The sequence below is a fragment of the Ambystoma mexicanum genome, chromosome 13, assembly GCF_040938575.1.
Source record: "Ambystoma mexicanum isolate Mex_15411 chromosome 13, UKY_AmexF1_1, whole genome shotgun sequence".
Taxonomy (NCBI): domain Eukaryota; kingdom Metazoa; phylum Chordata; class Amphibia; order Caudata; family Ambystomatidae; genus Ambystoma; species Ambystoma mexicanum.
Genome location: NC_090938.1, coordinates 496,720,778 through 496,792,866, shown reverse-complemented (window position 1 = coordinate 496,792,866; position 72,089 = coordinate 496,720,778).

Below are 72,089 nucleotides of genomic sequence, written 5' to 3'. Positions count from 1 at the left end.
ATAGAGCCTGGGAGCCTGCCCTGCCTGCATCCATCTACTCACCATGATTTAGTAGCTGCAAATCAGGTGAGCGTTTAATCCTTGCTGAGACCATCCAGGACTCCATTTTGCTAATTTGTGCCCTGGCTGAGCCCCCATCCACTCTGGACACTGCACCCCCTCCCTAGCACCCATTTCCTCTTTTGCGCTTCCCTCACGCCTACCAGCCCTCCCACCATCCTTGATTGGGCAGTCCCCAGCTGCATGCTTGGTATAGCGAGGTGCAACACACCGTGTTAGTTTAGTAGCTGCAAATCAGGTGAGTGTTAATCCTTGCTGAGACCATCCAGGACTCCATTTTCTTAATTTGTGCCCTACCTGAGCCCCGAGCCCCTCTGGACACTGCACCCCCCTCTCCAGCAGCCATTTCCTCCTTTACGCTTCCCTCCCGCCTCCCAGCCAGCCCACCATCCCTGATTGGGCAGTCCCCAGCTGCACGCTAAGTCATTCTAATCATGATTGGAGTGTTAGACGCTCATAAGTGACTTTCCCGGGGCAGCCCTGTGCCCGTGCAGCCCCTGTGGCTAAGGGCCCCAAGGCAAAAGCCGGCTCCAACAGAGGCAGCTCCAGAAAGTGTCTGCATTTGTCAGCAGGGGAAGCCAGTAGCCAGCCATCGGCCAGGGTGGGGAGTGGAGCAATCACTCCACTGTGGAAGTACTGCCACATAACAAACCTATTTGCATTGAGATAGTACTGTGATTATTAGCTTGTGCCATCTATGATAGTACTGTGATTATCAGCATGTGCCCTCTAGGATAGTACTGTGATTATCAGCCTGTGCGATGTGGGATAGTACTGTGGTTATTAGCTTGTGTCATCTAGGATAGTACTGTGATTATTAGCTTGTGCCCTCTAGGATAGTACTGTGATTATTAGCTTGTGCCCACTAGAATAGTACTGTGATTATTAGCTTGTGCCTTCCAGGATAGTACTGTGGTTATTAGCTTGTGCCCTCTAGGATAGTACTGTGATTATTAATGTGTGCCTTCTAAGATAGTACTGTGATTACTAGCTTGTGCCCTGTAAGATAGTACTGTGATCATTAGCTTGCATCGCGCCCTTAGAGTTTACCACTTACTGACTCAAATCACATCCAAAAAGCACTACAACAGAATAATACTGTGATTAATAGCTTGTGCCCTCTGGGATAGAATTGTGATTATTACCTTATGCCCTCTATGATAGTACGTTGATTATTAGTTGTGCCTTCTAGGATAGCACTGTGATTATTAGCGTGTGCCCTCTGGGATGATATTCTGTTTATTAGACAGTGCCACATTCTTAGAGATTAGCACAAGTTGACCTGAATCACATCTAGAAAGCACCACAAGAGAATAGTGCTGTGACTATCTATTATCTTCTGCCTTCTAGGATAGTCCTGTGATTATTGGACTGTGCCGCACCCTTAGAGCTTTACAATACTGGGTTTACCAACCTGCACCTCTCGAGGATAACACAGTGATTATCTCCCTGTCCCACACTGGGATAGTACTGTGACTATTAGCCTGGACCACACTGGGATAGCTCTGTGAATATTGGCCTGCACTGTACCATTAGAGAATTGGCAAGAAGGCCTTTAAACCACTTCTAGAGAGTGCCACATTGGGACAGTGCAGTAAGTATTAGCCCTACTGCACCAGTTCTGTGATCATTGGACCTGGTATTCTGAGATAGTGCTGTGAACAGCACCCTGCTTCACACCATAAAGATTTCTTTGTTGCTGTAAGTCTCTCACAGGGAGAGCCATATTAGGGACATCCACTGAAATACCCTAGCGATATAACCCTAGTAGACGTCCCCAACTGGACAGCCCAAACTCGAAACAGCGACAGAACTACCCTAGCGATATCACCTGACTAGACCACCCCAATAGACTGAGCCCAAGCTTATATCGGACAATCCCCCACACCCAGTCCAACACCACAAGACATACAGACCAAAAGCACAAAGACCAACTCTGCAACAACGAACCAAACAAAAACCATCCAGAAAAACGCTCAAAACTCAAAATGCTGTGAAAACGAATTGGACCAAAGGAAAGACAAAGAACAGAAAGAACAAACCAAATTGAACACCACCGGAGACTCACAACCGCAGAACACACTCCTACAGACAAGAACGATAACAGAACCAGTGCCGAAAGAAGAGAGAAATCCCTATTCCTAACTCCATACCTTGCATATAAGCACTCACCGGAATGAACCGATCCAACGTACAAATCAAGAACGACCAACAACCAAACACAACCACACAGAAGAAGAACTGACAAAGCTAGAGATAGCAAGAACATAATCGACGTCCTAACTCCTTACATCACCAAAACAAGAGGACCGTTTGTGCGACAACCACAAAATTTAGAAGAGTAGCCTGATGAAACCAAAGACTGAACCTTGAAGAGCTTTTCGACAACATGGACACAACTGTACCAACCCCTCAACTCGAAATCGACTTGGAAAGAAACCTTAACACCAGGCAGAAGACAAGGCAGACCTAGACGGGAATGGATTTCTGATGCAATCGAAAAACATCACCCCGGAAAAACCATTTACCCCATCAAGAAAAAGAACAATGGCAGAATGGTTCACCCCACTACTAAGCACTATGAAAAAGAACAATAAGAAGCTGGAATTGGAATGGAGGAAAGAATACAACCAAGACAAGAAAATACTGTCCGAGAAACAAATCTGTGCATACAAGAAGGAAATACAAAAGACAAAGAGAAGGCATTATGATGACAGAATCACCAATGCCACCAACACACAAAAAGAAATGTTCAACATCATAAATGAAATGAGAAACCCACCAGGTTGTGACATACCCAATAACCTCACAGAAACTATGCAACAACTTGGCAGACCATTTCAAAAACAAAATCGTCGACATCCGACAAATCATACAAAACAGACCAACCAACCCTAACAACCAACCGGACATCACGAGGAGCCACTAAACAAACTCCAAAACTTCCCGGAAATATCTAGAGACATTCATCAAGCTGGTAAAACACAGCAAAAAAGCAGGATCACCAATGGATCCCTGCCTCCCTGAAATCTACAAATCAATCCTTGCACAAGGAATGCCATCAGAGTACTATAGAAACCTCTTAAATCTCTCGCCGACAACAGGGACTGTACCACAATCCTTCAAATCAGCATACATTAAGTCACTTTTAAAAAACACAACTGGCTAAGTGGAAGACCTCTCCAACTAGAGACCGATCTCAAACATTCCATACCCAGCAAAACTCCTAGAAACATACGTATACAAACTAACCCAAGAACATGTAGAAAAACACCACCTGCTAGACCAAGCACAAGTCGGCTTCAGACCCACAAGAGGAACAGAATCGGCACGACTATCCATCTGGGATGACCTAAAAACAAACGCAGACTCCAACACAACCTCGGCTCCGATTCTGCTCGACCTCTCTGCAGCCTTTGACACAGTAAGCCATGAGACCCTAATTGAAAGACTGGAAGATATAAGTATAAAGGGCATGACACTACTCTGGATCAAATCATTCCTAGCCGACAGAACAGAAACCATCAAATTTACTTCATGAGTTAACGACTGTGGAGTACCACAAGGATCATCACTATCACCACTATACTTCAGCATATACCAGACTCCAGTAATCAGGATCTTCAAAAAATACAACATTACATGCTACAACTATGCAGACGACACTCAAATCATCTACAAAATCAAAGATTCTCATGCCGATCACTCAACCCTGATAGAATGTCTAAAAGAAATCTTTGACTGGATGAATGCCAACAACTTGAAAATCAACCCAGGAAAGACAGAAATCACGATTATATCCAAAAACCAAGAGAACAACACCTACATTCACTGTCTGACGGAAATGGGAACAACGCCCACACCATCTAAGGTAGTAAAAAACCTGGGAGTCCTAATGGACAATGTGCTAACCTTAGAACCACAAGTAAACGCAATAATTAAGAAATGCTTCTTCCTCCTTCACACAAGAAGAATCCTACCTTTCATCTCCTTCACCTACAAAACACTGACAATCGTCGCCCTCATTATGTCAAGAATTGACTACGCAAACAGCCTCTACCTCGGGATGCTGGAATACCTCCTGAAGAAACTACAAGGCATCTAAAATGCAGGAGCTAGACTCCTACTCAAACTATCCAGAAGCAACCACATTACTCCAGAACAAAAAATATTACATTGGCTCCCAATCAAACATCATATCATGTTCAAAACATTGTGCATAACACATAGGGCAATCAGTGGACAGGGAGCAGAATTCCTACAAAAGAAAATATCAATCTACTAGCCAACGAGACTCCTCAAATCAAGCAATGAAATTCGCCTGGAACTAAAACCATACGTCAAGATGAAACTAGTTGGCTCCTCCTTCTCCCACCTAGCTGCAAAAACCTGGAACAACTACCAAAAAAAATAAGAAACACCAAACACCTCCTATAAGTTAGAAAACGTCTAAAAACCTGGCTCTTCAACACCTCGGAACCAAATTGAAAAAACTAAAACAATCAAACAGGAAACACAAGGAACAGATTGACAGAATATATTATGGCACAGACAACACCCAGGACCAACTAAGGGGAACTCCTACAAGAACAAGAGAGACTACTCTAGGTGGAATACAACACAAGCGACAGTCACATGAGGACAGAAATGTAACATACATGCCCAACACCACCAACAACCTGCCCAATCAGAAAGGACTTAGGACACAGGCATAGCTTGCAAGTCAATCAATCCAAAACCTAGGTTACAGCAAAGACAAACTGGGATAAAAGGACTAGCCAAATACAAAGATGGAAACACAAAAGTAGCTATCTTAGCATAATCACAAAGAGATGAAACAGCCTTATCACGCGGAAACTTAACCACCGAAAGGAAACAACCTTCTTGAAATCACGAAGGAGACGCAATAGGAATATGCATCTCTCCTAACAAGGACACTAACCAACCCCAAAACTACTAAAACCTCTCCTACTCTTACAAACATCTCACACTCTAACCAAACACAACCACACTTCTTAATGCCGCAGCAACCCGCACACAATTCACCACACTGCAACAACAACCATACCACACAGACCCCCAAACAACAGCACACGACAGACTCAGAACCGAATAACACACCAATATGCTCGGTGAACGGTGTTAACCGAACTGAAGCTGCCAGCAGTACTTCACAGCTTCCAAACTTTGTCCTACTAACACGCCTAACATACTCGCCCTTTGTTACAGATCTGCCAGAATGCCAGGGGACCACTCTGGTGGAGATAGTGCGTGGTACAAATATCCTTTAACATTAACATGCAGCCGAAGGCTTAACTACTCTCTTTTGCTGTTTTTTTCATCTCCCAAAAATGAACAGCTATCTTTGGAGCTACACAATCTGAAACATTTTCCTCCACCTTGGAGAGTGTCTACATTAGAGGGATGTGAATTCCTGAATGATGGGTTTGGAAGCGGGTCTTAGCCTTTTTGTTTTTGTTGCTGGTTTAATCTGAAGGGCAGAGACTACCTTGAGGAGTATGAGGTTGTGGGGGCGGGTGCGAAAGGCAGAAGTAAATGGCCAAAGCTAGGCACACTATACGAGGAAGGGAAGAATTAGTATTGATATATGGGCTTGTGGATGTGGACTAGGCTAAGGCTCATTGTCTCCCGTGTTTCCTGTTTTAAAATGTTCAATTGAGAACCCCATGGCATCTGGACACCGCTTGGATTTTTGCAGGACAAAGTGACTTTGCCCTGCAAAAATATACCTTGTACTGCTCTATGAATCACGGTGTTTGTTGGCAGTGCAAAGTCACTTTGCACCAGTAAAAAGTCACTTTGCACCATTCAAGAAATTGAACCAGGCCTTTCAAATCAACATCGGATAATGAAAATGAATGACTGTTTGTAATATTGCTGCTTACTACTCTTACGTAAAATGGAATAAAACATTCTTACAATTGCAATTATTTGATGACGATGACGAGGGAGGACAGTGCTGTGTTTGAATTAATGGGTCAACATGGGAGGAAGGGCATTCTAGTGTTTCACACTGGGCGCCAGATTATCCTTCTTTTAACTGACGAAACGCTAGCAACGAACCACTTTCTACCGAGACTGATCGCTAGATGGCAGCAAATCCCCATAATTGCTTCTGTATCTCTTAACTTGGTTATCTTCTTCCTATGCCGATTTCACCACAAGCACTGGTTTGTGGATTGAGGTCTCTTGTGAGAGAGGTGTGGGTTCTTGATACCCTTTCATCTCCATTGTGTATGAAATGCGATTGTGCGTGTCTTTCAAAGACACCAATTCAATGGGTTACTATTATAACCCAAGGTGGGCGTCTTTTTGGCGGAATCAGACACCAAACCTTCAAGTAGTTTGCTCATAAAGCTGAGTCTTGAGATGCAGTCAAAATAACCTAACCCCCTCTGCCCTGGAATAACCCCATTGCATGTCAACATTTCTCCCTTCTTGACAAAAGCGATTTGAATAACTCCCAATGTTTCCAAGAGCAAATAGAAAACAAATGAATAACGCTTCTCTCTGTGGAACCTCTAGCCCTCACCTCACCCCCCCCCTCCCCTGACCCTTCTCTCTCTCTGCACTTGCACGTTCCGAATGCTCACAAGGCCTAGTAGGACTAGGACCGCCTCTGCCTTTTGCTGGTTATCTTGTTTGTTCCCGTGCGCCCTGCCCTGTGCCGCGTGGGCTCTTTGAAACACAATTATTTGCTGTGTAAGCGCCTTACAAATGAATGAATAAATAAATAAATAAATACTCAGGTGTTTTCGGGTACTCTCTGAAAGAAATGATCTCAGAAATCGGAGGAGGGAAGCAGCCGAGGTGGCACAATTGTTACCCCATCTGTGTATGCAAAGGCATGCCACGTACGCGCTGCTGCGGTAGTTCACCATTCCGCCTTGCCGTCACCTAAAGGTTGGACTTTACAATTAGTGTCTAAATATAATCTCCCCAACCAACTCAGGATCCACATAAACTGTCAGGCCTAATGCAATCCCGCATTACAATCCCCTGCAGCGATCAGCCTGCTTAAATGTTTGGTAAATTATACCCAACGCATCGCTTAGGAACGCGGTATTATTTGGCTCACGTTCACCGTCTCCGACGTCTCTCCCTTATCACTTCTGTCTTGTTTTCCCCAGGCATTTATCGATACACGACCAACTCTTGGCACTGAGACCTCTGTCAGTTGTCTTGGCAACCCTCGCTCTCTCCCATGCTACAGGCAGTGATCGAAGTGAGCGGGAGCGGACGGGAGCGGGGCTCCTATACTTTTTTTTTATTACAATTTACAGCTCCTATACTTTTATTTTAAAAAGAAACCGTTCCGGAATGGGTTCGTTTTAAAATAAAAGTGTAAGAACAAGTTGAAACTTGCCCTTTCAGTGCACTGCACTGAACGTTCCCTTAAACAGCAGGCGCATGTGTTTGAGGGTTTGCATTGTGCGTGGGAGGGGTTTGGCGAAGGGGTTTGTGGGGAGTGGGGGCAGGCCAGCAGGGAACATAGTTCCACTACTTCTTTTCGTACACTTCGACCACTGGCTACAGGCAGTGTTTTTATTATAGGGGCTGCTTGAGCACCTCTCAAGTCCATCACGCAAACACACCAACCATGTTCAGCACCACCAGGTAGTGTCTGGTATAGACATTGCCACCAGAGTTAAGACTTGCTTGTAAAATAGGCTTCACGTTCCAGAAAACCTTCTCTCATGCCTACCAATAACCAATCACAGTTAAGAAAAAAATGCATCCCAGCAAACTCAACCCTGACCCCTCCTCATCACCTCATGTGCCTGTCCTCCAGCAAAGTGTGGGTCTTCTGGCGAGTCCCCCTATTACTTCCTCTAAACTCAATCTTTCTGGTATGCAGTGATTTTATCGAAAGGAAAAAAAAACAGATGAAATAACACTGAAAAAATAATTAAAAATAAATATGTAGTGGGTGGATGTAAGGGATTATAAAGTGTGGGGGGTGGTCTGGGTGGGGTTGAAGGCATGGGGAAATGAGGGGTTTGGCGGAGTGGGCCCCTTTCGTTATTATTTCATTCACTATTTTTTTGATTCGTTGTAATCACATGTAACCAATCTTTCTTTTATATTCACATTTCAAGGTCTAACGACACCCCAGTGGGTCACAAAACGTCACTTCCCGGGCACAGTATGAATAATGAATAACGTAATATAACAACAAATAATTTAATTAGACGCAAAGAACTTAATGCATTGTTTATTCTTTTAAAGTACAAAAAATCCAAATGCGCCCACTCCCATTTCTGCTGGTCAATCGGTTTTGATTTTATATTGCGGGCTCTAGGTGGCACTGTCTGACACGTTGCCTATAAAGGACTCTGCATGACTGCAGCTGGTGTTTCACTTGATGCCAGCACAGATTTTGTAGTGGTCTTCCAGGGTCGGTCCTTGGGCCAGGCCCCTCCCGCTGAGCTTGAACTTGGTCCTCATTGTGGCCAACTTTGGACTGGTTTGCTTAGGGGTAATTAGAGTTTACAAACAAAAAACCGCGACAATTATATGAAGGCAATGTACTAGACAAAGAAGAAGGACTTCAATGACTGAACAATGAGAAATATATATGGCAGACCAGAATGGCAAAGCCCAGAGAGAATGACCTGTTGCGTCACTTTTCTTTTCAATTCTAGCTAGTTTTGTGGACCATTTCACTGCTTTTTAGCTGTGGTGTAGCCATTTCAGCAGCAACTTGAATTGTACAGGAAGTTATGGCATCTGTGTTCCTTACATAGTACCTGGATGCACTAACAATACATTTTGAGGGTGGCACATGTTGAACAGTGTTGGGGCGCTGATTTTTCCTAACCACTCTAGGCCATCCTTATTTGCACCAGCCCCCCCCCCCCGTTTCGAGTATACACTCCCTCTTTACTTACATCCCATCATTTTCCCAAGTTCTCCATCATCTGTTCTGTTTTCTTTTCTGAGCTTCTGATCTTCTTGCAGCAGTAAGTGATGCTTTCATTTACACTGCCTCTCCCCCACCAAAGGATTTCCCTGCAGCTGGAGCCTGGCCTGTAGTCGCCCTCTGTCAGGGGAGTGCTCTGACAAGGGTCTAACTTCCCAATCTATTCTAAAAAGTGGGACGTTCCTACTTTGCAGAAGCTTGCGGGGGACATAGTGTGATGACACGGGAATTACCCCACTAAACCAGGAAGTCTGGCCTTCCTGGGTTTTCCTGAATTCTTTATTTACTTTTGCTACGAAGGGCTGAATTCTCGAATTGTGATGCTGTAATGTGATCTTAGAATGAAGGAGCACATGCTCCCTGCTTCAGATTATTGAATGAGTAGCTTGGATGGTACAAGTCCGAGCGCCTAGGGAACACGACAACATTGGTTTGATCTCCAGTCATCTGCTTAGAAGCTGGTGCAGTGCTGGACCATCCCCTTCCTGATGAGTGCTGCAGCCAGACTTCTCTATGAGCTGTGCTCTTCTATCGCTACCGGCATTCCCTAGTCCAATCGCAGAGGGGGGGGGGGAGGGTTGCCAAAGCCTTGCGCTAGATGTTTGTACAGTTGGGCTGCGCAGATCACTGTGTCTAAATTCCCTGGCTGCACCGATCACTGTGTCTAAATTCCTTGCCTGCACCGATCACTTGTCTAAATTCCCTGGCTGCATCAATCACTATGTCTAAATTCCCTGGCTGCACTGATCACTGTGTCTAAATTCCCTGGCCGCACCGATCACTGTGTCTAAATTCCCTGGCTGCATCGATCTCTGTGTCTAATTTCCCTGGCCGCACCGATCACTGTGTCTAAATTCCCTGGCTGCACTGATCACTGTGTCTAAATTCCCCGGCCGCACTGATCACTGTGTCTAAATTCCTTGGCCGCACCGATCACTGTGTCTAAATTCCCCGGCTGCACCGATCACTGTGTCTAAATTCCCTGGTTGCACCAATCACTGTGTCTAAATTCCCCGGCTGCATCGATCTCTGTGTCTAATTTCCCTGGCCGCACCGATCACTGTGTCTAATTTCCCTGGCTGCACTGATCACTGTGTCTAAATTCCCCGGCCGCACTGATCTCTGTGTCTAAATTCCTTGGCCGCACCGATCACTGTGTCTAAATTCCCCGGCAGCACCGATCACTGTGTCTAAATTCCCTGGTTGCACCGATCACTGTGTCTAAATTCCCTGGTTGCACCGATCACTGTGTCTAAATTCCCCGGCTGCATCAATCTCTGTGTCTAATTTCCCTGGCCGCACCGATCACTGTGTCTAAATTCCCTGGCTGCACTGATCACTGTGTCTAAATTCCCCGGCCGCACTGATCACTGTGTATAAATTCCTTGGCCGCACCGATCACTGTGTCTAAATTCCCCAGCTGCACCGATCACTGTGTCTAAATTCCCTGGTTGCACCGATCACTGTGTCTAAATTCCTTGGTTGCACTGATCTCTGTGTCTCAATTCCCTGGGTGCACCGATCACTGTGTCTAAATTCCCTGGCTGCACCAATCACTATGTCTAAATTCCCTGGCCGCACCAATCACTTGTCTAAATTCCCTGGCTGCACCAATCACTATGTCTAAATTCCCTGGCTGCACTGATCACTGTGTCTAAATTCCCTGGCTGCACTGATCACTACGTCTAAATTCCTTGGCTGCACCGATCACTATGTCTAAATTCCCTCGCCGCACCGATCACTGTGTCTAAATTCCCTGGCTCCATCGATCTCTGTGTCTAATTTCCCTGGCCGCACCGATCACTGTGTCTAAATTCCTTGGCTGTACCGATCACCTTGTCTAAATTCCCCGGCCGCACTGATCACGGTGTCTAAATTCCCCGGCTGCACCGATCACTGCGTCTAAATTCCCTGGTTGCACCGATCACTGTGTCTAAATTCCTTGGTTGCACTGATCTCTGTGTCTTAATTCGTTGGTTGCACTGATCTCTGTGTCTCAATTCCCTGGTTGCACCAATCACTGTGTCTAAATTCCTTGGTTGCACTGATCTCTGTGTCTCAATTCCCTGGCTGCACTGATCACTGTGTCTAAATTCCCTGGCAGCACCAATCACTGTGTCTAAATTCCTTGGTTGCACTGATCTCTGTGTCTTAATTCCCTGGCTGCACCCATCACTGTGTTTAAATTCCCTGGCTGCACCGATCACTGTGTCTAAATTCCTTGGTTGCACTGATCTCTGTGTCTCAATTCCCTGGCAGCACCGATCACTGTGTCTAAACTCCTTGGTTGCACTGATCTCTGTGTCTTAATTCCCTGGCTGCACTGATCACTGTGTCTAAATTCCCTGGCAGCACCGATCACTGTGTCTAAATTCCTTGGTTGCACTGATCTCTGTGTCTAAATTCCCTGGCTGCACTGATCACTGTGTCTAAATTCCTTGGTTGCACTGATCTCTGTGTCTTAATTCCCTGGCTGCACTGATCACTCTGTCTAAATTCCTTGGTTGCACTGATCTCTGTGTCTAAATTCCCTGGCAGCACCGATCACTGTGTCTAAATTCCTTGGTTGCACTGATCTCTGTGTCTTAATTCCCTGGCTGCACTGATCACTGTGTCTAAATTCCTTGGTTGCACTGATCTCTGTGTCTTAATTCCCTGGCTGCACTGATCACTGTGTCTAAATTCCTTGGTTGCATTGATATCTGTGTCTTAATTCCCTGGCAGCACCGATCACTGTGTCTAAATTCCTTGGTTGCACTGATCTCTGTGTCTTAATTCCCTGGCTGCACTGATCACTGTGTCTAAATTCCTTGGTTGCATTGATATCTGTGTCTTAATTCCCTGGCAGCACCGATCACTGTGTCTAAATTCCTTGGTTGCACTGATCTCTGTGTCTTAATTCCCTGGCTGCACTGATCACTGTGTCTAAATTCCTTGGTTGCACTGATCTCTGTGTCTTAATTCCCTGGCAGCACCGATCACTGTGTCTAAATTCCTTGGTTGCACTGATCTCTGTGTCTTAATTCCCTGGCTGCACTGATCACTGTGTCTAAATTCCTTGGTTGCACTGATCTCTGTGTCTTAATTCCCTGGCCGCACCCATCACTGTGTCTAACATCCCTGCCTGCTGTTATCACAATTCAGATCTGTTTATACTTATTTTAAGCCTATGCTACACATTACGGATCCGCAAAAGGAAGTCTTGAGATCGGGATTGGGGTCACAGAGAAGGATGGGATGTTACCAGCTCAGACACCAACACCTAAACCCTCAGCGAGCTCTGGAAAACACTCCAGGGCTGGGCGAGACGAGTCTGGAGAGAGAAGACACCAGACGGGATACACCTGAAGACAGGGCTCTGAAACCTTTGTCTCACCAGATGTTTTGCACTACAACCCTCACCACCTCTAGTAAGCCCAGCCAATGTGTGGGGATCATGAAAGTTGCAGTCCAACACATCTGGAGAGGAACACGTGGCAGCCTCATGCCTTAAGATATGAATTAAGCTTAGAGAGCTGGCAGCAGCACCCCCAACAGCCAGAGAACAGGTCTTTGAAAAGAAATAGGTCCTAATGAGCATGCAGGATGCACAACAACACCATGCCAGAGGGCATGAAGTACCCGCAAGGCAATGCCAACTCTTTTTACTCAATGGGGGTGTATCTTGCTCCTTCGCATGCATTCACTAGATTGAAAGCAGAGCATGCTTTCTTTTGTGCCCCATGGCAGCGATAAAAAGAAACCGTTCTGGAATGGTTTAGTTTTAAAATAAAAGTGAAGGAAGACGTTGCAATTTGCACTTTCAGTGCACTGCACTAAGCATTCCCTTAAACAGCGGGTGCAAGTGTTCGGGGGTTTGTATTGTGGGTGGGAGGGGCGTGGTGATGGGGTTTGTGGGGAGTGGATGCAGGCCAGCAGGGAACATAGTACCACTACTTCTTTTTGTATATTTCGATCGACCGCTGGTTAACCTAGTAATTTTAACCAAAATGCCGCCCACTTCTCTCACCTGACATCGCTCGCCCTCCATCATTCATACGTATTTTAAAATTAATATGGGCCGCCCCGCAAATGATGTACTGTTAGTCCTGACTTTTAACTCCTGCCATTTTGATTTCCTTTTAATGCATGTGTACTGTTATTTTCCCTTTATAAATGTAGGACTGCATGTACCAGAATGCAAAGGGATGTGAGTTTTATAGCCAGGGCTAGATGAGAAAATGTACACCTGACGAAGAACAATTTGAGATATCTGTAATCTCTCCTACTATTTGAAAGATTTAAATACACCCTCCAAGGAGGCTGTGCCATAGCTCCTGCTTTTAGTCATTCTTTGATACGGGCATGTAACTCGCCGTTATGCATGATGCGATTACATCTGCGGTTAAACAGTACAAGTACGTGTTCAACCAGTCCAGCAGGCAATCATCTTGGCAATAGCCACTCTAGCCAGGTTGCTAATTTTATTTAGTCAGCTTTTTTGAATTAATGGAAATGATGGACAGTCAGCGATGGGCAGTCTGGGTTTTCCTAAGTAGGAAAACCAGACATATATTAGGACAAGATAAGTCAGAGGAGGAGATGAGAAGTGAGAGAGAGAGAGGGGAGAGAGAGAGAGACACAGGTCAAGAAAAAGAATGAGCATGACAATCACTATAGAGAAAAGAGCGCGGGAGAGGCCAGGAGCGATGATGCCAGAAATGTAAAAGAAAGGTGAAGATGGAAGAGATGGAGAGGGAAGGAGAAATACCACGTAGAAATGAAGGTGAGCAACAACTTAAGAAAACTGTTCTGGATCACCCTGAACAAGAGCAACCAGAGGATCCTATGCAAGGGTCAAACAGGGTTCAACCCAGGGCACGGGACAACAGATTATGGCACATCAGAACATTGGTGTAGAACATTGAGAAGTACGTGCTACAAAACAGAAAGGAGTGTGAAAATAAACAACATAGGCACAGAGCCCTTCAAACAAAGGCAGGCAGCAAGGTAAGGGTGTTCCTTGAGCCTAGTTCTATTCAACAGCTCGAGGAGTGACTTGAAAATCACTGCAGACAAGTCACTGGCACCTGGACTGAAACTAGAGGACACCCATATCTGCACCCTTCTGTAGCCTCATGGCCTAGTTGTCACAGACAGAATCTGGGTTATGACAGAGTCGTACTAAAAACCGACTGCAAATTATGGAGCCCGAACACAAATAAAGTCAATACCAAAGTGATGATCTTCCAGAGAAAAACCAGAACTAGATCCAACCAATACCCATACAAGGTAAAACAGGGAAATATTTGAACACGCAACCAAATACACCTCTCTAGGAAAAATATTCAAGACCTCCGGAGATGTACGAAGCCACAAAAAACCTCCAAGGAACTGCCACGCGAGCATTCTATGCCGTATAATACAAACTCCATGGCATACACCCACGGTGAAACTCGACTATGTTATTTGACGGTCCACTCAAGCCTATACTTCAAAGTTGCAGTTAAGTCCTGTCCCTAAATACCATTGCAGTGCTCCAAAGAACTACTCCGGGTCCACAGGAGTACTCCCAACAACGCTTGCCGAGCAGAACGAGGACGCCACCCACAAATGAGATGGAGAAACTGATCACAAACTTTGAGATCCAAAAGGCTGGTCCTTGGGTGGAAGATCCGGGGCACTGGCCATCCTCCTGCAGTATCCCAGGATGACTGCTGCAGCAACAAATGGTGCATTCATCATGGCTGTATCCGTGCGTTTGTTGATCGCGCATGCTTTTTGTGCATTCGTTAGCGTGCGCGTTGACGTTTATGCCTGCTATCGCGTGGTGTAGGTGTTTCTGGATTTGCACATGGTTTTTTGCACACCAACGTTCCCTGTTCAATTCCATGAATATGTTTGTTTTACGCGTGCATGGACAGTGCAATTGTTTGACAGTGTAAGTCCCTCGTAAGGGTCCACATTTTCGCTTGTTCTTCATCATTCCACGTGTTCCGCCCCCTTTTTAGGTGGCTGCGCAGGCCCGGCCAGCCATTCCCTTGGAGTCTCGTGCAAGGCGTTCGTCAGCTTGCAGTGACGTGGTGGACAGGGGTGGATTCCTTGCAAGTCCCGAGTAAGCCCCGCGCACTGTGTTCCATGAATCGACGAACGGGGACTTGTGCGCAATTTCGCACACAAGTCCTGTTTTTTCAGTGCAGGTTATTCCATGAATTGGGCCCTATGTGTGTGGGGTGGGGATCTGGGGCTAGGGCCGAGGTGTGTTTGGGAAGGGGATGTCTGAGGGTCATTATTTTCATTTCTACAGGTATCATAGATAAGTCATGCTTCTGCCTATTTGTATTGCTCATTCTTCCTGATCTGGACATAGTTTCTAATCCAGCCTGTATATTGTATATTGTGTGTATAAGGGCAATTTCATTTGACCTTGTTATGATGAAAAGGTCTAAAGCAATGTGGAGAAACTGCAGCTTGTGAACATGGTGGGCAAGACATGAATGTGAAGTGGTGAGGACACAACTGGCATGAGGGGATTGTATAGTCCGGACTCATGGGATTGGTAGTGGCGGCAGCAAATTACCTTTCACCTAGGGTGACAAAAATCCATGCACCGTCTCTATCTGGGCTTTAACACTTCATTTCCCAGGATGCAACGTTTTAAACAAGGAACACATTCTTAACTCAATCTGGACAAGTTGCAACGTTTCCTGCAATGTATAAACTCTCAATTCGGTCCAGCCTTGAGACTCATCTTCCAAGGGTGCAATTTTTCCAGCAGTGGGTAAGGTCAAAACTCAACCTGGGCTTCAGAGTGCACATTTCAAATAATGCTTCTTCTTTCAGCACACTCCATGTTTAGGACTCACTCTCCCACGATGCCGTGGTTTTAGCAACACATGCTGTTGCAATTTGCACTGGGTTGGAGGCTCTTCCCAGAGGGCCACGCTTCTGGTGCAGCACACGACGTTACTTTGACCTGGCTTTTAGCCTTCAGTCATTCGGTGTCTTTTGCGTCACCCGTCACATGAGCTCGTGATTTTATTTCGACTACAGAACTCAATGTCCTAATATGCAATGGTTGAGGAAACATATGCTTTTTCCGCTCAGGGTGGGCTTTTGAGTTCCCTTTCCTAGTATGCAGTTTCTCCACACACAGTTTCATTCAATACATGTTTTCTCTTTGCCACAGTGCTTCAGGGATCTTATCCTAGCATCCAATGCACAGCTTTACACCTTGGCATCCTCTACCTCTTTCTGTCTTGATGGTGGCCCTGTCTTTATTCTCTTTATTTGGGTTTCTGGCTATGAGCTCTCACAATCTCTCTCTGGTCCCTTGTCATTCCTCGCTTCCTCTCTATGGTTACTAGGCCTGTTGCAGATTGCTTAGTACCTCTCTATGGCTGTGTGGCTCTGCGTGCTCTACCGACTGCACCTGTCTCGCCTTTCTCCACTCAGCAGGTTTTGCCTCCTCGTTGTTGCTGACAGTACATGTGTCTGACACATTCTGTGGACTCCCTTTCTTCTGCACTTGCTGAAAAGTTGCTGGCAGCAGGGGTGGAGCGAACTTCAACATTTTGGGGGCCTGGATGATAATTCTGAAAGCTGGTGTCATTAATACATTGTTCTGTGGGCCTGTCACCCCCTTCCTCAGAGCTCAGAAGGCTGAATAGCTATTACCCCTTCCTTTGGGACAATTCAGATGCTATTTAGATTCACAAGGAAATGCTAATCATTGGAGGTGTGAGCCATCTAAAAGCTGAGCTCAGCAGTTGTGGTGAGTGCCCTTTAAGGGCGTACACACACGAAAGAGTGACATTGCACTCCGCCGCGTGTGCTATAAATAAAGGCGGCGTTCCCGTCCGTGACAGAGCGACCGGGGAGCCTGAACCATGCACACGTCTGCTGAATGTCTCTGTGTGCGGTCGGGGACTCACGGGGGGCCTGGTGAGACCGGAGGCCCACAACAGTGGCGACGAAGTGGGTCACCAACAACCCGGGCACAGGCGGTGAGGGGCAGTGCATCTTTTTACATATTCCTCAGTTTCCGAATGCTGTGGAGATGGAGGTGTTCACGCGGCTTGGCCGCCATTTTGACCACATGTATAAAAGGGTTGCGGCTCGAATAAAGAGTGCCTGTCTGCCCATATACATGCAATTTTTGGAATCCCTGATGGGAGAACAGCTGATACTGCTGATTTATTATATTTGAAGTATTTTACATACTTCCATTACGTCGAGTGTGAGGTGAGAAGCTAGGGGGAGGCCTTCCCTCTTTGTTCTCAGCCCCTAGGCCCACCCAACTCAATTTTTGGTGCCGCTAGTGTGGCAAGGAGGTTCCTTATGAGCAATTCCTTACTGATTTGGACATTGATATTAGGGGATTACTGTGGTGAAAGCCAGGTGCCCTGATCAAGAAACAATTTTGGACTTTTCTACAATTTATGGACACTTGACGAAGGTGCCTGGGAAGGCATTTCTAGCTAACTGTGAGGTGGTGGAGGGGGTCATCAGAAGTATCTCTGAAAAGGGGTACCTGAACAACATCATCACACTCATCATCTGTGTGCAGCTATACCAAAGGAGCAGGTCAGTGAGTTGCAGCCCCATTCTCTTTTGTGTGGGGTGCCTGTGCGCTCGCTGCCATGAATAATGATGATCAGGGTGTGGCTGTGCCTGTGCTACCTGCCCACCAAGCACCACCGGCACCGAGAAGGCACTGATGCTGATGCCCCAATTCGACATCTCAGGTGCCCCATCCAGCCTGGGCCCCAGATGGAAGATGTGGATAGACAGACTCAACATACACTTCAGAGACACTGGTGAAACCAACGATGACAGCAAGGTGGCGACGCTCTTGTACTCGGCAGACCCGGTAGTTCAGTTCACAAGGTCTTTCAGTCTCTGGAGCCCGCCAACGCCACCTATGATGTTGCAAAGAATGCACTGCAGGAGTACTTCATGCTACTGGCCAATGCTGATTACGAACAATTCGTCATGTTTAGCGCATGCCAGAAGGATGATGAGTCATTGGACAACTTATATGGCAGGCTGTGGACACAATGATTTGAAACCAGCTGATTCAAGGGTGTTCTTCCGGAAAACTGCACAGGCAGGTTCTGCGTGAACCCGGGCTCATGCTGCCTCGCATACTAGAACTTGGACTTTGCCAGGAGGTATCTGAGGTGAGGGCATTCAGAATGGAGGCAGCTGTGCACCCAGGGAAGGTGGAAGACGTGTGCGCAGTGGGTCGCGGCCAGAGCGGCAGAGGCGCCCGACGTCCAAGTGGTAATCAAAGAGATCGAAGCTCCAGTTCTATGAACTCCTGCATGAAATGTGGGTATGATCTCCCACACCCCGGTGAGTGCCCAGTGCAAGGGAAGTCGTGTGACTGGTGTGGGACGTTGGACCATTACACCCAGATGGGCAGAGCTCTGGTGCCAGTGGTGGTCCCAAGGGGGCCAGTAAGAGTGGGATTTTTCAGACAACAGCACCTGCCCAAAGTCTCCCAAATTGATCAAGCTGATGATGGTGCCCCTTAGGAGGACGGCGATGAGGAAGATAATGTCTTCTTCATTTCAAGCATCAGCGCTTTGCGGAACAACAACAGAAGACAGCCACGGTGTCTAGTCAAAGTAAACAAGTCTACGGGCCCGATGCTGGTGGGCACAGGGGCATCTGTCAACTTGATGGCGCGTACACTACGATGCCATGGTAGGGCCGCCAAAGCTACAGAAACCCGAAGGCCTGTATCTTCACATTTGACAGTGCACAACCCATCCTGCTGGCTGGGGCATTTGTGGCCAGGGTGGAGCACGGAGGGTCATCTATCAAGGCCTGCTGTTATGTCATGACAGTAAGCATCAACACCCTGTTGAGTTGTGCAGTGATAGAGGCACTGGGCCTTGTGAGTTTTGCCTATGCCGTCTATGTGAAGGATGTGCAAGAATTCCTGCTGAAGTACAGTGGACTTTTTGAAGATATCGGACGCATGGCCGGTGATTCGGTGAGGCTCCACATTGACTCCATCCAGCCAATCGTCCTAAAACACCACCGGGTTCCAATCCGTCTGTGGGACCTGGTGTATAAAGAACTGGACAGTCTGGTTGAGCTGGATATCATTGAGAAGGTGGAGGGCCCGACACCTTAGGTATCTCCCATCATCATTATCGCCAGGAAACCCAAACAGCCGGACTCTGTGTGCATATGCGTGGATATGAGGCTCCCAAACAAGGCAATCAAGCGGGAGCGGAACATCACCCCCAGTATAGACAATATCATTGCAGAGCTACAAGGAGCTTGATTCTTCTTGAAGCTTGACCTCAGGGCCAGATACCATCAGGTGGTGCTCCAACCACAGTCACGGTATATAACGACTTTTACCACAAAAGTGGTCCCTACCGATACAAGCACCTGAGTTTTGGTGTGTCGTCGGCGGCTGAAGTTTTTCAAAACATTATCCGTGGGCCCCTCGCTGACTTGGAGGGTGTTTTAAATAGTTAAGCTTTTGGCGTCATCAGAGGGGGCAGTTTGATATGGCCTTGGTCTTCTGCTATGTGCGCTGTCGCCAGGTTAATGATTGCTTAAACATAAATACTCTGCTCTCTCAGGTGAGAAATTTGACATGTTCTTGAGGTACCATCCCTTGCCCACAGGCACCCATGGACCTCGTGTCACAGCAGAGTGCTGCGTTCTGACTGCATCCTCCTGCATTTAGGAGGGCTTAAGCCCTTGCAAGGCAGGGCTGGCTCCACCCATGGCTGACAGGGACAGATGATTAAGACGCCAGGCAACGCACACATCTGGTACATTGCTAATAGGCACGTTTCTTCATCTCTTGTACAAACGCAGGAAAGGAGGAGCATGGTGGAGTGCTTATTTGGGCCTGTCAGACTCTCCACGCAGGCACGCATTCTGTGGCTTTTCCTACTGCTCATCCCTGTGTGACGCATAGCGCCGTGCATAGTTCGCATGGATCCTACATACCTCCTTTTCTTTACAGACGTTTCTAGCCCACCCAAAGCACTCATTTCCAAACCTCTGTACTTGGAGGTTGCTTGGATGTTTCTTTTCAGAGAATGGTATAATGCAACCTCCCTCTGAGGCCACACGCTCACATTTTTGAAATCTTGGGGTGATAGCGCTCGGGAGAATCCGCTTTCATTAGGTGAGAGGCATCAGATATATGGATGACGCAGATGCCAAGGCCAAGGAGTGAGACATGACACCATTTTCTTTTTACAAAGGCATTTGGCCGCATTTATTTACAATATGCAGCAGTGAATAAATGCATGACATCATAGAACACAGAATGTGACAGCATGTAACAGTGAATGAATGATTGACATCACAGAATTGGGAATATGCCATATTGTGGCCCCAATTGTAGCCCTAATTACTAACTTGGGCAAAGCAGAGTGATTGTGGCCCATCTCCCCCACATCCTGGGAATGGTTCTGGGGAAATAAGGTGATCCTGTAAACCGAGCAGACCCCCAGTCCCATTCCCCCCACTGCCATGCACCTGCCGGATAAGCACTGTTCAGTGAGCACATACATGACAACTTCACCGTTTTATTCAGAGCCCACTGTATTTGCAAAGGGGTCTCGGGCACACAAACAAAGAGGGGCATCACTACTTAACCCTGCCTGTTATAGGCCCTGGTCCCCCATACCCAAGACCACTAGTCCACTAGTCCCAGCACTTCTAGTGCCGAGCGGCGGCACCAGGGGAGGATCCAGCATTGCAAGAGTGGGAGGTGGGGGGCGAGACACAGGAAAAGTCCTGCTACTTCCCAGTCACTGGATGTCACTGTTGTGTGCCTGGGAGAACCCCCAGACCATGATCAGGAACCAGTTCATACAGGGCTGTTCAACTGGAAAGCTGAGAAGGCACGTGCTGTGGGAACTGGCACTCACGCTGCCCTGCATATTGGAGCTAGGCCGGTGTCATGAGGTGTCAGAGGTGCAGGAATTAAAAATGGATGCAGCAATTCGGCCAGGGAAGACAGAAGAGGTGTGTGCCATGGGCGAAGGTCAAGGAGGAAGAGGGCTCTGATGTCCAAGTGAGGGCCAGCGTGACTGAGGTGCCAGAACCCTCGAGTCCTGCCTCAAGTGAGGGTATGATCATCCGTACCCTGCGGAGTGCCCTGCTCAGGGGAAGGCCTGTGGACATTGTGGGACACTCAACCACTCTGCCCATTTGTGCAGGGCACTGGTGCTAGTTGTGGTGCAGAGGGGGCTGTTAAGGGCAGGTTTCTTCATGCCACAGCGACTGCCCAATATTTCCCAAGTAGACCAGGGGGATGATGGGGTGACTCACGAAGAAGATGACGAGGAGAACATTTTCTTTATCTCCAGCGTCAGTGTGCTACGTGCCCCCACTAGAAGGCAGCCACAGTGCCTCGTGAAGGTCAACGAGTCAACAGTACCGGTGCTGATGGACACAGGGGCGTCAGTTAATGTAATGGCCAGGGTGCACTATGATGCCATGGCAGCACCGCCCACACTACAGAAGCCCAGGGCGCGAATCTTCACTTTTGGCGGGGAGCAGCCCATTCCATTGGCCGGAGCGTTTATGGCGAAGGTTGAGCATGGAGGTTTGTCCATCAGGGCGCGATTCTATGTGACGAGTGTCAACAGCAACACTCTCCTGAGCTGTGTGGCAGCAGAAGGGTTGGCATTGTGAACTTTGTCTATTCAGTGTATGTGGAAGACGTACAGGGGCTTCTCGCTAAGTACAGTGAGCTTTTTGAAGGAATAGGCCGTATGGCTGGCGAACCTGTGAGGCTGCACATTTATGACTCCATGCAGCCAATTGCGCTCAAGCACTGCAGAGTCCCATTCCATCTGCGGGACCTGGTAGACAAAGAATTGGACAATTTAGTGGTGTTGGACATCATCGAGAAAGTGGATGGGCCGACCCCGTGGGTGTCGCCAATAGTAATCACAAGGAAGTGAAAGCAACTGGATTCGGTGAGGATCTGCATGGACATGAGGCTCCTGAATAAGGCCATCAAGTGAGAAAGGCACCTCACGCCCACAATCAATTACATCATTGCGGAACTGCAAGGGGCGCGATTCTGTTAGAAGCTTGACCTACGGGCGGGCTACCATCAAGTGGTGTTGCACCCAGACTCAAGATACATTACCACCCTTACCACGCACAGAGGCCTGTACATATACAAGCGCCTGAGCTTCGGGGTGTCATCGGCGACAGATGTGTTCCAGAACATCATTCGTGGAGCCCTGGCAGATCTAGATGGTGTCCTGAACATCAGCAGTGGCATCCTGGTGTTTGCAAAGACTGAGGCGGAACACATGGAGCAGCTGCTGAAGACTCTGGAGCGGTTGCAGGCATTGGGGATGACCTTGCATAAGGAAAAATGCAAATTCCTCAAGAGAAACATTGAGTTTTTCGGGGTCGTATTCAAGGAGGGAGGCGTGTCACCCAACCCCCAAAAGGTCAAAGACATTTGTAGAGGCGAGGCCACCAGAGAACCTATCTGCAGTCCAAAGCTTCCTGGGGATGGTCACCTACTGTGTCTGGTGCATCCGAAACCTAACTTCCAGGTCTGAGCCCCTGAGAAGTCTCACCAAGAAAGAGGCAATGGGGCAGTAGGGTCTGCTGGAATAGGCCGCGTTTGAAGATGTGAAGGGGGCGCGGACAGCTGAGGACACCATGGCATTCTTCAATCCATCCTTGACACCCGAGATCGTGGTCGACGACAGCCCATTTGGTCTGGGCGCAGTCCTCACTCAAATGGATGCTAATGGGGAGACCAGACTGATCACCTACGCGAGCAAGGCACTGTCAGAAATGGAGTAGCGCTACTCGCAGATCGAGAGGGATGCCCTGGCAGTCTTGTCGGGTGTCAGCACTTTCGACTGTACATGCTGGGATGGCCGGTGACGGTGGTGATGGACCACAAACCCCTGCTGCAGTTCATGGCGGGCTCGTCATCCAAACCTCCATCCCGGATTGAAAGGTGGATGCTGGCACTCCTGGAATATGGGGTCTCCTTGGTGTATTGCCCCGGCAACAACAACACCATAGACTACCTGTCTAGGCATCCCTGAGGTGGGCGGAAGGACGTGGAGACATCAGTGGGGAGGAGGCTGACGAGCATATGCGGCTAATTGTGGAGGCGGCAACCCCAAACTCAGCGCTGCTCCAAGAACTAGAAACGGCGGCGACCGAGGATGAGTGCTTCCTGATTCTGAAGGCGGCGCTTTGGCAAGGGTTGTGGAGGACAGTGGTGGACAAGCTGGCACAAAAGACCAAAGAGGTGCGTGTGGCACGGGAACAGCTGTGGAGAGTAAAAGAGGTGTTGACGTTTGCTGAGTCAGGACTGTTGCTCAGGGGAGACCGTACCGTGAAACCCATGTGCAAGATTTCCCAAGTCATTGAGCTAGCGCACCAGGGCCATCAGGGAGTTGCCAAGACGAAAGCAAGGCTACGGCAGAAAGTATAGTTCCCTGACCTCGAGAGATGGGTGGAGGAGTTTGTGGCGGCCTGCGTGTGGTACCAGGCGGCTGCCACAGCACAGAAAGCGCCCAACATTGAGACGATGCTCCAAAGAACAAGGCCCTGGGAGAAAGTACATACCGACTTTGGGCCCACCGGCCGGGAAACTCACTTCTTGATGGGGGTGGACAAGTGGTCATGGTACACAGTACCCTGGGGTCGAATTCATCGAATTGGTGTTTTTCGACAAGGTGGCCGTTGCACTAGAAAAGATCTTTGCCACCTTCCTCAGACCATGTGTTCTGACAATGGACTGCTGTTCTAAGGGGACAGCTTCGCCCAGTTGATGGAGGAGTATGGCATGCAGCACCGGAAGATCACGCCAGTCTGGCCCACGTGCAAATGGCAAAGTGGAGAGATTCATGAGAACTCTGAACAAGGTTTTCCGCATCGCTCATGGCCACTGCCTGCAACGGGCGCTGTACCAGTTCCTGAGGGTATATAGGGCCACCCCTCATGCGTCAAAAGGAGTGGCACCAGCGGAAGCAATGTTTGGCAGTGTCCAAGGGGCCTAATCCCTGAGGTGAGGGAGCGAGAACCAGCCGTGATTGATGATGTCCAGATGGAGAGTGAGCGGAGACTCCCGACGGAGGGGGAGGACATCAGGAGAGGACTCCGACCCAACAGCTTATTCCTGGGGATGAAGTCCTCGTGAAGAACCGGCATCCACAAGGCAAGCTCTCACTGACTTATGAGCCTGGTCCCATGGACGTGGTGGCCACACGTGGCTCGATGGTGACTGCATCTGATGGGACTGCCACCCGAAACGCCAGTTTTTTAAAGAAGGTGGTTGAGACCAGGCTGGAGGCAATCCAGAGGAGAGACTGTGTTGAGGAACCAGACGAGGAAGGTCCCCTAGGTCGAGGAGATGCAGGTGAGGAGGGCCCAATCCGGAAGGCGGTAAGGAGGTGACTATGGGCCTCATCACAAGTTGGGCGGTAACGCTGGTGCTATTAGCGTCAACGCTAACAGCCCTACTGCCAATCCCCTGGCGCTATTAGCGCTGGATCCCGTGTTTCGCGGAACGGTTATTGCCCATTCCCCATTGGGCCCATTCGGGAATTCCTCATTCCTCATTGGGCCCAATGGGGAAAATTTGTGCTATTACCGCCGGCGGATTTCCCACCCGCGGCAAACGTGCCGAAAATCGGCAAATTTGCCACGGATTTCCCCCCAGCTCAGTGCTGGGGGAAATCCGCCAAGGTCATGATCTGGCAGACCTTTAAATGCAGCGGTAATAGCGCTACCGCCACATTTAAGGGTTACCGCCAGACTTGTGATGAGGCCCTATGTGTTGGACCTCCTAAATTGGTGGGCCCAGCCCACGGGCTGTGTAGTGACTTGTGGGACTGGGAGGGAAGCAATTAAAGTGGTGTTTATTTCGTGTGCAGTGTAATGTTTGAAGTGGCTGTATCTACTTCTTTTGTTGTTTGTTATGAAAAAGGGGGAGTGTGGTTCCTGCCCCTTTAAGGGCACACACGCAGCGGAGTAATGCAACTCTGCTGCGTGTGCTTGTAATAAACGGGGCGTTGCCACGACAGTGGCAGTGCGACCGTGGAGTCCAGACAGCAAGCATCTTGTGTGGTGTGCTCTGTGGCTGGCGCGGCTCACGGGGGCCAGAGGAGCTTTCTGGCCACACACAACACCACAGGACCACTTCAGACTGTGCTCTAGCAGGGATCATTGTGGACTCTTGGAAATAGACAATATCTGCTGTAGCTTCTCCTCTAGAACCAGTTTACCACTTGGACCAAATTAGGTGATTCTGGGAAAATGGCTGCATTATTCTATTAATGAATTGTACAGGGTGCAACGCAAATGATCAGGCAGCTTCAGTGCTCTCTGCTAACTGGTCCTCAACGCGCTCAATCAGTGGTTCCAGTTTATCCCCTTTTACCAGTGATTTACAGGGTATTCCATCTGCACCTTCTATTGTTGTTACGTGGGTTATTATGGTTGGCAGGTGCAGAGCCAGCATCAAAAATATGTCATTTGAATGTGGGTACAATTTACCAGGTCTCCTATGGGGATGTTGAGTCCCATCACGTTACCACTCTCAGCTGAAGGCATGTTTTTCGAGGAATCTTTTATGGTCCTTCATGAACGTCTGGAAATTATCTTGTGACCTCTGATAGACTTCCAGATGGTTCCAAAGACTGAAAGGTTGAATACCAATTTGAGGGTAGTGGTAATACATGCAGTATTTCTGAATAATGAATGTTTCACTGCTCCACCAAACTACACATTATTGGGCCTTATTATGAGTCCCGCGGTAGCCGTACCGGTAGAAACGGCACGGCTGCCGCCAGAGTCATTTTTTTCCGGCGCCCGGCAATGGGGATTTACCGGGGCATTATGACCCTGGCAGTCCCGGAAATTGCCCATTGCCAGGCGCCAGAAAATATTACTCCACATTCCCGGACGGTAGCACCGGCACCCTTCATGAATGGTGCCGGTGCATCCGTCAAGGTCAGACCTGGCGGGCTGAAAGGCACCCGCTCGCAGAACTTGTAGTTTGCCGGTCCGGAAACAACGGTACCGGCAAGTTTACCAGTACAGTTGTTTCTAGACCGGCAACCTTGTAATGACTCCCATTGTGTTACCCAAACTCTTATGTGATATTACGACATTCATTAATATGGCATGTGTTCATGGAGTCCTAGCCGACTCCAAAATGGGGTATAACTGGAGGGTCTGCATGACTCTGGTGAGAAGGTTCCCGTTTGCTTACTCGACGTGGTAAAGTTGTATTCACCCCCTGAGGGGCAGAGTCAGTGGCTAGAGGTGAGAAACACGAGCAGCGATCATGAGAGGAATGGGGCAGAGCAAGAGATCTGTAGGGGACGCGACGGTAGTGTGAGTAAGTGAGGTGGGGAAGAGGTTGGGGCCGTGGGATATGAAAGAGGGAGAATGTCAGGGTTCGAAACAAGATCAGATGAAGAAACAAGATGGCAACGAAGTTGTTGTTCTGTGCCTGGCTGCAGCCATCTCCATTGGCTGCCAGGGGGTGGTAGGTTCTGAGCTCAACAGACGCCAGGAACCATCCTGTCACACCCTCAGACCGCCTGCCCCTGATGGACTTAAACGAGAGAGACGGTCAGGGGTCTGATTAGTTTCCCTGGCCGTTAGCGCGGGAGATTGTGCAGGTGCCTTATTAGTTCCAATTAGCCCCACTGTCTAATTTCCCGCCTTCCCTTCATGTGCGGAGCCTTTGATGGCTCTCTAATGCAGCGAATGAAAGAGGCGGGGAAGACGTGAATCAAGCAGTTTATTTAAGACTGCCCTTCTTCATTCCTCTTCCCTGGACCTTGTGTGGATCGAATAATTCCAGGCTTCAAAGACACATCTAAGAAAAAATACCTTAATTGCTTAAAGAATAAAACTGTAAGAAGATGCCTTGACAGTCATTTATTTAATTGTGGATTTCATTCCATGCTTCCGGTCGTGAATGGGGTGGGATACATTGGAGAGCGGCCAGAACATAGTAAAAGATGCTACCACGATTCATGTAGGATTCTGCAACCTTTGTATTTTCAGATGTTTTGGACTACAACACCCATCAGCCCTAGTCAGCATACTCAGTGTTAAGGCAGCGGGGGAGTCGCAGTCTAAGACATCATTTGAAACAAAAGAAAACACTTGGAGAAGTTGCTTGGTACCTTGTGGTGAGCATTTTCCTGTTGGAAGGTTTTCTAATGGAAGGCAGAATGTTGGGCGAGAAATATCAAGCATTATAACAGTGGTTAAGGCCCTCCGATGACACATTGCTTTTAGTGGCTAGCCAACATTCCAATGTTATAATTAAGACAATGAAGACCAAATAAATTACCCTCCCCTCTCCTCTTCCCCTAGTCTTGCATCAACCTTAGATAGAGCTGGAAAGAATAGCCTTTCCTTGCACTAAACAGACCGCGAAAGAAACGCGGCACTTGTTAGGGAATCAGAGACTTGGAAGGTACCACTCAGTTTGCAGCAGGACCAGCTCTTAGATCACACTTGAAGGAATTTGTGAGTAGCCAACCTACTAACAACTCCACCCTACTCCTCCTACATGACCGACAAACACGGTACACGCCTATGGGCTAGCCAGATACACAAACACACACCAAACCACCTTACACTAGACATTGGACCTACCGTTCGGACGGTACAAACCAGCGCATACAACCAAAAACACTAACCAAACTAGATATAACAACGCACTAAAAACACCAAACAACTGAACGTACCAAGCATACACCAGACTACGACGACACTGGACACCCCTATGGATACAACAAGACAGTGCATATGATTTACACAACCAGCTAACCTCACATGATGCACACACCAAACATAAACACACCATGTAGCCAATGTACTGAGTCTTACCCTTACAACAAACCAGGTCTCTACCAACTCATAAGCAAGACAATACACACAGACGCCAGTTTCTCCTGGTTTAGAATCTATCCTATCATCCTGACCTAACTAACCCCGTACCCTCTTTCCTTGTAGAGCCATGGGAGTGATTATAAGCCGCCCCTGGGGTGGCAGCGTTGCGTGGTATAAGTCTAAATAACAAAATATAACATAACATAATATAACATAACCTGAGTTGGGAGGCTTCACCAGCTCAACTGGTAATCATCCATGGCCCAAGGTGCAAACCTGTGCAAAGAGAGGACCTTAACATGAGTCCTACGAGTTTACCATCCGGAGATGCCCGGCTAAGAGAGTATAATGGCTATATGCAACCCAGGGATAATCGCGGGAGTCCTAGGGGCTTTCAACCGCCCCCAAACATAGAGGTCTGAATGGAATGATGGAATGGAAGTCGGGGTTCCGCGCGCAGCCCCTCTTCCATTTCCATGGCACTGGGGAGGAAAGGGGAAGCGGAAGCAAAAGAGATGAGGTAGCAGGAACATGCCATGAGGAGGAGGTAAGGAGTTGCTTCAGAGGATGGTGCGGTTTGGGGAGGGAGCGGAAATCGGTGGCAATTGTTTGGGGCAATGCCGACATTTGGAGGCACGGGAGGGAGTCAACAGCTGTCAGGAGCAGCCGTGGGCTTATGCCAGGAGATTCAGCGTGTGATCCTGCACTTCTGATTGGCTGGCACCTTCTCATCGGCTGCTGATTGTGAAATCATACATCTGGAATTCCTTCTGGAGGGCCTGAGCCTATGCGCAAGCTAACACATTCAAGTTTGATTCTGCTAACCGGACTCCCTGGGAAAGGGGTGGGAACAGCCGCTAGGAAAACCGACATACAGGTTTGCAGCAGTTCTGTTGAAGTCACACGTAGCTTTCTATCAGGGGCTACAACCAAAAGACACCAGCTATAGCCCCCTCAGCCACCCCCCAGCAACGCCTATGGCCTTCTGACAATTGTGATCACAGATGTAACTGTGCCAGACGACAAGCCCCCAAAGAAGCCCTTCAATGTGTGTAGTATATTGATATGTGACCATAAAAACGGCACTGAGGTAAATCTGGAGACCATGCAGATCAGGGAGCACAAAGGAGGCAGGCAGGCTCTCATCCATGGCGGTTGCAAATGCAGTTGCATTTTTTATGAAGACCCCTCAGGATCAGTTAGATGTGATTATTAGGGCAAAAGAATCACAAACCTGTGTGATATTCCAACCCCTCCTTTGAGGCAGATAAAGTTGTCCACACAGCACAATACCACCTGCTGTACAGCGACACCCCACACAATGGACCTCATGACGAATTCGGCGGCCATCCTGCAGTAAATCCGTAGAATGACCACCAAACTCCCTGGCCATTACCACCGCACAGTCCTGTGGCATTACCATCGGATTACGATTAGTGGCACGGCGGAACAATTGCCCACATTTGGTGTCCATTGGATTCCATGGGGATTTTTTAGAATCACCAACAACTGTAAAGCTGCTGCGATAATTCTGCGCATTTTGGGGGGTACAGTGGATGGTTTACCACCAGCCTTTGCTGCAGGCACATCACCCTCTTTACTGCCAGCCTGACCCTAAGAAGGTGCTTGTTTGTGTGAGGCAATTTTAATACTGTTTATGCCTGATCAAATTGAAATGTCACGCTTAACAGCTATTCATTCTAAAGCTTCAGCATTATGGTCAGTGTATTCATGTAATAAGAATGAGTCGCAACTGCCTACCTGTTTCAGGATGCCTGACAAGCTAGTCGCCCAGGAGGTTCAAAGTCTGGGGGATCCTTAACCTGCTTTATGTGACACCGGGAGTCCCTCCCCTCCCTCCTTATAAAGAGGGTGTCCGCTTTCAGGGATTGGGGCTGAAAGACCGAGGAAGAAATATTCAAGGGAGAAAAGACTGAAGATTATTTTTTCGAAATAACCTTCAGTCTTTTCTCCCCTGAACATTTCTGACTTGGCCCACACACCTAGCCACACCCCTACCCACACCCCCAACACACCTCTACCCACACACCCAACACACCCACGCACCCACCCCCCTACTTGCCATGCTTCCCACTCGCTGGTTCCTGCAACGCCTGTTCCCTTTCACTTCCGTGATCGGGAACCAGCGCTGCAGGGTCCTTTCATTTTTCTTTTGGGACAGCTGTGGGGGAGAGACCCGCAACCGTGCTCACAATATAGTGAGCAAGAGTTCGGGGGACACCCCCGCAGCTCCCAGCACCAAATGCGTCATCTGGTCGAACTTTTTGGCCATTCGGAATTTTCGAACGGCCGAAATTCGGCCAAATCAAGCATTCAGTAATTTTTTTCTGGTCATTTAGGGGAATTCCAGCTTTCAGAGGCCCTAGCACATTTTGACGGAAGGAACAAAAATGTGGACATAGGGAAGGCAGTGTAAAGGGTATTGAAGAAGAGCCAGTGCGAACTAAACAAAGCCTTTACTATGCTCCACATTCCCTGGCAAAATATCGCCCACCCTCAGACTATGCTGCACCACAAGCCCACATCAAGTTCACTAACCCTCTGAATTAACGCCACAACCATAAGTCATCCGAAAGGCTTGTCTTCCATTATCCCATTTCTGCTCACCTGCACTGCTCTGCATTGCATTGTTCTTTGCGGGGCACGAAAATAAAGGACAGACAGTTATGTTTGGCTACTAGTGTGTAGGGTACTGTCGCCGCACACAACTTTCTATTCGACCTGCAGTATTCAAACACCACCCATATTGGAATGGCCCAATGGAAAGTGTTAACACATTCTTGAAGGACAGCCTAAAATAGGCCAGAACAGCCAAGACTTGGATAAATTGCTATCTGCAAGGTTGTAGAAACCCTGTTTTTACGTGTACTAATTAATAAAAAATAATGCAGGCAATTCCATCTCAGAAAAGATGATCTGATAATCAGACCCCCTTCTAAAAGCTCCATGCCAAAAGCATAACATACACCTGTGCCTTGCTGCATGCATCTCCTAGTCTGCATATCCTACTCTCCAGTGGTACAGAGCAAGCTGAGAGGTTGCAGGTGCCCTCATGCACAGTTGCTGTGACAGCCAAGTCACTGCAGTGCAGAGGCTGCATTTAAGTTTACACCTCTACTCTAAATTCCATTTGATTATATTAAAACCCTGCACTTGGTGGCAGGGTAATCTGAAAATATAAACCATTCCATGTGGTATGGAGGTGAAGGGTTTACATAATTATAAAGAGCCAAATCATATTTATATCATACATGTGTCAGCACTGTGAGCTCAGCTGTGGAAGGATTGTGTGTATTCTGGTCAGACAGCCTGGACCTGCCAGCCTGTAGGACAAGAGGATGAATAACCTTGCCTCTCCTTTTATCCTTTGCAAGGTCTGATAATACCTTTCCTAGCAGGATAGCCTCCCAGCAGGAGCTGTCAGGGAAACAGGAATCAAAGGGCACACTCATACCAAACTGACTAGCCTCACAACAGGGTGCTGCATACCGGAAGGGCCTTAGTAGCTATGGACAAGGGAAGCGGTGGAGTAGGTGCAGACAAAGGTAGCTCACCACAGTTGGAGAAAGATTCCATCATCTTATTTCTCTCCATATCTCCCTTTCCTTCCTGTCTTCTCCACTACCTCTAGCACAAAAGCACGTTGGATATGATGTCAGAAGGCAAAGACCACTCGTCTCAAGGGCAGAGATTGAAGCCCTTAAAGAAGGTTTGCTTTTGTGCAATCACCTGTGGGATTTTGTCTATGAAAGAGGGAGTCTCACGCTGATTTCTGATTCATCTCTGCATTTCAACCCTTCAAGAAGACTTTGTTGGACCCTGCTGGGAGAGCAGACCTTTCCAAAGTCCTCCAGTTGTGAGGTGAAAGCGGATTATCAAACAGAAGAGGTAAGCTCTGCTCTCTAACTATCCCCAGGGCACACTGGGGGTGACCTGCTGCTGGAAGAAGAAATGCCTCTCTGCTAGCTAGATGGGTACCTAGGCCCTCAGTGAAGGTGAAAGACCCCTGCAGGTGTTTGACAGCCTCCCTACCTTATTCCTGATCTCTTGGATTGGGACTCAATGCAACTGAAGTATCCAAGCAGTTGGTCTCCTGCATTTCAACCATGTTCAAATATATTCAAACCAAACGAACCTGTGGTGCTGTCTTTGACCCTTCTTCAAACTCTTTGGACCGCAGTTGGTGCACCCTCGAACCAGTTTGTTGCACAGCCCGCTAGCTGAGGGCATTGTTACCTACATCGGAAGGAATCAACCCATTGCATGCCTCACTTCAAACCCGATTTAGCACCTCTTCCCTGTATGGATCACTGTGACTCACTGCATCGAAACCTGATTTGGACCGCTCACACAGCATCAAGAAGCCTGGCTCACCAAGAACAGCGAGAAGGTATGATTGGCTGCTAATTGCCCCCGGTCCATCTTTTGGCCCTAGAGACTGGCTAGGTCGCCCTTATTCTCTTTTCTCACACAAGAACATATCCTTTTACAAACATTGTGGTTATTGATTCTTTCACCCCTGTTTCATTACCTAGAGTGCTGCACCTTTCGATCTCTTGCTTATTCTGTGCTCTTTCCACAAAGGTTACTTTTTACAGTGTATTCTATTGAGTTATTTTTGCATATGGGGTGTTTAATTAAGGTATATATACTTTTATAGAACCTTGATTGGACATTCATTTATTTTGGACTGCTGTAGTTTGCTGTTTGGGTTTCTACTGTTTCACATTCGCACTCCTCTTAAGGGTATAGCTTTCCCTCAGCCCATGTTACCACAAAAGGGAAAGGAGGTATATCTCTTAACTGTTCCTGTTTCACCTTCATGATTGGGATCACTCTTATTTTGTAGAAGCGTTAGGGCTGAGCTAGCTGTTCAGCTATTACTCATCCATGTACTCCTATGGGGCAGATGCTACTCGTCACACACACAGACTACAGTCACACAGTACAGCAAGCAGAAGCTGCCCAAAGGGTTACTTGAGCTCTCCAATGTGGATCACTGCATTAAAGCAGAAGATGGGCCGTCAAGCTATACAAAGCTGAATTAAGCATGGGCAAATGTCAAAACTTGTCAACTATTGATATGAAAGTCTCTGATGGAGGCTAATACAGCGGGCAACCCCAACCGGTCCTCCTCCAAGGGCTAAGCACTGCAGCGTGCTGAAAGCTAAAAACAGCTCAATGATCACAGTGTTGCACGGCCACTCCATATCGGGTGCAGCTGCAGCGTAAACATCTGGTCATAATGGACCTTCATCCTTGGGCCACAGGCTTTTGGGGCATACCTCTCACTGTTGCTCAAAGCCTTGGGCATCTACTTCTGATGTGACACATATCAAATTTATTAAGATTGGTGACCATGTTCAAGATGAGGAGGTGAACCTTTTGGGATCCGCTGTCACTGCATGAGGATCTCCATAATCAATTAATTCCAGCTCTAGGCTTTGGTCCCCAGCTCCCTGGCACCCCTTCTGTTTCCAATTCTCTACACTCCCCTTCGATTGCCGTTAGTTCCCACTTCTCCACCTACAATATCGGGGTCCCACCTGTTAAGCCGCAACCTGGCACTCCTCAATTCAGCATTTGCTGCATTCACCCTGCCCTTTCTGGGCTACTGGTACCTGATGGACAGCCTGGAACACCGCTTCCACTGGATCTAGGCCCAGTCTGTCACAGAGGGGGAACCTCTAGAAATTCCTCAGGATGACCCAGACGAGGGAGTCCCTTTGTCTGCACGGACTTTCCATGAGTGCATTATGTGCCATAGGAATTTCCTTGATACTTGCCTACCAGACAACCCTCAAACCGTACACTGCGTTTTAGCAGGACTGCTCCCTATAACGCCTATGGATAGATCAGGAATTCCCTAACAGAGCCCCATACCTTACCCATGATCAATAAAAGGATTAACATAAGGCATCATTCTTTAGCCTCATCAAAGTTATGTCAGGCATCCATCCGCCAGACCCTTTCCTCTGTGATGACTGTGGCTTCCCTGTATTCCATCCAAGTCCTTTCTTTCAGGCTCAGGATCATCAGTACTCAGTAAAGGTGGTATTGTACTTGAGGCCATCAGAAAGGTGTACCTTGACTCTGGGCTGCTACCCCAGCAGGCTAATTGCCTCTAACCCGTCGGGAACCAAAAGCTTTGGAGGAAGCTTTTAGGCATTGAAAACTACTTTCTCCCTTCAGTTAAGGTGGATTAGGTCAGGGCAGGGCTAGCGGATGGCAGGATGATTGTGCAGGGCATGATGGAATCAGGCGAGATGCTTTGGCTGCTGGTTTTTGATGTCACACCTGGCTTTATGGCGCTTAACTTACACAGTCGGTGCAGGAGTTAGTCCTTAACCTCCTGTTCATTGTCCCTGATCTGTTCCACAGCTAAGCAGAAGAGAGGATAATCAAGGACAATTCGTTTTAAGGCTTCTTGCAAAGACAAGAATTCAGGTACTGCTCGTTTGCAAGATTTCACACCTACAAGGAGAAGAAAGCTGGACAAGCAAACATGCACCCTCGTCTCTAGAACAGAAAGCAAAAGCAGACTGGCGCAAGAGTTGCTTCTCCAAGTCCTATGCCTTCTCAAGCTCCACTCCTGCCTTCACGCCTAAAAGCCAGTCAAATTGACTTCAGTCACTGTGGGGCCACGAAGCTCATCATTCGGAGGACTGTAAGACTGTTTCTACCAACCATAGTCTCACCCTCCCATGGTGGAGTATGGGTCCACTTCTCTGTTTGGAGCCATCGAGAACCTGGTTTTGATGAAGGCCATAGAATTGGTCCACCTCACACAGGGGAGATAGAGGTGAGTGGGGTTCTGGTTTCTTTTCAAGGTTCTTTATGGTGCCAAACCCCAGCCGGCTGACCTATGCACCGTTACCAGCCTCTCCTGCCTGAATCTCACACAGGGGAGATAGAGGTGAGTGGGGTTCTGGTTTCTTTTCAAGGTTCTTTATGGTGCCAAACCCCAGCCGGCTGACCTATGCACCGTTACCAGCCTCTCCTGCCTGAATCTGTACATCCCCCCAAAAAGTTAGATGATTTCCTCCATGCAGGCCAGGTCTGCCCTTCATCGGGAGATTGGGTTGGAGTAGTTGATCTAGACATGCCTATCTACATTTCCCCATCTATGAGGAGCACCAGCACTTCCTGGACCTTTCTCTGGGCTGCTCTCACTTTCAGCTCCTGGCACTTCCATTTGGCCTCAGTCCATCCCTGCGTGTCTTTGCCAAAAGGATGCTGCTGGTGGCTTCGTTCCTTCGCCTAGGGGAGATTACATCAATCCGTACCTCAAAGAGTGACTCCATTCATCTCCTGCCTGTCAGGGGGCAGGTTATTTGTCCTACTACTCCTCATTTTCCCTTGTACCTGAGTCCGCCAGCGTATGGAAAGAGGTTCTTTGGCGGCCTCTCATGACCTGATCTTTATAGTCTTCAAACGCAACATAGAACGGGCCCAGGTTTTCCCAGCGTGAGGGAGAAAATAATTAATCTTTCGAATTTGATATTTCTTCCCCAAACAAACGAGTGCCTCAGCTTTGTGATTCCAGATGTTTCCGGATCTGATGGCCTCCTGCATCCTTCCTGCTCCTCTTGACAGTCTAAAGATGCAGAGCCTCTCACCTTCTTAGGGGGGCTCTAGTCTGAAGTTTCAGATCCACAATAGAAAGTGCCCAGGATTCCCCCAGAGGATCCCCCAGATCTCCTGTGGTGGTGCCACTTAGATAACTTGATGGTTGGAGTGCCCTTCGTTGAGGCGTAAGCCTCAGTCACCATCATGGCTGACTCCTATCTGTTGGAGTAGGTAGCAACTCTGGGGTCCTATTGTTAGATGATCGTTTGTCCTCGTCAGATCATCAAGATTATACAAATATGTTGGAACCAGTGGTCGAAGTGGGCGGGAGCGGTTGGGAGTGATGCTCCTCTACTTTTTTTTAAGTTTTACTGTTCCTATACTTTTATTGTAAAAAGAGTGCTTTTGTTTTCAAATATTAAGTGTGGGAAGAAGCTTAAACTTGCACTTCAGTGCACTTCACTGAACGTTCCCTCAAACAGCAGGCACATGTGTTTGGGAGATTGGATTGTGCGTGGGAAGGTGCGTGGTGATGGGGTTTGTGGTGAGCGGGTGCAGGCCAGTAAGGAACATAGTTCCACTAATTCTTTTTGTACACTTCGACCGCTGGTTGGAACTCAGAGGTACGTGCATGGCCCTCAAGACATTTCTTCTCTTCATTGTAATGGGGTTAGTAGTGATCCTTATGGACAATACCATGTTCTATGTGAATGAAAAAGGTGGCACCAAGTCTTGCCTTCTTGTCAGCCTGGCAATAGAAATGGGGGAATGGGTCCTTGACCACAGCATTCATCCTCGAGCTATCCACCTGTCGGTTTATGGTCTTTGCATCGAATATTTTCCATCGAGGGTCTTTTCCGTTGAAAATGTTGCATCAAAAAAATGTGCATTGAATGCATTTCTTTTCTTTTTTTTTAATGGGGGTGTCTACCCCAAACCCCTGTTTTTTACCCTTTAACCCCTCCCAAAAAAATTAACCCTTTGCCCTTTAAAAACATGCATTCGATGCATATTTTTTCGATGCAAATCCCTCGATGGTAAGTAATTCGATGGAAAGTTCATCGATGGATTCACCAGATACCCATCTGTCTGACTCCTCAAACAAGTCAGTTGTCGCTCCTCGTCCAAACATGAATGAGAACACCAAACAGAATCCCTCTCCTCCTTGTTCCATTTGTTTGGCTAAATTCAAGTGGATCTTGTTGCCACTCAGCTCAACAACTAGCATCCTCTGTGTCCCTTGTGGCAGGGTTGGGGCCTGAAGATGTACAGAGCAGCAGCACTCTGGGTAATGAAACAGCGGTGAAAGCCAATCAATAGCCACGTTTGTAAAAGGATATGTTCTTGTGTGAGAAAAGGGATTAAAGGTGACCTTGCCAGTCTCTACGGCCCAAAGTTGGACCGGGGGCAGTTAGCAGTCAATAATACCTTCTCGCTGTTCTTGGTGTCAAGATATCTCTAGAAGATGCCCCCAAAAATTCCAGGGAGTGGATGTCAGATTACGACTTTCACTCTGTATCTCTCATTAACCGAATAATTCTGAAATTTCAAAAAGACGACAATGTGCTCAAATAATGTAATGCCTCCTAGCTGCCCAGCCAGGTTGTTGGTCCTGTTGACCTTAATGAATGTCCCTCCTGTCTGCTTACCCCTCAGGAGGTATCTGATCCCTCAGATGGAGGGTCGTGTTCGTCACCCCTCCCATCAATTGATGTCCTTAATGGGCTCCTTCCTAAGCAGTTGACTTTAGGATATGGTGGCCTGTGTGGGTCAAGCGTGAAAGAAACCCAGGCTGCTCTGAAGAATCTACACAATCTTAACATTGGAGGAAGTGAACTGGGTTTCATCGTCAGCGCCTTTCATGGGTGAGCAACCCTCTATAAAGCTTTTTTGCAGATGTTTTGTCATTCGTAATTGACTTGGTCACTTCTGGTCTTCAGAATGAATCTTGTTGCACCGGCTTAGTGGCCCTGGGTGCCTAAATGAATTCCGAAACGTCCTCCTTGCCCCTCTAAAATTTGGTGGTAAAGCACCACTTTGAGAGACCGCCTTCTTTATCCTCTTTGGAAACCAGTGCCACTCCAATGGAATCTCAATGCCGCCCAGACAAGTCTTTGGCCCTCATCACCAGTTTGACATCACAGAAAAAATGGGGTGGTAATTCCGTCCCTATCCCTTTTTTTGTGGTAAGGGAATTACCACCGTATTTGCCGTACTGCCAAGTTCCGAGTTTGAAAGTAAAGTGAAGGAATCACAGCCAGACACATTCTGCAGGTAAATCCTATACTGTACTTTCAGACTTCAATGTATTTACCACACAGTATTACCACTTGCAGTAAATCAAACAAAAACCCCTGGACTACAAAAATGGTGGTTTACACTCGTGGTATTGCCCTTGCACCGAGTGGGGGATAACAGCAGGTGGTTTTGGTGGTAAACCGGCAGATTTATTGCCGATATACCGCCAAACTTGGAATTAGACCCTTTGTCTTAAACCTTTTGATCGCATGGCTCCTTCTGACATTCGACTAGTCCCTTGGAAGACAACCTTCTTAGTGGCCAACCCATTAGCGAGAGACTGGGCGAACTAAATGTTTTTCTCAGCAGGTGACCCTTTTACTGTTTTCCACAAAGGAAAGGTTGTCCTCCTGATGTACCCTTCTGTCGTTCACAACAGATTTCACCTAAATGCTCCCTTCTTTATTTTACAGACCCCAGGCAGTTGCAACACAGACGTCTGGGAGTACTGCAGAGCACATGTACCCAGGGGCGCCGAGTAGGGGGGGCTCTGGGGCCCGATCTCCCCCAGCCACCCTGGCAAAATCAAGTCGGGGCTGAGCCCCCCCCGGCCGGAGAGAAGTGATGCAGCATCGATGGCCCTTTCCATCGATACTGCGTCACTTCTCTCCGGCCGGGTATAATCGCGAAAATGTGCGATTAAGCCCTCCTCTCTAGGACTCATATTGGTGTGTGGACCTGGCGGGGAGGGCTTAGGGCAGCGGTATTCAAACTGTGGGGCGCGCCCCTCTGGTGGGCCGCAGCCTCATGCCCAGGGGAGGGCACGCATCCACAGTTTGAAAAGAAAAAAATAAAATAAAAAGAGGATAAATGACCAAAGGGTCGGGCTGTTGCTTCATCAACAAGCAGCAGCCCGATCACGGCCCCTGCCACACATGCTTAGTGCGACAGGGGCCGGGCCTTTGTGAGGTCTCAGGCTCCATTAGGAGCCTATTAATGAAGACAAAAGAAAAAGCGCACACCTTCTTTTGCCTTGATGATGTCCTCACGCAAAAGAATGTGTGCGCTTTTTTTTGTCTTCATGAATAGGCTCCTAATGGAGCCAGTGAGGCCCCACAAAGGCCCGGCCTCTGTCGCACTATGGGTGGTGGCAGCAGGATCGGATTGGCCCCTGGCCGGGCCGAAATCGTCACTGGGGAGTAAGGGCCGGTTTTGGGCCATGCTTGGGCCGGTTTGAAAAATAAAATTCGGAAAAATTCATTTTTTTCAAATTTATTTTTTCATTTTTTATTCTTCAAAAACCTTTCATCCTTCTTGGGTCGATATAAGTACCAACACAGGTTGGGTGATATTGCATGCATATTTGTTCTATAAAAAAGAGCTTAATGGTAAGTGCTATATAATACCATATTATCATGTGGCCTTGGACGTCTGCTTGGAGTCACAGTATTTTGACAATATGGATCTATACACACAGATATTAATGATACGTATGGTGATCCATTCTTGTACGAAATGTATATCACCTTAGTGAAATCATAACCATATTTTTCGTAGTGTAGTTTTCTTAGGAACAATGTCATTTGATGCCACTTCCTATTTTGTCAACGGCTGAAAGGTTGTGTTTCATCGCTTCCCGGGATGTCACTTTGGTGTGGGGTCAAATTACATCACTTCCGGTGACATCATCAGAGGTCAAGTGTCGTGAGGCGAGGGGTGGGTCGCTTTTTTGAGGCGAGGGGTGGGCCATTTTTTTTTGGGTGACCGAGCCTATTTCTTGTCCCAGTCCGAGCCTGGGTGGCAGCAGTGGTGTGGAACTGCCCAAGTGTCACAGAAGTGCTAGAACATATTTGGGCACAGGCACCTACTGTTTTACAAATTTAGCACTTGGTATACACATGCAGTTGCAATTAAATGTTAATTAAAAAAGCATGCCCTCAAGAGTATGCTATCACAGAGAAACGGTGACCCCAAAGCCAGTTCAACTACCCACTCCCAGGTGTGCTACTGAACAGGTAGATGTAAGTTGAGAGCCAACCAACCTCTTTCTCCTATCTGTGCTACTGTACCATACAAATTAGGGGGAATCACTCTCCTGCAGCCTCTCTCCCAGTCATCGATTCTTGATGATTTACTGGTGCAGTCACAAAAAAAGATTTTTTGGGGGTTCATTTTGTTTACAAAAGTAGCGCATTGCTAAAACCCCTTGGCTGCCAGTTCATTGTCCTTGGAGCGTCCCAGGCTCCCTACCCCCTGAGAGCCACCAACCTTGGGTGCTGTTTTATAACAAATGAAAGACGCGGACAGAACAATAACTGTGTGAGTCAACTGAGAGATGAATGCACTCATGCTCCATTCAGAGAGAGGCTTTGAAAATGTAGCTCTGACAAATCAGAGAATCAAGGGGGCAAAGAAGCACTGCACATCTCCGGTTCCTCTTCATGGGTTTGCGGTTGCCACCTGAAAGGTTGCCAGCAGCTAACCTGCCATCCTGTCCCAACTCCATGCCTCGTGTGCTATTCCCTGGTCAACCAAACCCTGTGAACTCATAGGCCGCATACAACCCACAGAAGTCTTTTTACCGCCCGTCCTGAACGTTTCTTGCACTAGTGCTATTAACACGTGCAGCTCCAAGGTATACTATTAACAACCAGTGTTTGTGGGTAAAGGGCCGGCATAAAGTCTCTATTTCAGAGCCAGAGTCAAATGATAAGGTGCTTGTGGCAGTATGGAGTTCCAGGCCTCTGCTTGGACGCCGGGTTCTGCAACCTTTAGCTCTGCAGATGTGTTGGACTACAATGCTCATCAGCCCCAGCCAGCATAGTCAATGGTGATGGATCATAGGAGTCGTAGTCCAAAACATCTGTAGAGCCACATGTTTAAGACCCCTGGCTTTAAAGAACAGGAAGTAAAATAATCCATGAAAGTAACAGGAGTATGACGTCCCTGGATCTACATGGGTAGAATAAAAGTAGATTAGAAGAACAACCTGGGGGCATCAAGTTTATGTAGGATGGAATGGTGGGGGTATGAGTCACCTGAGGAGACAGGGGTATTTTACAGGTCTGAAACCTGGTAATCCACTTTACAATAAAAGACAACATGGAGAGAGGTGATGTCTCTGTGTGGCCTGTAAATCTGCGAGATGCCACTAAACTGTACTACCATTACTTCCACTTGGTCTGGCGGTATTACTGCCAGATTACAAGTGGTGGTAGGCAGTGTTAGTCCCCATTAATTGGAGTCCATAGGACTCCATGGTGGATTTCAGCGGTATTACTGCTGGTAGTAATTTTGCTGGTGGTAATATCCCAAATTGTTCTATTTTGGGCGGTATGGTAGAGGAAATACCTCCAGCTTCTTGCTGGAGGATTTTCCTCCACCTTTGCCCTCAAACTCATAGTTGGGCGGTGCGATAATGTGGCTCTATACGGTATTACCAGTGTTGCCAGTCAGAACTCATTTACCTCAGCAATGTATTCAGTTCTCTGTTTTTTGTCCTGACGCTTAAAATGTGCGATTTGCATTACAAGCTGTGTGCCGCAGACTGCTTCCACTCTAAGCGGGGGAGAAGTTAGGACTGTGGGGACTGAGATGGCAGGACTTTTCAACCTTTTGACATGAGGGGCCTTCACTGAGACTTGGTGGGGCATCACCTCCCACGGGATATGGTACAGTATAATTACCTCATTGCTTTCTATCACTGGTTCCTCTACATCAGCCTCTTGCTGACATAGAAGGGTTTATAGCTGTTCAGTGGGCATTCAGTGGTTAAGATCTATGCTGGCCTTCCATCTTGTGATAAACGGCAGCTATTAACCTTAAATTTGTCGCCATTGCAAGTCTCACTTCTCCCACAGCAACAGCAGAGCCCGCTTGCCAGTGCCTGATAATCCCAAAATTCTCTGTAATTTTATGCAAAGCTGCATTTTATTTTTATAAGGTTATTTTACTCACTGAATGCTGATCAAGTGTTTTAAGTCTGGACTTTATGAACTGGGTGCTTGTAATTGCAGCAAAAGCACTCTTTACAATCTAAACTAGAGGTGTGTTTACAATGTTGATTGTTCCAAAATACATCTCCTAGTGTGCTGCTTTGGGCAGGTGGCCCCCTTTAAGCTGTACACAATGATACATTGTCTGGTTGACATACTATGTGATTTGTGTATTTTATAAAGGAAACTAAGACCACTAGATCTCACCACCCCAGAAACTCCTAATCCCACCTTTGGGGGCATTCCTGTGGACATGGGAACACAGAGGAACGAATGAATAAAAAAATATTTGCCTTCAAGAGGAAGCTAGACCTTTGCAAAAGAACAGTTGGAGCTGGGCAAGCCACCTAGCAACATTAAGGTCCAGCTTTGATGAATACTTCCCTGAAGTAAATGCTGGCATTATTGCCTGGGTGATGCAGACTTTTCTGGCAGAGGAGGTGGTGCATCATCCATTTGATGCCCCGGAAGAGCTGATTGACGTTCAGTCGAACACTACTCTGCAATCTGAATTTAGGAACATTGCAGTGGGTGAATTTTGACTGAAGGTAATCCTGGAGTATCCTACATTGGCATGGTCTGCTATACAGTCGCTCTTACCCTTTGGGTCTTACTACTTGTGCGAAATAGGCTTTTCAGCATTGGCTTTTTTACTGACTCCTTCATTTTTTGAATAAGGGGTGTTTCAAATGAATGTTGAAAACCCGGAAAGTGGGAGTTTTTAAAACATGGAGACAACCATGGCTACAACATTTAGACGCGAGTGCTTCCATCAGTCCCAAACATCACCTGGGTGCAAGGTGAGCCTGGGTAACTGTTTTTTAACATTGTACACTACTTTACCAGAATTTCTGGTGAACTATAATGTTAAAAGCAGTTAACATTCTCCCCCCCCCCCCAAGTCTGAAACCACACTTGATTGCATTATACTTCAGCCAGGATTGCATTATACTTCAGCCAGGATTGCATTATACTTCAGCAGAACATCTGATGTGTCCACTGAAAGGTTTAAGATTAAGCTACATCCCTAACTCTATCTGGTTACCCAGAGGTAACATCTTAGCAAATGTCACTTATGGCTGGCCAATCTACAGCAGCACTATTTTAAGTTTGAATTGTTGATGTTTTACTGAACTATGGCACCACACACGTCTTGCTTGGTAGTTTTTAATCGGGAAACGTCTTTACTTCTCGTTTCCCTTCAATCAGGAACTTTTTTTTGGTGGTGGTGGTGGTACTCCACCTTGCAGCTGTACCTTCTGTTTAGCAAGCATTTCATTCTCCCATCCTAGTTGTGTTGCTGGACGATTATAGAGCGGTGGAGTAGGGGCAGTGATGTCTTACTGGAATGCAACTCGAAGGCTTAAATCGCCTTCTTTCTTGACCTTAGTATATGCAGTGCATACTAGCCAATGTTTCCACTGTTCTGCGCTGCGCGCGCCAACACCCGCCCCGCCCGCGCGCCGTTGCACCAAGTTGGCGTCTACATGCAAATTTGCGGTCATATAACTGCCAGTGATGTCACTTTCTGTATTTGGCCCCCCCCCGGAAATTCATAAGTCGGCTCCCCTGCATGTACCCACTTTGAAGTAGTCATTATGTCAGCCTTGAACAACAGAAATGAAGATCCGTGAGCCGAAGATTGCACAGCGATTTCTGAGGGAGGGTCATTAACCCTCTGAGCTACCCCACCAGCATGATCTCGAAGTGTTGTGCCTGCTCGTGTGAGTCTAGGCAGTCATTTCTATGTCACGTGGTGTTAACGTCATGGCCAGAGAGGAGAATTCGTGGTTGGGTCGGATCGTGAAGAGGAAGGCAGCAGGCCAGTCCGTGCAGTGGCAGGAGGTACGCGCTAGTTTGCGGGGAGAACGAAAGGTGAGAACGCGCGGGGGTCCGCGGGGTGGGCGTAGAGTCATCCTAAGAGATCGGGGGTAAGGCAGAGAAGCGGGGATGTGTAGTGGAAGGCACCAGCTGTCAGGAGTAAACAGGGGCTCACCCTGACGAACACAGCCCGCATTCTATGACACCTGATTGGCTGGCGACTTCCACAAGATTGCTGATTAGCAACGCAAATGCTGAACTATTGGCTGTGTCCGTGTTGTTTTTAGTGTAGAAATTGGACCAATGCTTCTGGCGAGGAAGGGAGAAGTTATTGGACAAGCTCCTCTGGGACGTAAATGATCACGGTTCCCGACCTCCAGACCCCCCTCCCTCCCCCCCCTGCCAGCTAACGAGGCAGAACACTGGTTACACACGTGCCTAGCGCAGCCAGAAGCCCACGCCTGACTTCCGCACCGGGCCACAGAGGGTTAAGCAGGCAGCGCGGCAGATGCCATCATAAAGCAAGCTGGACAAGGCGTGATTGATGGCCCGTGAAAGGTGGCAGCTCCTCCTGCCTCAGCCCTAGCATAGGCTGTTATATCCACTGCCCTTTCTACCCGCGGGCAACACGCCGGCGCGTTAACATGTGACAGGCACCCATTCCCAGTCCATCATGGTAATTTAGACCTTTCCACGGTGCCAGGCAGCCCGAGGAGTGCTGGCAGTGATGGAGAACTGGGAGGGGCGCGCCCTCCTTCTGCTGGGGCCCGCTCACTGCGGAGCCTCACGTTTACAGGCCTCTCCCCTTGAACGTGTATTCATTAACCAGGAACTCGATCGCTTTGGCTGTCAATGCATGGACTGCAAAGGTGGGTCTTTTGGGGGGCTCGGCCCTCCTGCTGTAGTTCTATCCGTTCTTCAAGCCCCCTCACCCCCTCCGTATTGTGTGTGCACCTCCCGCACTTGTTTTAGGGTTCCTTACTTTAAGTGGGCTCTATGAAGTGCACCGTTGCCATTTACACAACCTTGTGGCTCTCGTGAGGTTCTCGTGCGATTGCTCGCCTGGACTACGCTGTGAGGAGCGACTGAGGGATGAGGGCCAATGAGTGGTTGTAAAAGGTGGGCTGGAGGCCTAGTTGGCCTTCACATCACCCTCTTGTCCTGGTTAGTGAAGGGCCGATCATGGCAAGGTGTCGGAAGCCCACAACGGCCTCCATATTAAATATATAATATTCAAGTTAGCGCCGTGATACCTCCGGGTGGGCGCTACAAACCAATACAATGAATGAATAAATAAACAAAATAAATATTACGTTACAGTCCAGAAGTATGTGAATTTCTCCTTGCACTGCCCCTGCACACCATTCTTCGCTCTCTCTGACACATTCTGCCTCTGGGAGGAGGCGTCAGGTAGCAGGGCTGCCTTTGACCCCACTTTATTCCCCCATGTGAATGCAGGGAGGCATGCGCTTTGGACTGGGAACGAAAGCTCCCTGGGAGATGAACAGGTCAGGCCCCTAGTTGTGCTTTTTAGTTTTAGCTGAGCCACCTATGAGCCGACACTATTGCACTGGAGCACAGCCAGAAGGGGAATGGTGTCAGATGCGGGGCAAGCAGCTTGTGGGTATTGTTTTGTCATTTACCCACGCATTAATTGCCCATGGCCATGCTAATCCTTATGGCCCTTTTGATCCACTATTGACCCCTCACCGCTAAAACACATCCTCATAGGATCTCTTTGATCTACCTATATCAAGCAGTCACATCACATTTTGGGGGTTAATGGCTTAATTGCACTTGTAAATGTGTTTCTGGCGCAGTAAACATGTCCTAATCAAGTGTGTCTTCAGCCACTTGAGTTATAAGCAGTATACATTTTTGCACCAGAGGCCTGTTAAAAACAAGCATTAGCAAAGCCAACACTTTAAACTTGCATATAGTTATTAGATAGGCATTTGCTAAACCGTGCTATCATATGCCCAGATACCCACCCGATTTCCAGCTGTTAACTTCTCATGACCAGGTGGTACCATTATGGCAGTGTCTATTCCATGTCTGCACAGAAGCCAAAACTGTTGGCTCTGCCAATGCTTGTTTAGAATGTGGGTGAGAGCTCTCTGCGTAACTTAACCGTGCACACCTGACGCATGAAATGGGCCCGGCTGGGTCTTCTGGCCATTGCGCAACGAGCAATTTGTGGAGTCATCAGGAAGCGGCCAGAACACCTGGTCGCTTACCCTTGAAATCTACACTGTGTTCATCCTCAAGCCATACACACTCGTAATGTCCTCTGTGCACAAAACAATCTCTCTCTCTCTCTCTCTCGCTCTCGCTCTCTCTCTCTCTCATATGAGATGGTGGCAGGACCAAGAACACAGGCAGAGGGATGGGATGCGCCGTGCTTGATGAAAGGAACACGAGAGAGGAGCCAGGGTGTACTGGTGACTGGGGCAGGGCTGCTGCTGAAGTGGGTGAACACTGTGATAAAGCAGTGAATGGGCCTGCCGGAGAGGGGGAGCGGGGGGGGGGGGGGGAACGGGAGGTATGGGTATTAAGATTCATTAGGGTTGAAAACACCGAGTTGATAGTAGCTGATATTGTTAAAGCAATTGCAGATACAGAGAAGAAACATTCATTTAAAATCGGGCAATCAAATGCCCCTGACATGGTGGGAGATGTGTGAAAGTGCTAGCGTGTGTCCTAACCCTCCCCGCCCCCCCTACAGCATACGCCCTTTCAACCCGACGCGTTCCACGCAGCCATACGGTAGGTACCCAAAGTAGCCAAATACTCGCATGTTACGTGTGATTCATGAAGCACACCCCTGCCGTGGACATGGCCTTGTGGAGCTGAGGCTGAGGGCGCTGAACCTTGAACTGTACCTGGAGGTCAAGGTGTGACCAGCGGGTTGGTTTCGAGTCCCTGCGGGGATTGAGTTACAAATGGCCATTGGTCTACTAATGCGGTAAAGACAGCTGCATCCCTGGTGAAGCCAAAACTAAATTACAGCTCCCGCCATCCACCTTTATCAAAGGAATGTAGGCTGATAACGTTACTCTGGGGTCAAAGTGGGGGCCTACAAAGCACTACTGTCTTGGGAGCCAAATGAGCTACCGCAGGACCATATGATAAAAAAAGGCTGTAGTGGCATCAGCACTTCAGTAGAAGTCTCTCTGTCCACAAACATAAGCCAGAAGGGGAAAAAGGAGGATGCTTATGGGCCCCGTCCCATAAAATGGAGGCTGCAGGGCACCCACCAATGAAATGCTTCCCAACAAGGACGCTTGTCCAGAGCAACACTTGGAGGTGGGTCTGGTAGCCAGCATTAGCCTTGGCCTTAGAATAATTGTGAGCTCAGGCCACTCCAGCAGGAGCTAGTTGCAAGCATGTTCCAATATGTGCTCCACGGTGGAGGGGGAAGGCCTTTCTGGAGTCTGAAGCAAAAGATATGCCTGTTCCGATGCCACAGTGGCCCCGCTCTCAGGTCTATGGCACCGGAGCTCCTGCAGCCCAAGAGTCATCAGTGGTGGTCGTTGTGGGGGGCATCTGATGAAGGCTGCATTGCCCCTGGTGCTCTCTGTTAAAGGCCCTTGGGAATAGTCTGAGTGAGAGTTGAAAGGCTTTCAGTGGGAAATGCTCCTGGTGCATTCTGCAAAAGGTGCACCTTCCCCAGAGCTGCTCAGCGGCACATCCCAGTTGAATCCTCTAAGCTTCAAATACACATCATGCCGGTTGGAGAGTTCCTTTCCTTCAGGGCCAGTTTTGCAGACTTTTGAATTGGGCAATCTTCATCTTCCTCACTGAGTTGAAAGGCTTTCAGTGGGAAATGCTCCTGGTGCATTCTGCAAAAGGTGCACCTTCCCCAGAGCTGCTCAGCGGCACATCCCAGTTGAATCCTCTAAGCTCCAGATAAACATCATGCCGGTTGGAGAGTTCCTTTCCTTCAGGGCCAGTTTTGCAGACTTTGAATTGGGCAATCTTCATCTTCCTCACTGAGTTGAAAGGCTTTCAGTGGGAAATGCTCCTTTTGCATTCTGCAAAAGGTGCACCTTCCCCAGAGCTGCTCAGCGGCACATCCCAGTTGAATCCTCTAAGCTTCAAATACACGTCATGCCGGTTGGAGAGTTCCTTTCCTTCAGGGCCAGTTTTGCAGACTTTTGAATTGGGCAATCTTCATCTTCCTCACTGAGTTGAAAGGCTTTCAGTGGGAAATGCTCCTGGTGCATTCTGCAAAAGGTGCACCTTCCCCAGAGCTGCTCAGCGGCACATCCCAGTTGGATCCTCTAAGCTTCAAATACACATCATGCCGCTTGGAGAGTTACTTTCCTTCAGGGCCACTTTTGCAGACTTTTGAATTGGGCAATCTTCATCTTCCTCACTGAGTTGAAAGGCTTTCAGAGGGAAATGCTCCTGGTGCATTCTGCAAAAGGTGCACCTTCCCCAGAGCTGCTCAGCGGCACATCCCAGTTGAATCCTCTAAGCTTCAAATACACATCATGCCGGTTGGAGAGTTCCTTTCCTTCAGGGCCAGTTTTGCAGACTTTTGAATTGGGCAATCTTCATCTTCCTCACTGAGTTGAAAGGCTTTCAGTGGGAAATGCTCCTGGTGCATTCTGCAAAAGGTGCACCTTCCCCAGAGCTGCTCAGCGGCACATCTCAGTTGAATCCTCTAAGCTTCAAATACACATCATGCCGGTTGGAGAGTTCCTTTCCTTCAGGGCCAGTTTTGCAGACTTTTGAATTGGGCAATCTTCATCTTCCTCACTGAGTTGAAAGGCTTTCAGTGGGAAATGCTCCTGGTGCATTCTGCAAAAGGTGCACCTTCCCCAGAGCTGCTCAGCGGCACATCTCAGTTGAATCCTCTAAGCTTCAAATACACATCATGCCGGTTGGAGAGTTCCTTTCCTTCAGGGCCATCTTTGCAGACTTTTGAATTGGGCAATCTTCATCTTCCTCACTTAGAGTGTCTCTGAACTGGGCCAGATAAAATAAATTGGGTGCATCCGTTGCCTGTTGCCAAGGCCCTGCTCACACTGTGTTCTGGGCACAGTTCTGGGAGGGCATGGCTCTTGGCTGAAAGATAACTATTCTACTGGTCATCCTAAAAGACCTTGGGCCTCATTACGAGGCCGGCGCTGTTAAACCCATTCCGCCCTATTACGATGTTCCTTCGTGGGACCAGGGAGCTAACAGCGGGCCCGACATTAACAGGCCCGTTGTTAGCTCCCTCCCCATTCCCATTGAGCCCTATGGGGGCTCGAATGGGAATGGGGAAGGTCCGGGTCCGGGTTCCCTGAATGGGAAAATACCGGCCCCTCCAAAGTCGGAATGGCCCGGTATTTCCCCATTCAGGGACCATGGACCCGGACCTGAGTTTGGAAGCAGCCATGCCCTTATTAAGGGCATGGCTGCCTCCAAACTAGTAATGAGGCCCCTTGAGTGCATCTCTTTCCAAGCTCTCACAGGCCTCTTTTGGAGGGGTAATTTATTTGTATTTATTTATTGGATATTTGTAAGGCGCCTATACAACAAAAGGTGTTTCAAGGCGCCACAAGACAAAAAAGGGGGGGGGATAAGGGTGAAGATAATAATAACGGTCCTACTAGGCCTTGTGACATTCGGATCGTGCAAGTGAAGTAACAAGGGAGAGTGGTGGGGGGAGTGCCGGTCTGCACGAAATGCAAAGTGCTATGGTGGGAAGGGAAGTGCAGGGCAAAGAGGAGAGAGTGCAGGTGGAAGGGGGCGAGCGTGGCAGGAGAGGGCAACAAGGGTTATGCAAGTGCTAAGGGGAGGCCAGGAGGGCAAGTGCAAGGGATTGTATGAGGTACAGGGGGTGGGAGTCCACATACTAAGTGCAAGGAAGGGTGGACTGGGCAGGGGAACCTGGTGCCCTTTAATACTTAGAGGGAACCAGGTAGCCAGTCACCGAAGCAGATAGGGGCATTAGCAGGGGAGGGGGAGAGGGCAAGAAGAGGAGAAAAGGAGGGTCTTGATGAGCTTCCGGAACTTAAGAAGACCCGTCTCAAGGCGGAGAGAGGCAGGGAGACCATTCCAGATGGAGGAACCTGTGGAGGAGAGGGATCTACGCCCCACTCTCTGCTTAGAGTAGCGTCTGATCTGCAAACATTTGGAGCTAGAGGACTGAAGGGCTCTAGCAGGGAGGTATTTAGGGAGAGTTAGATGTAGCGGGGTCCCTGGGCCCCAGACAGCCCTGTGCAATGGGCCTTGAACTTGATCCTAGCAGCAGGAAGATAGTGTATCTTCAAATAAAGGGCCTTGAAACCTGGCATGTTTTACTTGCGTTCTGAAATTGCCCTTCCTGCATATGAGGATTATAGAGAAGATCGGGTATATAAGTTTCAACCTTAGTATGATGACAACAATCAGAGCTCCTCCAGTGGGAGTACCCCTGGTTCATCTCCAGCGTCCTCGGATGCAGAGAGAGGGCCTGAGACATCTAATTCCTCTGGCACAATCAGTACTGCATCAGCTGGTACAGACTCTACTAATAAGGAAGGTTTTGTAGAACATATCAGAGGATGCAGGAAGGGGAACTTCAGAACACAAGTAAAACATGTCAGGTTTGAAGACCCTTTCACCCAAGATACAGTATCTTCATCTTATAGTGGCGGTGCACGTTCCCAGAACACCCCTTTACCTAGTCTCTTTTGGAGGGGCTTGGCAGAGCTTTGCAGGTCTATGCTTCACAGTGATTTCAATGGGTGTGGGATCAACAGGGTGGCATGCACCGATCTTCATAAGGGCATGCAGAATGTCTCTCTCTGTGGCAGTGCCCTCATGAGGTTGGTTTCTGAAGCCCTGAACACAAATGTTCAGCCATGCAAGAGCGTGGAAAGTAAAGCGACTTCCTGCAGAGGAGCGAGGAGTCTCTACGGAGCCGTTGATGTCCACCTCCCACCCCGGTATTTTGATATATTGTCACTCCATTTTTTTTGGGAACTGGGAATTCCAGCTTTGTTTCGCAGATGGGTGGGCAACTGATTTATTCCACATAGGAGGAACATGAAACCTAAGATCCTGCACAGCCAAGCTGCTGCTGTTGAGGGAAACCTGCCAGTCAGTGCACCTCTCCTCTTGCCACTGGATCAAGGCTTTTGGCATCGAAGGTTTCCCTGGTGGGTCGGTGCCAGTAAACTTGGCAACCCACCAATATCCATAACTTGCATAAAGGCCAACTTCATTCATCTGCTATTAAAATAGTGGCCGCAACTCTATTGTGTTGACAAAAGGGAAAAAGGCTATGGATTTTTCCTGGGTCGCCCGGCTTCTTAGGAGGCTTTTGCCAGACTGCACAAATACCGATTCCACATGATTTGCTCAGAAAAGGTAGTACTTGTAGAGGTGGCTCATAATATGCTTTGTGTATTGATGTTGCCGCCCTGCCACTATGGGCTGCTGCGGCGGCCGGGGCTCTGTCCAGTCGTCATCCAATTATGCTGCTGGTCTGAGCAAGCACCCTGACACTGACCCACAAACCACTTGAATTGTTGCATGCTAATCCATGTAGTCCTTGCATTCTCTGGATCTATTGGAACTCTATAGTTTAGTTCTGCTGTCTGCCCATTGTGCTCCCACATTGTACAATAATTATCCAGGGGTGTTGCCCCTAGGGGGTGCTCGTTCGGGCCCCATCTTTTTCTTAATCTGCATTACATATTACACAATGCAAGCAAACTGCAAACATGTTCTTTGCCTTTGCAAAGGATCTAAAGGTATTTCGATTCCTTGCAAATGCAAAGACTGGTGGTGTTCCTAATGTCTTTAATACGCCTGAACATAGGCAGTGCCAGAGGCTGTCTTGTAGATGCCCCAATAAAAGACATTAGGGAGATCGTTCCAGACTGAATGGGCACTGTAAATCCGGCTTAAACACGGAGGCACAGAAGCTTCAGACTAAATGACTGGTGGAGGAATAAGTGGACTACAATCTTCCCAGGTGCACTTGGTTGCCTGGTAGACCACCCTGTGAATATTTCAGGGCCGGCTGCCATCTTTGATCATCTGCCAACCTTCTTGCTGCATGGTTTCCTGATGCTTGCAAAAACAAAGAGGTAATGGCTGGAAGGTTTAGAATGAATCTTAACCTCCTCTGGCATTGCTCTGGGCAACCCTCCAGACCATCGTTCTTCACCTGCCAAGCCATTACAGAAGGGGAAAGGCCATATGCAAATCAGGCTTGGTCCCACCCCAAAAGGGGCAGTCCAGCCCGAACTGCTAGGTCACATCCCTTCTGCACGAGACCACAAGCATCCCCAAACATGTTTCGGCCTTGTTGGGCCTCATCAGTGAGGAGTGGCTTGGGTCTCTAGGCCACTGTCTGCCGCCAGACTATCACTGAGTTCTGATCCATCTCATGCAATCATTGCCCTGCACAGTTTGAAGTGAATGGTGTCCACAGCCAATCTTTCGAGCAGCTCCTTAGGTTTTGTTCACTATTAACAACATGTGGACTGCGGAACCCTGCGTTCACAGGTCTTCAACTGGTACTTCTTAACTTCTGCAAACTTTCGTCTTTGGATTTCTGACACCATTTCTCAGGCCATACTGAGGATCTTGGGAGCAGGCGAGAGACTTGATAGGAGGAACATGCTGGGGTTCTGGGGATGGAAGGAGCCCCCTTTCAAATGAGACGGTACACAAATCTCCATGATGTACCACATCTGGGCCAGCATCGTGGAGCATGTGGAAGTCTCTGGCCCGCAGACTTTCTCAATCCTCAGCCCCTAGCCTCCCACATGTGACCTCCTTACACGTTCCTTGCATTTCCAGCTCCACCATAACAGAACCTGATTTAGCTTCACGTGCCACAAGCTTGACTCCAAGTGCCAGTGCAGCTTTCTTTTGGTAGAGGAGCTCTGGTATAAAGCCAATAGAGCAGTAGATTGCCGGGCTCAGAGCGATCATCGGGACCTTTGGCGTTGGGCCATTCCTGAACAAGGTCATGTGAGATCCGCTGAGGGTGTGCCTAAGGGACAAACAAATCAGAGAGAGAGAGAGAGAGAGAGACTCTGGATGTGACACAATGGAAATGCAAAAGAGGGCCAGTCTGTACAATTAGCAAAAATCATGGAGCATGCTCTGCAGTGGGTGGAAGGGGTGACAAAAGAAAACGGTGTCACCTGCAGCAAAGTGCACATGCCAAAGGGCAAGAGGAGGGCCCTTGCACTGGAGAAGTCACCAAAAGAAGTAACAGGGGTGTGTACATGCCGAACGGAGAAGCGAAAGGCATCTGTGAGGCAAATAACATGGAGGAGCAAGACCGTCTTAATGGTTTGCCCCAATTGTGATAGTGCAGAAAGAGGCCGGAGATATGTGCTTCTGTGTAGACCTGCACCGTTTTCAAACATTATGATGGATGCACATCCCAGTGTTGTTTGCTGAACTATTGATATTAGTCAGTTCTTTGGGGCTAACATATATTTTACCCAGAATCATGTCTTTCCTGTGAAACAATTGAGAATGGGTTTTTATTGCGCTGCACTTGCTTTGCAGGAATCATCCTCTGCTCAGGCAATGGAGGGAGGGTGTGTGAGAGGGGGCAGAAAGGGGATGCGGTGGGTCTGGTGGGATGGGATATATTGGGGGTGTGGAGCAAGAGAAGCCACAAAACCAGGGTGTGAATGGGGGAACGGATTTGAGGAAAAAGGTGTAGGAGATGGGGGTAGGGTCAAAGAGGGACCCCTCTTTGGAGGAAAGAAATGGCAACCAAAAAGAGTGGGCGTGGAGCGCAGAAGTGGGAAAGGATCAAGGAAAGGAAACTTCCAGGCAAGCCGGGATGGGGAGCCGCAACAGAGAAAGAAGCGGTGTGGGGTGATCAGCCTGGTGGAGACTTGCCCAGAAGAAGACAGTGCACCTAAGACATGGAAGCATTCTGCACTGCACCTTAGCTCTTCCTATCCACAACAGGCCCTACTGCATGTTGAGTCCAGAGTGAACACCACCTTCATTACACACAAGGCTTGTATAGATGTTGCTGCATGTCCTTCGGGCTGGCATCCGCAGCATCCGGCAGCCAGTATATAATCCACACGCTGCTGGGACCACTCTGCTCGCGTGGGAGAACACAATGAGCCGCATCTGCTCACAAGGTTACGTGCAGCTGCCTTACCCCAAAGAGGAAAAAGTGTAGATCCTTTCCACCAAAGATGGACTACTTGGGACATACAATATGCATAGTGGGGTTTAGGCCAAAATTCAGTTTACAACAAGCCGTAGGGGGTGCTCTCAGACTGAGAAACAAAAAGTTATGTATTGATGTATAAGTGTCCTGAGCAAGTAGGGAGTTAAGTTTATACAGCAATATGAGCAAGAGTGTAGTTTTAATGAGGTACACAATACAGTTATGGAAGCAGCAGACCTACAATCAATTGGCCCTGGGAATGCAAGTATTATCACTGGGGATGCGAGCATGCATGGCCTTGGCACTGTTTGATCACAGAGAGGTTGAAGCTGCCTGGATGCAACTACTCTATGTGAGGAAATCCCATACTGGAGAATGGGAGAGGGGAGACCAAGGGGGCCAGGGACTACCACCCGCTATGGGAAGTACCCCCAGAAGAGGTAGAGGGTAGGTCCACCAAGGACCCCAGTCTACCCCCGGCCTCTGGGTGTCATCCAGCCTGAAACTCTAATGGCCCTTTGCCAGAGGTGAAAAAAAGGATCCTTGAGCGTACAAGAGGAAATTTTTCCATGCGCATATATGTTCAGATTAGTGATACCAACAGAGCAGGTCCGCTGCAAGCAGCTCAGATATTATTAGTGACCATTTTGAAGAAGACCACTGAGGCAAAAATGCACCTTTTAATTTGCATTCACCAGGGGAGTTGCTAGGTCTGGAAAAGACCCGGGGCTATGCTGATGTTGGAACTGTTGGGACTGGGGGCTAGCTAGTCTTTTGGCTGTAGCTCCTGAGATTCTATCCGGGGCTACAACCAAAAGATCAGGGGCTATAGCCCCCTTACCCCCCCTAGTAACGCCCCTGGCATTCACACCAGGGCACTCAGCCAATCAGGCGGCTGGAACAGCGGGTGAGAATACACATTTTCCACAGTGCACCTCCAGCTGCGGCCGCTATAGAAATGGGAACAGGACTTGGTCCCTTTTCCCTATGGTGGCTGCCATTTTATGTTATCCCTCTGGAGATTGGCGTCGCTTGCATAGCCAATCTCCTGGGGAAAGAAAATAAACCATTTGCACCCCGGTTACACCGTCGGGTGCGAATGGCTTTCATCCCTGCTGTGGGGGGCAGATATGGCTGGTAACTGCCCCCAGACCTCACCAAGGCCCTTGCTCTTGCTGCAATATCTGAATTACAAAAAGGTTTCTGTTTTAGTTACTTGCTAAACCAATTCCTCTTTTCAATGGGTCATGTTTACTCATTAAAATAACATTTCCAACATATTAAAAATTGGAGTGAAACACTCCCACTTTAAAATCTTATCTGGATCCCAGATGGCACCACCAAAGGGCATGAGAGTGGATCTGGGCACATGGGAATTACAGCCACCTAGCGCCTTCTGCGTAGTGAGCATTGGTGGACTAGAAGGGGCAGGCTGGTTGGCACTGTAGTAACAGATGGTGCTACATACACAGTTGTTCGAAGCAAGAATGCCTCCACTCCAGACAGTAGAACTGCCAAAGGCGGTATGGAGAAGGTGGGCGTGCATGCATGCTATGTTATGTTACTTTGCATTTATATAGCACCTTATGTACCATTGGTATGATCTCAAGGCGCTGGTAGGTTGAACGCCCTCGGGAACCGTAGTTCAAGTCAGTAGAGATAGAGAGAGAGAGAGTCATAAGGTGCGTGTGAGCACCGGATATGTGCGCAGCTGGTGTGGCACTCGTATGATAGCTGCTTCTTAGCGGTAGGTGTGGTGGTTGGGAGATCAGGAGTATGTGTTTGATCTGGCAGGGTGATACCCAGACTGATTCTGGCTGCGTTAGGCCTGAGGAGAACGCCTAGGCTGACGGGTGTGCAGCCAGCTGTGTTTAGTTAGGATGACGGGGAGTATGTGGCAGGTTTTGGTATGAGAACAGCTATACCGAATGTGTCATAGTACCGCTGTGTTCTAGTTGAGTGGTGGTGTATAGAAGAGAGTAAGCGTGATGTGATATGGTGGTTTTCAGTAGGTGCTTGAGATTGAGCGCACATCTGAACCATTTATTGTATCTGTTTTATTCACGCAGTCTGTTCAGTCGGCTTCGTCTGTTCAACTCCATTCGTTGAGTCTGTGCCATTCGTAGTGACTACTCCATGCATTCGATGCACTCCAACCATTCTTGCACAATGTCCATTCCACACACTCCATCCGCCCCACGCACTCTATCTGCCCCACGCACTCCATCCGCCCCACGCACTCCATCCGCCCCACGCACTCCATCCGCCCCACTCACTCCATCCGTCCCACGCACTCCATCCGTCCCATGCACTTGATTCGTCTATTCCATTTGTTCCGTTCATTCCGTGCACTCTGTCGTTCCATGCCATCTATCCGTGCCATGCACTCTATCTATTCTGTGCACTCCATCCGTATCATGTACTCATCCTTTCCATCCTCTCGTCCACTTTATTCCTCTCGTCCACTTCGTTCCTCTCATCCATTTCATTTATTTCATCCATTTCCTTAATTTCATCCACTTCACTCCCTCATCCAGTTTATTCCTTTCATCCATTTCATTACTTTCATCCACTTCACTCGTTCTATTCAGTTTATCCAATTTAATTTACATTAGCAGTTATTAGTTTTCGATTTCTCGCTCGTATCATGATGCTGGATTGTTATTTATGGTATAGCAGCTTTGGGCTAAGGTCATTGATTGCTGTTATCCATTTTGAGCTTATAGTCAATTTTAGGGGAAGAGCCATGTTTTCAGTAATTTGCGGAAAGACATGAGGTCCTCGGTGAATCGGATATGGGGTGGAAGTGCATTCCACAGAGTGGGGGCCAGGGCTGAGAATGATGATCCACCTAACCTGACTGAGTTGGTTTTTGGTATGACTAGGAGGCCAACAGAGCTTGATCTTAGAGTGTGTTGAGGATGGTAGGGTTTTAGTTTGTCTTGAAGATATTAAGGTCCGGTTTTATGCATTGCTCAGTGAGAGATGCATAAGGTTTTGAAAGTCACCCTTCGGGCAACCGGAAGCCAGTGCAGAGTTTTGAGGGCTGGGGAGATGTGATCTCTTGGGCCCAGTGCTAGTAGCAGTTTGGCTGCAGCGTTTTGTGGTATTTGTAGTTTGGTCAGTTGGTACGCGTGGACTCCGAGGTAGAGGGGCTTAGCATAGTCCAGTCTTGACATAACAATTGATTGGACTGCGGAGAGTCTGTTGGGAAAGGAGAGGTATGTAAAAATGTGCCTAAGAGTTTTAAGGTGGTAGTGGCACGATTTGGAGATGTTGTTGACTTGGAGCGAGAGGGTTAGGTCTGAGTCTAGGGTGCATCCAAGGTTTCTTACTGAATTTGAGGGTGTCAGGGAATTGCCCATAGCAGATGGCCAGGGTAGCGGGTGTGGAAGAAGTTCAGTGTTGCCACATACCATGATTTCAGTTTTGGAGGGGTTTAGCAAGAGGTGGTTTGTGGTCATCCAGTGATCTATGTCGAGGAGGCAGGAAGTGAGGTCGGGTTGGCAGTTGGGTTTTGAATTCAGGAGTTTTAGGGTTAGTTGTGGCTCATCGGCATAGTTGTAGCACAGGATATTGTACGAGTGGATTATTTGTGGGAGGGTGGACATATAGAGGTTAAACAGGAGGGCTGATAGGCATGCTCCTTGTGGAACTCCAGTGTTGACTGGTCGGGCGTGGGAAGCATAGGTGGAGAGTAGGGTTGTTTGTTTCCTATTGTTGAGGAAAGATGCTACCATTTGAGAGTGTTTCCACGGATTCCCAGGGAGTGGAGGCGGTGAGGGAGGATTGAGTGGTTGATTTTGTCCAAGGCTGCAGATAGGTCAAGAAGGATTAGTGCGGAGCATCCCGCAGAATCAGCAGTGTTTTTAAGGTCATCCCAGATTGAGGTTAGGGTGGTTTCGGTTCCGTGTCCGGCTCTGAAACCTGATTGAGCGGGGTCTAGGAGATTGTTGGCTTCGACAAAGGTATTTAGTTGGGATTAGGCGGTTCGGTCAATGAGTTTGGCAAGGAACCTGGTGTTTGAGATGGGGCGGTAGTTTTTGGGCTCGAGAGGGTCGAGGGAAGGTTTTTTTAGAAGAGGCTTGACATGAACAGTTTTGAACGCGTCGGGAAAAATTCCCGAGGAGAGGGAGTCGTTTATGAAGGTTCTTGAATGTTCTCCTGCTAAAATTCAACTATACCATAGGGTGATATTATTCACACTTTCTAAATGCAATTATACCACAGACATGCTATTAGGTTGCCTTTTTAAATGTAATTATACCACAGATATGCTATGAGGCAGACTTTCTAAATGCAACTACACCACAGATATGCTATTAGGTGGACTTTCTAAATGCAATTATACCACGGATATGCTATTAGGTGGACTTTCTAAATGCAATTACACCACAGATATGCTATTAGGTGGACTTTCTAAATGCAATTATACCACATAAATGCATTAGACGGACTTTCTAAATGCAACTACACCACAGATATGCTATTAGGTGGACTTTCTAAATGCAAACTACACCACAGATATGCTATTAGGTGGACTTTCTAAATGTAAACTACACCACAGATATGCTATTAGGTGGACATTCTAAATGCAATTATACCACAGATATGCTATTAGGCGGACTTTCTAAATGTAAACTACACCACAGATATGCTATAAGGTGGACTTTCTAAACGCAATTATACCACAGATATGCTAATAGGCGGACTTTCTAAATGCAACTACACCACAGATATGCTATTAGGTGGACTTTTTAAATGCAATTATACCACAGATATGCTATGAGGTGGACTTTCTAAATGCAACTACACCACATATATGCTATTAGGTTGACTTTGTAAATGCAATTATACCACTACATGCTATTAGGTGGACTTTCTAAATGCAATTATACCACAGATATGCTATTAGGTGGACTTTCTAAATGCAATTATACCACAGATATGCTATTAGGCATACTTTCTAAATGCAACTACACCACATATACGCTATTAGGTGGACTTTGTAAATGCAAACTACACCACAGATATGCTATTAGGTGGACTTTCTAAATGTAAACTACACCACAGATATGCTATCAGGTGGACTTTCCAAATGCAACTACACCACAGATATGCCATCAGGCGGACTCTCTAAATGCAACTACACCAAAGACACACCACTAGGTGGGCAGTCTAAATGCAAACCACACCACAGATATGCTATTAGATGTACTTTCTAAATGCAAACTACACCACAGATATGCTGTTAGGTGGACTTTCTAAATGCAAACTACGCCACAGATATGCTACTAGGCAGACTTTCCAAATGCAACTACATCACAGATATGCTATTAGGTGCACTTTCTAAATGCAAACTACACCACAGATATGCTATTAGGTGGACTTTCTAAATGCAAACTAGACTACAGATACGCTATTAGGCAGACTTTTTAAATGCAACTACACGGCAGATATGCTATTAGGCAGACTTTCTAAATGCAACTACACCACAGATATGCTATTAGGTGGACTTTCTAAATTCAAACTACACCACAGATATGCTATTAGGCAGACTTTCTAAATGTAACTACACCACAGATATGCTATTGGGTGGACTTTCTAAATGCAAGTAGAGCACATATTTGCTACTAGATGGACTTTCTAAATGCAATTATACCACAGATATGCTATTAGGCAGACTTTCTAAATGCAACTACACCCTGGGTATGCTATTAGGTGGACTTTCTAAATGCAAACTACACCACAGATATGCTATTAGGTGGACTTTCTAAATGCAATTATACCACAGATATGCTATTAGGCAGACTTTCTAAATGCAACTACGCCACAGATATGCTATTGGGTGGACTTTCTAAATGCAAACTACACCACAGATATGCTATTAGGTAGACTTTCTAAATGTAACTACACCACAGATATGCTATTGGGTGGACTTTCTAAATGCAACTACACCACAGATATGCTACTAGGTGGACTTTCTAAAAGCAACTACACCACAGACATGCTACTAGGTTGCCTTTTTAAATGTAATTATACCACAGATATGCTATGAGGCAGACTTTCTAAATGCAACTACACCACAGATATGCTATTAGGTTGACTTTGTAAATGAAATTATACCACTACATGCTATTAGGTGGACTTTCTAAATGCAATTATACCACAGATATGCTATTAGGTGGACTTTCTAAATGCAATTATACCACAGATATGCTATTAGGCATACTTTCTAAATGCAACTACACCACATATACGCTATTAGGTGGACTTTGTAAATGCAAACTACACCACAGATATGCTATTAGGTGGACTTTCTAAATGTAAACTACACCACAGATATGCTATCAGGTGGACTTTCCAAATGCAACTACACCACAGATATGCCATCAGGCGGACTCTCTAAATGCAACTACACCAAAGACACACCACTAGGTGGGCAGTCTAAATGCAAACCACACCACAGATATGCTATTAGGTGTACTTTCTAAATGCAAACTACACCACAGATATGCTGTTAGGTGGACTTTCTAAATGCAAACTACACCACAGATATGCTACTAGGCAGACTTTCCAAATGCAACTACATCACAGATATGCTATTAGGTGCACTTTCTAAATGCAAACTACACCACAGATATGCTATTAGGTGGACTTTCTAAATGCAAACTAGACTACAGATACGCTATTAGGCAGACTTTTTAAATGCAACTACACGGCAGATATGCTATTAGGCAGACTTTCTAAATGCAACTACACCACAAATATGCTATTAGGTGGATTTTCTAAATGCAAACTACACCACAGATATGCTATTAGGCAGACTTTCTAAATGTAACTACACCACAGATATGCTATTGGGTGGACTTTCTAAATGCAAGTAGAGCACATATTTGCTACTAGATGGACTTTCTAAATGCAATTATACCACAGATATGCTATTAGGCAGACTTTCTAAATGCAACTACACCCTGGGTATGCTATTAGGTGGACTTTCTAAATGCAAACTACACCACAGATATGCTATTAGGTGGACTTTCTAAATGCAATTATACCACAGATATGCTATTAGGCAGACTTTCTAAATGCAACTACGCCACAGATATGCTATTGGGTGGACTTTCTAAATGCAAACTACACCACAGATATGCTATTAGGTAGACTTTCTAAATGTAACTACACCACAGATATGCTATTGGGTGGACTTTCTAAATGCAACTACACCACAGATATGCTACTAGGTGGACTTTCTAAATGCAATTATACCACAGATATGCTATTAAGGGGACTTTCTAAATGCAATTATACCACAGATATCCTATTAGGGGGACTTTCTAAATTTAATTATACCACAGATTTCATATTAGGGGGACTTTCTAAATACAATTATGCCACAGATATGCTATTAGGCAGACTTTCTAAATGCAACTACACCACAGATATGCTATTAGGCGGACTTTCTAAATGCAACTACACCACAGATATGCTATTAGGCATACTTTCTAAATGCAACTACACCACATATATGCTATTAGGTGGACTTTGTATATGCAAACTACACCACAGATATGCTATTAGGTGGACTTTCTAAATGTAAACTACACCACATATATGCTATTAGGTGGACTTTCTAAATGCAATTATACCACAGATATGCTATTAGGTGGACTTTCTAAATCAAACTACACCACAGATATGCTATTAGGCATACTTTCGAAATGCAACTACACCACATATATGCTATTAGGTGGACTTTGTAAATGCAAACTACACCATAGATATGCTATTAGGTGGACTTTCTAAATGTAAACTACACCACAGATATGCTATTAGGTGGACTTTCCAAATGCAACTACACCACAGATATGCCATCAGGCAGACTCTCTAAATGCAACTACACCAAAGACACGCCAGTAGGTGGGCAGTCTAAATGCAAACCACACCACAGATATGCTATGAGGTGTACTTTCTAAATGCAAACTAGACTACAGATATGCTATTAGGCAGACTTTTTAAATGCAACTACACGACAGATATGCTATTAGCCAGACTTTCTAAATGCAACTACACCACAGATATGCTATTAGGTGGACTTTCTAAATGCAAACTACACCACAGATATGCTATTAGGCAGACTTTCTAAATGTAACTACACCACAGATATGCTATTGGGTGGACTTTCTAAATGCAAGTAGAGCACATTTTTGCTACTAGATGGACTTTCTAAATGCAATTATACCACAGATATGCTATTAGGCAGACTTTCTAAATGCAACTACACCCCGGGTATGCTATTAGGTGGCCTTTCTAAATGCAAACTACACCACAGATATGCTATTAGGTGGACTTTCTAAATGCAATTATGCCACAGATATGCTATTAGGTGGCCTTTCTAAATGCAAACTACACCACAGATATGCTATTAGGTGGACTTTCTAAATGCAACTACACCAGAGATATGCTATTGGTTGGACTTTCTAAATGCAACTACACCCCGGGTATGCTATTAGGGGGACTTTCTAAATGCAAACTACACCACATATATGCTATTAGGCAGACTTTCTAAATGCAACTACACCACATATATGCTATTAGGTGGATTTCTAAATGCAAACTACACCACAGATATGCTATTAGGCAGACTTTCTAAATGCAACTACACCACATATATGCTATTAGGTGGATTTCTAAATGCAAACTACACCACAGATATGCTTAAGGCAGACTTTCTAAATGCAACTACACCACATATATGCTATTAGGCAGACTTTCTAAATGCAACTACACCACATATATGCTATTAGGTGGATTTCTAAATGCAAACTACACCACAGATATGCTATTAGGCAGACTTTCTAAATGCAACTACACCACATATATGCTATTAGGCAGACTTTCTAAATGCAACTACACCACATATATGCTATTAGGTGGATTTCTAAATGCAAACTACACCACAGATATGCTATTAGGCAGACATTCTAAATGCAACTACACCACATATATGCTATTAGGTGGATTTCTAAATGTAACTACACCACAGATATGCTATTGGGTGGACTTTCTAAATGCAACTGCACCACAGATATGCTACTAGGTGGACTTTCTAAATGCAATTATACCACAGATATGCTATTAGGCATACTTTCTAAATGCAACTACACCACATATATGCTATTAGGTGGACTTTGTATATGCAAACTACACCACAGATATGCTATTAGGTGGACTTTCTAAATGTAAACTACACCACATATATGCTATTAGGTGGACTTTCTAAATGCAATTATACCACAGATATGCTATTAGGTGGACTTTCTAAATCAAACTACACCACAGATATGCTATTAGGCATACTTTCGAAATGCAACTACACCACATATATGCTATTAGGTGGACTTTGTAAATGCAAACTACACCATAGATATGCTATTAGGTGGACTTTCTAAATGTAAACTACACCACAGATATGCTATTAGGTGGACTTTCCAAATAAAACTACACCACAGATATGCCACCAGGCAGACTCTCTAAATGCAACTACACCAAAGACACGACAGTAGGTGGGCAGTCTAAATGCAAACCACACCACAGATATGCTATTAGGTGGACTTTGTAAATGCAAACTACACCATAGATATGCTATTAGGTGGACTTTCTAAATGTAAACTACACCACAGATATGCTATTAGGTGGACTTTCCAAATGCAACTACACCACAGATATGCCACCAGGCAGACTCTCTAAATGCAACTACACCAAAGACACGACAGTAGGTGGGCAGTCTAAATGCAAACCACACCACAGATATGCTATTAGGTGTACTTTCTAAATGCAAACTAGACTACAGATATGCTATTAGGCAGACTTTTTAAATGCAACTACACGGCAGATATGCCATTAGCCAGACTTTCTAAATGCAACTACACCACAGATATGCTATTAGGTGGACTTTCTAAATGCAAACTACACCACAGATATGCTATTAGGCAGACTTTCTAAATGTAACTACACCACAGATATGCTATTGGGTGGACTTTCTAAATGCAAGTAGAGCACAGTTTTACTACTAGATGAACTTTCTAAATGCAATTATACCACAGATATGCTATTAGGCAGACTTTCTAAATGCAACTACACCCCGGGTATGCTATTAGGTGGCCTTTCTAAATGCAAACTACACCACATATATGCTATTAGGTGGACTTTCTAAATGCAATTATGCCACAGATATGCTATTAGGTGGCCTTTCTAAATGCAAACTACACCACAGATATGCTATTAGGTGGACTTTCTAAATGCAACTACACCACAGATATGCTATTGGGTGGACTTTCTAAATGCAACTACACCCCGGGTATGCTATTAGGGGGACTTTCTAAATGCAAACTAGACTACAGATATGCTATTAGGTGGATTTCTAAATGCAAACTACACCACAGATATGCTATTAGGCAGACTTTCTAAATGCAACTACACCACATATATGCTATTAGGTGGATTTCTAAATGCAAACTACACCACAGATATGCTATTAGGCAGACTTTCTAAATGCAACTACACCACATATATGCTATTAGGTGGATTTCTAAATGCAAACTACACCACAGATATGCTATTAGGCAGACTTTCTAAATGCAACTACACCACATATATGCTATTAGGCAGACTTTCTAAATGCAACTACACCACATATATGCTATTAGGTGGATTTCTAAATGCAAACTACACCACAGATATGCTATTAGGCAGACTTTCTGAATGCAACTACACCATATATGCTATTAGGCAGACTTTCTAAATGCAACTACACCACATATATGCTATTAGGTGGATTTCTAAATGCAAACTACACCACAGATATGCTATTAGGCAGACTTTCTAAATGCAACTACACCACATATATGCTATTAGGCAGACTTTCTAAATGCAACTACACCACATATATGCTATTAGGCAGACTTTCTAAATGCAACTACACCACATATATGCTATTAGGTGGATTTCTAAATGCAAACTACACCACAGATATGCTATTAGGCAGCCTTTCTAAATGCAACTACACCACATATATGCTATTAGGTGGATTTCTAAATGTAACTACACCACAGATATGCTATTGTGTGGACTTTCTAAATGCAACTACACCACAGATATGCTACTAGGTGGACTTTCTAAATGCAATTATACCACAGATATGCTATTAAGGGGACTTTCTAAATGCAAACTAGACTACAGATATGTTATTAGGCAGACTTTCTAAATGCAACTACACCACATATATGCTATTGTGTGGACTTTCTAAATGCAACTACACCACAGATATGCTACTAGGTGGACTTTCTAAATGAAATTATACCACAGATATGCTATTAAGGGGACTTTCTAAATGCAATTATACCACAGATATCCTATTAGGGGGACTTTCTAAATTTAATTATACCACAGATATGCTATTAGGCAGACTTTCTAAATGCACCTACACCACAGATATGCGATTATGTGGACTTTCTAAATGCAAACTACACCACAGATATGCTATTATGTGGACTTTCTAAATGCAAACTACACCACAGATATGCTATTAGGCAGACTTTCTAAATGTAACTACACCACAGATATGCTACTAGCTGGACTTTCTAAATGCAATTATACCACAGATATGCTATTAGGTGGACTTTCTAAATCAAACTACACCACAGATATGCTATTAGGCATACTTTCTAAATGCAACTACACCACATATATGCTATTAGGTGGACTTTGTAAATGCAAACTACACCACAGATATGCTATTAGGTGGACTTTCTAAATGTAAACTACACCACAGATATGCTATTAGGTGGACTTTCTAAATGCAACTACACCACAGATATGCCATCAGGCGGACTCTCTAAATGCAACTACACCAAAGACACGCCACTAGGTAGGCAGTCTAAATGCAAACTACACCACAGATATGCTATTAGCCAGACTTTCTAAATGCAACTACACCACAGATATGCTATTAGGTGGACTTTCTAAATGCAAACTACACCACAGATATGCTATTAGCCAGACTTTCTAAATGCAACTACACCACAGATATGCTATTAGGTGGACTTTCTAAATGCAAACTACACCACAGATATGCTTTTAGGTGGACTTTCTAAATGTAACTACACCACAGATATGCTATTGGGCAGACTTTCTAAATGCAAGTAGAGCACATTTTTGCTACTAGATGGACTTTCTAAATGCAATTATACCACAGATATGCTATTAGGCAGACTTTCTAAATGCAACTACACCCCGGGTATGCTATTAGGTGGCCTTTCTAAATGCAAACTACACCACAGATATGCTATTAGGTGGACTTTCTAAATGCAATTATGCCACAGATATGCTATTAGGCAGACTTTCTAAATGCAATTATACCACAGGTATGCTATTAGGGGGACTTTCTAAATGCAAACTACACCACAAATATGCTATTCGGTGGACTTTCCAAATGCAATTATACCACAGGTATGCTATTAGGGGGACTTTCTAAATGCAAACTAGACTACAGATATGCTATTAGGTGGATTTCTAAATGCAAACTACACCACAGATATGCTATTAGGCAGACTTTCTAAATGCAACTACACCACATATATGCTATTAGGTGGATTTCTAAATGCAAACTACACCACAGATATGCTATAAGGCAGACTTTCTAAATGCAACTACACCACATATATGCTATTAGGTGGATTTCTAAATGCAAACTACACCACAGATATGCTATTAGGCAGACTTTCTAAATGCAACTACACCACATATATGCTATTAGGCAGACTTTCTAAATGCAATTACACCACATATATGCTATTAGGTGGATTTCTAAATGCAAACTACACCACAGATATGCTATTAGGCAGACTTTCTAAATGCAACTACACCACATATATGCTATTAGGCAGACTTTCTAAATGCAACTACACCACATATATGCTATTAGGTGGATTTCTAAATGCAAACTACACCACAGATATGCTATTAGGCAGACTTTCTAAATGCAACTACACCACATATATGCTATTAGGCAGACTTTCTAAATGCAACTACACCACATATATGCTAATAGGTCGATTTCTAAATGCAAACTACACCACAGATATGCTATTAGGCAGACTTTCTAAATGCAACTACACCACATATATGCTATTAGGTGGATTTCTAAATGTAACTGCACCACAGATATGCTATTGGGTGGACTTTCTAAATGCAACTACACCACAGATATGCTACTAGGTGGACTTTCTAAATGCAATTATACCACAGATATGCTATTAAGGGGACTTTCTAAATGCAAACTAGACCTCAGATATGCTATTAGGCAGACTTTCTAAATGCACCTACACCACATATATGCTATTAGGTGGATTTCTAAATGTAACTACACCACAGATATGCTATTGGGTGGACTTTCTAAATGCAACTACACCACAGATATGCTACTAGGTGGACTTTCTAAATGCAATTATACCACAGATATGCTATTAAGGGGACTTTCTAAATGCAATTATACCACAGATATCCTATTAGGGGGACTTTCTAAATTTAATTATACCACAGATATGCTATTAGGCAGACTTTCTAAATGCACCTACACCACAGATATGCTATTATGTGGACTTTCTAAATGCAAACTACACCACAGATATGCTATTAGGCAGACTTTCTAAATGTAACTACCCCACAGATATGCTATTGGGTGGACTTTCTAAATGCAACTACACCACAGATATGCTACTAGCTGGACTTTCTAAATGCAATTATACCACAGATATGCTATTAGGCAGACTTTCTAAATGCACCTACACCACAGATATGCTATTATGTGGACTTTCTAAATGCAAACTACACCACAGATATGCTATTAGGCAGACTTTCTAAATGTAACTACACCACAGATATGCTATTGGGTGGACTTTCTAAATGCAACTACACCACAGATATGCTACTAGCTGGACTTTCTAAATGCAATTATACCACAGATATGCTAGTAGGCAGACTTTCTAAATGCAATTTTACCACAGATATGCTATTAAGGGGACTTTCTAAACGCAAACTAGACCTCAGATATGCTATTAGGCAGACTTTCTAAATGCACCTACACCACATATATGCTAATAGGTGGATTTCTAAATGTAACTACACCACAGATATGCTATTGGGTGGACTTTCTAAATGCAACTACACCACAGATATGCTACTAGGTGGACTTTCTAAATGCAATTATACCACAGATATGCTATTAAGGGGACTTTCTAAATGCAATTATACCACAGATATCCTATTAGGGGGACTTTCTAAATTTAATTATACCACAGATATGCTATTAGGCAGACTTTCTAAATGCACCTACACCACAGATATGCTATTATGTGGACTTTCTAAATGCAAACTACACCACAGATATGCTATTAGGCAGACTTTCTAAATGTAACTACCCCACAGATATGCTATTGGGTGGACTTTCTAAATTCAACTACACCACAGATATGCTACTAGCTGGACTTTCTAAATGCAATTATACCACAGATATGCTAGTAGGCAGACTTTCTAAATGCAACTACACCACAGATGGAAGAGTTTACAACAGTTTAGCTTCTAGGGTTGAGTGGTAGGGTAGTATGGCGTGAAGTAATTGCTTCTGTCCCCGCCCTTGCCACACTTACTTATTGTTGGCCTCTTGCTTCTCCTGCGGATACCTGCAGATACGATGTGGTCGTATCCCATCCTCGTTGTCCAGAGTCCTGCATCCTCTTTCCTCAGCATCAGAAGAGCAGCTACCACCTGTGAACCTTGGAGGATTCCGGTCCAGAACTCGGGAACATAGGGTGGTATAAACACGCATAGCAACAAGAGCCCCAGGGCTTAACACAAAAGGGGCACCATGCATGGCCTTTATTTTGGCAACTCATGCTACTTTATAGACTTGTGTTATGTTCTGGTCACATGATGGGTTGTGGGTTGCACACAAACATTTAATTTCCCCAAGTCATGAGCGAAGGCAAACATAATGGTCTAATCAAGCAGGAAAGTTCTCAGGCAGAAGAATCTGCTATGAGTCTTAAGAGGAGAGTACATTGCTTGGCAGTCTTGCTTTAAGGCAATAGTATTCAATACATGATAAAGAGTCCAGGCAGCCGCTGGCTCTGAAAGAGAATAGTCATTGCTTTGTGTGAAAACAGCAGCTCTGAGGGTTGGAGTCATGGTATTCTGCAATGGCATCGATTTAAAAGCGTCTAAAGAGGTTATAAATTGTAGGTCTAATGTGAGAGCTTGCAAGGAAGAAATGATGTGTCAACAGAGAGAAATGTGATTGCCATATACTTAAACAATAAACCCTGTTGGTGGGGGCCTTACTAGGCCAGGTAACACCCCGGGCCAGTTAGGAGCCTGAGCGATGCAAGTGTTTTAGCAATAGGCCGGGGCATTACCTGTCCCGGTAATGTCCCTTCCAACAGGGATTTATTGCCATTAGTGTCCCGGCACGTTGTGCCGGGATACAAATAGTGTTTTATTTGTAAGTTGAGAAATAACGTGCTTGCCGTTTCTCAACTTAAAATAAAACTACAAAACAAGATGGCCACCATGGATCGGTGAGAAGGAAACTACACATAGTGGCTTCTCCCTTTCCATGGCGGCCACTGCTGGGCCGCGGACGCACAGCGCCAGTGAGGGACAAGGCAGTGAAAGTTAAGTGGGACAGTTTGGGGGTCAGGTGGAAGGGAAGGGGACGATGAAGAGCACACTACCCGATTCCTGGAAAGGGAAGATGGCAGCCCCTATCTCCGAGGAGCAGGGGTGTTGCTAGGTCTGCAAAAGATCCGGGGCTACCCTAAAGTCGGGACTGTCGGGACTGAGCCCCTGAGCTTTTATCTGGGGCTATAATCAAAAGACCCGGGCTATAGCCACCTAACCCTCCACCCCCCAAGCAACGCCTCTGCCGAGGAGGCTCGGAGCAGGGGTTTGACCGTGTGGTAAACCCCCTGTTCTGAGCCTCCTGGTTGCCTGGGAAGACGCCACCCCCCTCGCTGGGTACTAATGAGGGATACAGCTTAGTAGAAACTACAGTGGTTTGGCGCAGAATAAAATCATATCAATATAACAGAATTAAAAAATGGGTTGGATCTCAAAGTGCACGTTGCCTGCCTATTTATTTGCCTGCTGCATCACTGTAAACATTGCTTAGTCTCTAGCTGTGTCTTCACTAGCCTACATACAGCTGGCAAGATTGCTCAGTGAGTTAAGCACTTGCTGATGAGATCTGTGTTTGAAATACAAGTCGCAGATTTTACTCCTGGCAAGGACGGCTCAGCCTTCCACCCTTCCACGGGCGATAACATGAGTACCAATTTAATTTGTGTAGTAATACTTGTATGCTATGTTATGTTACTAGATATTTGTATGGCACCTTAGTGCCATTGTTATGGCTTTGAAGTACTCTGGGGTGAATGGGCCTTTGGCAGACCATAGCCTGAACAGACATGAAACAAAAAGAATATTACATTGTATTCAAACGTTACATATAATTTCAAGTGACTGTTCAAATATTAGCAGCTATGACTAGTGTGGTTCCATCATAACAGTCTAGTATGAAAAGTGTTTAGGCATGGAATAGATTTCTATGTCAGTGACTATGTGACAGTTCTGCCCACTTTTCATGGGACTCAGCCTTATTCTATGGGGTGTAGCACTAAAGATGGAACAGGGCTTGTATAAACCAGTCTATCAACCCCAAGGTGCAACTGTCGACAGTTGAGGGCTTTGCAATATTTTACATGCAGAACACAAGCACAATGAATAACATGCAATCACCACCTAACAAGCAAATGACATGCACATTCGTCGATATCTCAAAGATTCCTTCAGTGCATGTCCACCTGTTAGGCTGTGTTTGAAACTGACCAGGCCTACATGACATTCAGAGGCCAAATAACAGGTGTTAGCAATACCCGTACGGTATGATATATGCAAAATAATGCAATAAACCATGTTTTAGCGTGGTGCTTCACACTAGGGGTTTTCTTGCTTCTAAGCTTGGAAAAGTAAGTATTCAAGGTACCAATCGAGCAAGCAATTGCCATTTGCAGTGGAAACAGCGCAAATGGGCTTAGTTTAGCGATCATTTGGATGAATGTTTAGTTTTCAGTGTTTTGACCAGAATAAAATGTAATCAAAAGAAGCGTTGAACGTTTCCCTTATCGGACGTCAGAACCCTCATGGTGGCTATTACTAATGTGATTGTGGTATTACGTTCAGTCATGTTGTGGATGTATGATGGCCTTGAGGTGTGCTCAAAAGCTCCTAGGAGTTGTGGGGGCTACTAACCAGATAATCATATTGGATTCCCTCCTGCTAATACCTGGAGGGGGGGCTCTGATAGAGCTGAGACCACTGACGGGGGAGTCAGACCTAGGGATTGGCTGTGGGCAGAGTGAGTGCTGGGCACCCAAAGGGAATTTTTGACAAAAAGGATCTCCACAAGCGAGCTGTTCCAGATGACCCCTGTATGTTGAAAAGAGAGTGTTGACCTTGTATGTAATGAATTAGTACATATTAAGCCACTGGAATGTAATATGTAAGGTCATAAAATAAGGCAATGTAGATTGTAAAATAATACATGCCATGCCAATGAAGCCAAAGGAAACATTCAACATTAAGGACAACACTTAGCAGGGGAGATGTCCATAATAAGGTGGTGTGCATAAGCCAGCTGGCACCGTAAGAAAGGCTCTGAGGCCTTTCTGCGCTGCATAGGTGTATTCAAGAGATGCCCAAAGGAGCAGAAGAGTGCAGACTCTTCCACGTACTCCCTATGCCCCAAATGGCTATGCACAGCCACGATCTATAGATAGGAAAGCTGGAAGTAACTGAATTCACTTTTAAATAGCGGAAGACCGAATATAGGCTTTGGGGGAGTATTCAGCTGAAATGTGCCCAAAATCTAGACAATACCTCCCGCAATACTTATTGGAAACCGAAGCCCAGGCCGCTTTCTATGATTAGATATCGTCTCTGTGTTTGAGAGAGATCACCGATAATAGTAAATGCGGGGCAGTCTTCAGAAGCCAGACATGCTCTTTGCATATTGACTGCTGCAGGCTGTCCAATGGACCATGCTGGTGTGTGCTGAGCCTGGCTGGCAATTAGAACTGCAAGGGAACCATGTTCCCTCACTTCTCTTATGCCAACACAGGGCCACAGAACTGAAAAAGAAGAGCCCCAGGGCATGACCTGCAGCGGCGCAAGGTAAGCCCTCTCCCCACAACCTCTCGCCGCTCATACTGCATCATGGCTGCCAGGCCCTGCTCCCCGGTTGTTTCAAATCAACTTATGGGGCACCAGTGGTCCAGGGATGAATATCAGTTTCTAAACCATCAATCAG